Below are 57,050 nucleotides of genomic sequence, written 5' to 3'. Positions count from 1 at the left end.
AGGGAAAAGACGTGATCCAACACAAATCTCTTCAATTTCTTTTTCATTCTTTTTTCAAGTATTTTAATTCATATTAAATTATAACACACTTAAAACAAATTATGTAAAAATTATATTTATAAAAATTATATAAAATTAAAATAGAACTTTCAACGATTAAGTTAAAATTTTAAAGGTTACTATATTTTAAATTTAAATTCCAACACAATAATATTTTATAGATTTTATATAAAAATATAAAAACGACAATAATGTTGATATTAATATTTATTATTCTATAAAAATATAATAATTTTTTAATAATTTTTAACAAAATTAATGTTGAGCTAATTTGTGAAACTAACTATGTTAAAAGTTAAATAATAATAATTTAGCATACAATATTGATCGGTTCTCTTCTATATCTCAATGTATTTTTCTTCAAACTTTTAACAACCAATCATTAAAAGGGATGAGATCGGTTTGTTCAACTGAATTTTTTTAAAAAATTTTATAATAAATTTAATTTAATTTAATTTTTAATTTTTTTCGTAATAATTTTGGTTTGAAATTTTTGGACTTATTTCGTGAAAATAGAATTTTTTTTAGTTTGTTTTATAATTGACGCAGTGTCTTTCTCATCCATCACATGACTTTGTTTGCAACCAGACGTTTCAATATTTTATTAATCTGACAGTATCCATTTCCCTTCGGATCTCGTCCTTCCCATTATTAAACTTTGTTTTTGTAAGTAAACTTTTTTGGGCACAACCATGGAATTAGAACAGAGAAATTCAGATTGAGGTTGGGCTTTTCTGAAGCATGATTACCCTTCGGCTATAGCCCATCGGGCATATGACAGCTCATACACAAATTTACTTTCCTTTCATGATCCAGAAAAGCAAACCAATCGTTATTACCTCAACGTGCAGTAGAATTGGGGTTAAAAGTATAGTAGAGGTCCCTCTTACTATTTTCTTTTTTTTGTGAAGGAGGTTTTCTTTTTTTTTTTAGAAAGAGAGGTGAAACCAGGAAATCACTGCAGTAGCCCATACTCCTTGGTGTTTCATCAAAGACATATAACTTCAGATCCATACCATTTATTAGACTGGGCCAAATATTAGCCGTTGCATTAGCCACACCTCCCATCGTCGATTGATAATCTCCTTTGGTTCTACAGCCAAGTGCCACATTCGAAATCTGAATCAGTCTGTCATTGATAACACGCAGAGGCAGAGCCGCTATGCTATCACATTCGACCATAACCCGTCGTACATTTTCTTTCCAAAGTAGAGAGAGACCATCGTAAATGGCTCATAATTCCGCCGGAAGAACACCGCAACTACCAAAGCTCCTGCAATATCCAAACAACCAATTGCCCTGTTCGTCTCTAGCTAAACATCCTGCTGAAGCGTAACCACTCACACTCTTCCTTGCACCATCAATATTTTATTTGGTCCATCTAAATTCCAGTAATTGCCAAATGTTGATCCCTATGCCTCTGAACCGGATTCAACTTTTTTGTTGCTTCCTTGGCACTCTTATCCCAACACCAGCTTGATTTGGTGATCTAGCAAGAATTACCCCTACTAAAAACAACTTGGTTTATTTGATTCCAAACTCACCACAATAGGATACTAAAGACAGTGTCCCAGCCCACTTCCTTAGGTTCTATCTTCATCTCATTTTTAATGTTGTCAATAATCCATGTAGTTAAGGGTAAAGAGAAGAAGCAAGTTGCGCAACATGTGGGAATAATCTGTAACCAGACTTTTCGGGCTAGTGAGCAATCTCGTGGCACATGTATAAGGTGCTCATTATTTAAACCACAAAATTGGCACGATGCGTCCACGGTCAACCCATGCCTACATCTCTCGCTATTTGTCAACAATTGTCCTTTCAGAATAAGCCATAAAAATGTCGTATTCTCCATGGACTTTTATAATTCCAAGCCACCCGCCAAATAGCTTCTCTTTCATCCTATCTATACTTCATGAATCATGAGCAAAGAGTAGGCTCCCTTTACCGTGAAGACTCCATCATCAGACCAGCGCCAAACAATATTACCCAGACCAGCTTGTACAGAGGGTGGAGGAATACTTGCTAACTTCGGTATCATTGAGCCGATTTAAATCGGGACACTGCCATTCTCCCTCATCATCCACCATGGAGGATATGCGAACGTTAACATCTATACTCGCAGGATCAACACAATGCTGTTCCAATAGCCCCAGTAAGGCAGTAACCCATACATCTTTCCAAGATTTCACACTTTTAGCGTCCCCAATAGCCCATCCAATACTATCTCGAATGCACTGAGATCTCTCTAAATTAATATGACATTCATAAAAAAAAAAAGTTATACTTTTATCTCATAGCCCGCCACCAAAGAGATTCTTTATTGATCACAAAGTTAAACTCGAGCTTCACAGATTGAAGGATCAGCCGTGTGCCATTGCTTTTGGAGGAACAGAAAATGCAAGTCATCGCAACCCAGTGCCTTGAGTGGGCTCATATAAAAATTTCCCTCTTTAATTCCTCATCGGAGACTTCCACACCTAGGAACCTGAAATCGGGTTCAGTCAGACTTGGAAAAGCGGCCACGAAGGAAGAAAGGTCCTGGTGAAACTTCTTCAATCCAATACAACTGCTTGAGAAAAAGGACTGCAAAGATTAGCCTGGAATGCAAGGATTTAGTATTTACACTTTATGGCAGGAAAAAAAATAAGAGGCGATATGAACATTCATCAAGGCGGATTGATGATTTCTTTACTATGATTGCAAATACAATATGTGACACTTTTTGACATTGGCAGATAATGTAAAAGAGAAGATTACTATTGTATCAATTATGAGAATCAGATGTATTTGCGATGCATGGGAATTGGGATGTCGGCAACCACCAATGACTAGTTTAGTTTTATATATTGTAGCAAACACTTGCTTTTTTTTTTTTTAATAATAGAATCTTACTCTTGTTAGCTCTGCCATCAGAGGCTCAGAGGTCTGAGCTGGCTTAAGAATGAATGAATTAGGGACGTATCATAAAATTATATGGTGATTGGTGAGTAGTATTCAAATCTGATGTGGGAAAATTCCGCCCCAGATTTATGGGTGGTCTGTTAACATTATGATTAATGGTAGACAATTTTAATGGCAAACAATCCAAAGTGGTGCAAGTTTAGCACCCTAAAGTTGACTTTGAAAAAGTGGCATGGGATAATTTTTTTTTGGTCCTTGAGATAATGGGCTATTTATTGTTTGGTCCTTGAACCTCAACTATAAATAGGCCTTCTCATTTCTCATTTCAATTCATCCCAACCAATCTTTCTCTCTTAGTTTTCTCTCTTCTCCCATTTGAGAATTCTTAAGGAATTCTATTTGTTTGTAATATTTTGGAGATAGTAAAGTTATCATCTGGTGTTAGTGCCCGAGGACGTAGGTATAATTTACCGAACCTCGTTAAAACTCTTGTGTTCTTTCTTGTCCTATTTTTCTTTCAATATTTGAGGGTATAATAGTAGTATTTATTGTGCTATTAAATTACTATAAAAGGGATATTCTGACTAAGGAAAGACTTGGTATTTAAGAGATCCTTGTGATCCACCTCTCTTCCCTGGGAATTGAACTTTGTGTGATTTTTTAGTACAATAATTTACACGCTTCGACCCTATTGGAACAACAAGTGGTATCGAGCCAAGGTTAATCGTAGTATGCTCTGTGGTTGCGCTTTAAACCGATCTTCCACATCGAAAAGATTTCCTTAGGTATATTGAAAGATTATGGAGAAAACGGTTGGTGTAGGAGCTTCAACATCGTCCATGTGGACAAGACCGACAATTGCAAATGCAAGATTGGCCGTGGAGATCTTTGATGGCACGGGCCATTTTGGTATGTGGCAAAGTGAGGTTCTAGATGCCCTTTTTCAGCAGGTCTAGACATTGCCATTGATGAAGAGAAACCAGATGATGTACAGGAGAAAGATTGGAAGGCGATCAATCGGTTGGCATGTGGCACAATTCGATCATGCCTTTCTCGAGAGCGAGGCATGCTTTTTCAAAGGAGACTTCGCAAATAAGTTGTGGGTGGCACTTGAAGAAAAATTTTGAAGAAAAACAGTCAAAATAAGCTCCACTTGAAGAAAAGACTGCTTTGCTTCACTTACGTCCCAAGTACCACAATGAATGATCACATCACTAAATTTAATCGGTTAGTCACCGATTTCTTTGAATATGGATGAGACATTCAAAGATGAAGATTTGGCTTTGATGTTTGTTGGGGTCACTTCGAGGAGTTTGAGTTCCTAGAAACTACTCTACTTCATGGCAGAGTGATATATCTCGAGCGAAGTCTGCATGCGGCCTTATACAGCTTATGAACAGAGAAAGAAGGACAAACAGAAAAACTCAATCGAGATCTGAAGCTTTAGTAGTCCGAGGTCGTTCATACACTCGGAAGAAAACTCAAAAGGGAGATCAAAGTCAAAGTCCGGACTCGGAAAGATGAATGTGCCTTTTGTCATGAGAAAGGCCACTGGAAGAAAAATTGTCCAAAGTCAAGAATAAGGGAAAAGTGCAGTAGATGCTTGTGTTGCAAAGCATGATACCAAGGACTCAATTATCATCGGTTGCATCATCATCGTCGTTCCATTCAGATGAGTGGATATTGGATTCGGGTTGTACCTATCATCCCCTAACCGGGAGTGGTTCTCTGATTTAGTAGAACTAAATGGAGAAGTTGTTTATATGGGCAATGATAATGCCTGTAAAACTGTTGGGATAGGTTCAATCCAATTAAAGAATCAAGATGGATCAACCAGAGTTCTAACTAATGTTCGGTACGTGCCCAGTTTGAAGAAAAATCCCATCTCATTGGGAGCCTTGGAATCCAATGGTTCAGTTGTTACTATGAGAGATGGGGTTTTGAAAGTGACATCTGGCGCACTTGTGATATTGAAGGGCATCAGGAAAAATAACTTGTATTACTACCAAGGTAGTACAGTTATTGGAGCGATCAGCTGCTTAAGCAACAAAGAATTGGACTCAATGCAGTTGTGGCATATGAAGTTGGGACATGCCAGCGAAAAATCCTTGCAAATTCTGGCAAAGCAAGGATTGTTGAAAGGTGCAAAGGCTTGCAAATTAAAATTTTGCGAGCATTGTGTTCTGGGAAAGCAAAAGAGAGTGAAATTTGATCGCTATCCATAATACAAAAGGTATTTTGGAATATGTTCACTCAGATGTGTGGGGGCCTTCCAAAACACTTTCGTTGGGAGGAAAACACTACTTTGTTACTTTTGTTGATGACTTTTCCAGAAGAGTTTGGGTGTATACCATGAGAACTAAGGATGAAGTGCTTAGAGTTTTTCTTAAATGGAAAACTATGATCGAAAACCAGACTGGCAAGAAAATCAAGCGGCTTAGAACGGACAATGGAGGCGAATATAGAAGTGATCCGTTCTTCGATGTGTGCCAAGAGTATGGTATTGTTCGACACTTCACAGTTAGGGATACACCACAGCAGAATGGAGTGGCAGAGCGTATGAATTGAACACTGCTGGAGAAAGTTCGATGTATGTTGTCCAATGCTGGGTTGGGCAATCAATTTTGGGCTGAGGCTGTGACATACGCTGGCCATCTTGTTAATCGTTTGCCATCATCTGCATTAGAAAGAAAAACTCCTATGGAGGTATGGTCGGAAAACCGCACTGATTATGATTCCTTACATGTGTTTGGATCTCACGCATATTACCATGTGAAGGAGTCAAAGTTAGATCCGAGGGCAAAGAAAGCTCTCTTTATGGGAATCACTTCGGAGTGAAGGATTTCGTCTTTGGTGCTTAGACACAAAGAAAATGATCATGTAGCAGAGATGTTACCTTTGATGAATCGCCACATTGAAAAGGTAGCAGATAAAGATATTCAGACGAGCGATACTCCACAAGTGGAGTGTACTCCAAAAGCAGTGGAGTTTGAGCAGATAGGATTTTCCAGTTAATAAGTCTAATTCTCCACCACAATGGAGGAATTAGAGGTTGAAGAGGTTCTGACCCAAGAACCATTAAGTACACCAGAACCAGTTGCAGTTGCAAGGCCAAGGAGAGAAATTCGTAAACCTACTCGATTTACTGATATGGTGGCCTACGCCCTTCCCGTTGTTGATGATAATATTCCTATCACTTATCAAGAAGCAATGCAAAGCTTAGAAAGTGATAAATGGAAAAGCGCCATGGATGAAGAAATGTAATCTCTCCTGAAGAACAATACTTGGGAGTTGGCGCAATTACCGAAAGGTAAAAGGGCAATCGGATGCAAGTGGGTATTTGCAAAGAAAGATGGATCTCCTAGCAAGAAAGATGTTCGCTACAAGGCAAGGTTGGTAGCTAAAGGCTACGCTCAGAAGGAGGGAATTGACTACAATGATGTTTTTTCCCCTGTTGTGAAGCATTCCTCCATTAGAATTTTGTTGGCCTTGGTAGCACAGTTGAATTTGGAGCTAGCTCAACTTGATGTTAAGACGGCTTTCTTGCATGGTGAGTTAGAAGAAGAGATCTATATGACTCAGCCCGAAGGATACAAAGATGCTGGTGGTAGAAATTGGGTTTGTAAGCTGAACAAATCGCTATATGGATTGAAGCAATCCCGAGGCGATGGTACAAGCGATTTGATAGCTTTATGAAAAGGCGTATACACAAGAAGCAAATATGACAATTGTGTGTATTTGCAAAAGCTACATGACGGATCTTTCATTTATCTACTCTTGTATGTTGATGATATGTTAATTGCTTCGAAGAGCCAAAAAGAGATAGATAAGCTGAAGGCTCAGTTGAATCAAGAGTTCGAGATGAAAGATCTAGGTGAGGCCAAGAAGATTCTCGGCATGGAGATAAGTAGAGATAGACAGAGAGGCAAGCTTTGCTTGAATCAGAAGCAATATCTGAAAAAGGTATTACAATGTTTTGGTGTAAATGAAAACACAAAACATGTAAGTACCCCACTTGCTTCTCATTTGAAACTTAGTGCTCAATTATCTCTGAAAACTGAAGAAGAAAGAGAATATATGGCAAAAGTCCCATATGCAAATGCAGTTGGGAGTTTGATGTATGCGATGGTGTGTACGCGGCCTGACATTTCACAAGCTGTTGGAGTTGTGAGCAGGTATATGCATGATCCTGGAAAAGGACATTGGCAAGCTGTGAAATGGATTCTACGGTATCTTCGAAAAACCGTAGATGTTGGTTTAATTTTTGAACAGGATGAAGCACTTGGTCAGTTTGTAGTTGGATATGTGGTTCTCGATTTAGTAGAACTAAATGGAGAAGTTGTTTATATGGGCAATGATAATGCCCGTAAAAACTGTTGGGATAGGTTCAATCCAATTAAAGAATCAAGATGGATCAACCGAGTTCTAACTAATGTTGATGCGTGCCGGTTTGAAGAAAATCCCATCTCATTGGGAGCCTTGGAATCCAATGGTTCGCTTGTTACTATGAGAGATGGGGTTTTGAAAGTGACATCTGGCGCACTTGTGATATTGAAGGGCATCGGAAAAATAACTTGTATTACTACCAAGGTAGTACAGTTATTGGAGCGATCGCAGCTCCTTAAGCAACAAAGAATTGGACTCAATGCGGTTGTGGCATATGAAGTTGGGACATGCAAATGAAAATCCTTGCAAATTCGCAAAGCAAGGATTGTTGAAAGGTGCAAAGGCTTGCAAATTAAAATTTTGCGAGCATTGTGTTCGGGAAAGCAAAAGAGAGTGAAATTTAAGATCGCTATCCATAATACAAAAGGTATTTTGGAATATGTTCACTCGGATGTGTGAGGCCTTCCAAAACACTTTCGTTGGGAGGAAAACACTACTTTGTTACTTTTGTTGATGACTTTTCCAGAAGAGTTTGGGTGTATACCATGAGAACTAAGGATGAAGTGCTTAGAGTTTTCTTAAATGGAAAACTATGATCGAAAACCGATGGCAAGAAAATCAAGCGGCTTAGAACGGACAATGGAGGCGAATATAGAAGTGATCCGTTCTTGATGTGTGCCAAGAGTATGGTATTGTTCGACACTTCACGCTTAGGGATACACCACAAGCAGAATGGAGTGGCGAGCGTATGAATTGAACACTTCCGGAGAAAGTTCGATGTATGTTGTCCAATCTTTGGGTTGGGCAATCAATTTTGGTCGAGGTCGTGACATCTGCCGCCATCTTGTTAATCGCTTGCCATCATCTGCATTAGAAAGAAAAACTCCTATGGAGGTATGGTCTGAAAACCGCCATGATTATGATTCCTTACATGTGTTTGGATCTCCGCATATTACCATGTGAAGGAGTCAAAGTTAGATCCGAGGCAAAGAAAGCTCTCTTTATGGGAATCACTTACGGAGTGAAGGGATTTCGTCTTTGGTGCTTAGACACAAAGAAAATGATCATGTGCAGAGATGTTACCTTTGATGAATCGCCACATTGAAAAAGGTAGCGAGATAAAGATATTCAGACGAGCGATACTCCACAGCGGTGGAGTGTACTCCAAAACAGTGGAGTTTGAGCAGATAGGGATTTTCCATTAATAAGTCTAATTCTCCAGCCACAATGGAGGAATTAGAGGTTGAAGAGGTTCTGACCCAAGAACCATTAAGTACACTAGAACCAGTTGCAGTTGCAAGGCCAAGGAGAGAAATTTGTAAACCTACTCGATTTACTGATATGGTGGCCTACGCCCTTCCCGTTGTTGATGATAATATTCCTATCACTTATCAAGAAGCAATGCAAAGCTTAGAAAGTGATAAATGGAAAAGCGCCATGGATGAAGAAATGTAATCTCTCCTGAAGAACAATACTTGGGAGTTGGCGCAATTACCGAAAGGTAAAAGGGCAATCGGATGCAAGTGGGTATTTGCAAAGAAAGATGGATCTCCTAGCAAGAAAGATGTTCGCTACAAGGCAAGGTTGGTAGCTAAAGGCTACGCTCAGAAGGAGGGAATTGACTACAATGATGTTTTTTCCCCTGTTGTGAAGCATTCCTCCATTAGAATTTTGTTGGCCTTGGTAGCACAGTTGAATTTGGAGCTAGCTCAACTTGATGTTAAGACGGCTTTCTTGCATGGTGAGTTAGAAGAAGAGATCTATATGACTCAGCCCGAAGGATACAAAGATGCTGGTGGTAGAAATTGGGTTTGTAAGCTGAACAAATCGCTATATGGATTGAAGCAATCCCCGAGGCAGTGGTACAAGCGATTTGATAGCTTTATGAAAAGGCAGAAGTACACAAGAAGCAAATATGACAATTGTGTGTATTTGCAAAAGCTACATGACGGATCTTTCATTTATCTACTCTTGTATGTTGATGATATGTTAATTGCTTCGAAGAGCCAAAAAGAGATAGATAAGCTGAAGGCTCAGTTGAATCAAGAGTTCGAGATGAAAGATCTAGGTGAGGCCAAGAAGATTCTCGGCATGGAGATAAGTAGAGATAGACAGAGAGGCAAGCTTTGCTTGAATCAGAAGCAATATCTGAAAAAGGTATTACAATGTTTTGGTGTAAATGAAAACACAAAACATGTAAGTACCCACTTGCTTCTCATTTGAAACTTAGTGCTCAATTATCTCTGGCGAAGAAGAAAGAGAATATATGGCAAAAGTCCCATATGCAAATGCAGTTGGGAGTTTGATGTATGCGATGGTGTGTACGCGGCCTGACATTTCACAAGCTGTTGGAGTTGTGAGCAGGTATATGCATGATCTTGGAAAAGGACATTGGCAAGCTGTGAAATGGATTCTACGGTATCTTCGAAAAACCGTAGATGTTGGTTTAATTTTTGAACAGGATGAAGCACTTGGTCAGTTTGTAGTTGGATATGTTGATTCCGACTTTGCTGGTGATTTAGATAAACGTCGTTCAACTACGGGGTATCTGTTTACTCTTGCGAAAGCTCCAGGTGAGTTGAAGTCTACCTTCTGATCTCTGATGGGTGTGTCTACTACAGAGGCGAATATATGGCGATTCTGAAAGTCATTAAGGAGGCTATTTGGCTTAATGGATTGTTGAAAGACTTGGGAGTTGTTCAAAGTCACATTAGTCTATATTGTGACAGTCAGTGTAACGCCCCCACACCCGAGACCGTCGCCGGAGTCGAGTATGAGGTGTTACTAAGCTTAGTTTAACATTTTTAGAACTTTGAATTATTTGTTTCTACATTCACAGCTTTTAAGCTACTTGCGTCACAGTCACAATAAAAATCATATCTCGAGTTACAAAACTCAAAATTAAGATCCGTAAATTTTCCCTAAATCTAGACTCATAAAACTATCTACTAATTTTTTTCTAGAATTTTTAGTTGGGCCAATTAGTACAGTTTATTAGTTAAAGTTACCCCTGTTTCAAGACTCGACTGGTCTGACCTCTGTTTACTACGAACCACATTTCTCTCTGTAAAAAATTCATATGACTATGAGGTTTGTTTATACTAAAACTAGACTCAATAAGGATTCTGAGGATATAAAATACACCACCTAATTATATCTTTACAATTTATGGTGAATTTCTAAAGTAGGAACAGGGATTCAGAAACTGCTATAACTCTGTTTCACTAAAATTAAAATATCTTCTAACATATACTTCCTTTACTTGTTTCATTTGTTTCATGTGAAACTAGACATAATAAGCTTCAATTTGATATGTATTTCACCACCAAATTCAATTTCTATGATTTTAGTAAATTTTCAAACTCGCGTTAGTATTGCTGCGGTATTCTGTTTATGGTAAATTTCATCCTTTTATGAGTTTTATGCACTAAGTATCTTAATAGTTTTCCTTAACATCAAACATAATCTAAACTAACCATTTTCATAATTTATCATTATCAAGCATTTCCTTAACCATTTCACAACCATACCATAAGATCATTTACACAAAATGGGTATATTGCTATACATGCCATACTTAAATTTACAAGCCATTTACCAAAAATCTTACGGATAGTGTGGTGAGCCTTCGACCTATCCCGACTCTGGTGGCTTGTCCAAAACTACAATGAGTAAGAAGGAGGAGTAAGCATAAATGCTTAGTAAGTTCATATGCAAATAATAAGTAACATAACAAACAGTTATACCGGTCAATATTAGCATACATCACTAAAACACATATCACATTTTAATCATTCTTCATCATCTTATTACCTTATCGTGGTTGTATCAATACTCAACCCGAGGGTTAAATACATACCTGTCCAAAATATCCATTTCATATCACTTACCAATACGTCTCTTTACATCTCAAATTTTCCTCCATTTGAGTAGAACTTTACCCGTTGAACACATCGAATATAATTGGATACATGGATAACTTGCACATAAGTGCCACATATTCAATCAAGCAATCATGTAACCCGCCCATAAGCGAACTCGGACTCAACTCAACGAGCTCGGCGTTCGCATCCATAAGTGAACTCGGACTCAACTCAACGAGTTCGGATGCCTAGTTACATCTCACGAACTCGGACTCAACTCAACGAGTTCGGACATTCGCATCCATAAGTGAACTCGGACTCAACTCAACGAGTTCGGATGCTCAACCATCCTAGTGACATGTCACTTGTATCCTAATCTATTCCTAAGGTTCAAACGGGCTTTTCCTCGAACACTTATCCTTGCCGTCTTCCGTAGAATGCCGAAATCAATACTCGGTAACAATTATATTTAACAAGTAGTTCACATAATTTACATATTATTTGAAATTAACCACAAAGCATAAATTTCATAATAAAATTCAGCATAACACATAATTAATATCAATAACTTAAAAATAACAATTATGCTACATTATTTACACATGAACTTACCTTGGTACCAAAATACAAAGATTTTGCAATTTAGTCCACAATCTTTTCTTTTCCTCGATTGAGGTCGATTCCACGTCTTTCTTGATCTAAAATAACACATTTAGCTTATTTAATACTCACATTATCAAATTAATCCTTAACTCAAATTTTGGCAAAATTACAATTTTACCCCTAAACTTTTGCATATTTACATTTTTGCCCCTAGGCTCGGGATTAAACTTTATTCCTTATTCTTATGTTTTACAACATGCTGATCACTTTTCTCTTCTATGGCAACATCAAATTCTCACTCTAACATGTACTTGTGACTATTAGGTATTTTTACCGATTAAGCCCTTTTACTCGTTTTTGCTTAAAATCGAGTAGTACAAGTTGTCTAACATAATTTAAAACTTCATATTCTATCATAAAACATCAAAATACACAAATTTCACCTTTGGTATTTTTCCAAATATAAACCCTAGGTTAAATTATTGCTAACATAAGCTTTATCGAGTTACCGGATCTCAAAAACGTAAAATCATTAAAAGCGGGCTTGGAATCACTTACTATGGAGCTTGGAAGCTTGAAACAAACCCTAGCTATGGAGAACCCTTGAAATTTCGGCCTAATGAAGAAGATGGACAAAATTGGCTTTTAATTTTGTTTTTAATTCATTTTAATAACTAAATGACCAAAATACCCTTACTACTAAACTTTCCAAAAATTCCTTCCATGTCCTAATTTTGTCCATGAACTTAAAATTGGTAAAATTGCTATTTAAGACCTCCTCATTAATATTCCAAAACAATTTCATACTAAAAACTTCTAGAATGCAAGTTTTGCAACTTATTCGATTTAGTCCCTACTTTCAATTTAAGCACTTTAGGCATAGAATTTCATCACGAAATTTTCACCCAATCATGCAATCATATCATAAACATCAAAATCATTGTAAAATAATTATTTCTATCTCAGATTTGTGGTCACAAAATCACTATTCCGATTAAGCCCTAATTTAGGATATTACAGTCAGAGCGCTATTCATTTAGCGAAAAATCAAGTCTATCATTCAAGAACCAAGCATATCGACGTAAGATATCACTTTGTGCGGAAGTCTTTGAAAAGGAAAAATTCTACTTGAAGATTCCGACAGCAGATAATCCCGCAGATATGATGACCAAGTGGTAACAACAATCAAGTTTAATCATTGTTTGAACTTGATTAACATCCTGAGAATTTGAGCACCTTCAGTGTATGGCGCCGAGAGCGCATTTGGAGGCACTACAAAAGATAGCTTTATCGAATTTGGGGAGTTGAAGGAAGTGTGTGAAGATGTGATTATCATAATCAAATCTTCAAGGTGGAGATTGTTAACATTATGATTAATGGTAGACAATTTTAATGGCAAACAATCCAAAGTGGTGCAAGTTTAGCACCCTAAAGTTGACTTTGAAAAAGTGGCATGGGATAAATTTTTTTTGGTCCTTGAGATAATGGGCTATTTATTGTTTGGTCCTTGAACCTCAACTATAAATAGGCCTTCTCATTCTCATTTCAATTCATCCCAACCAATCTTTCTCTCTTAGTTTTCTCTCTTCTCCCATTTGAGAATTCTTAAGGAATTCTATTTGTTTGTAATATTTTAGAGATAGTAAAGTTATCATCTGGTGTTAGTGCCCGAGGACGTAGGTATAATTTACCGAACCTCGTTAAAACTCTTGTGTTCTTTCTTGTCCTATTTTTCTTTCAATATTTGAGGGTATAATAGTAGTATTTATTGTGCTATTAAATTACTATAAAAGGGATATTCTAACTAAGGAAAGACTTGGTATTTAAGAGATCCTTGTGATCCACCTCTCTTCCCTGGGAATTGAACTTTGTGTGATTTTTTAGTACAATAATTTACACGCTTCCGACCCTATTGGAACAACATGGTCGACTCGAATCGAATCCAAATACCTGCTCTTGATCCCACCCTAATCCGATGGAACAGAAAGGAGAAGCAATCCCAAAAATCATGAAACCCAGTTTTTCCTCTTTTGCATTTTCGTTTGTTTTTTCCTCGATTTCTTTTCCCTCTTGAGAGAAAAACTAGATATGCTAAAGAATTACAGTGGCATGGCCATTTTCGTAATGTTCTGTGATGAATCTAGAACTAGACACGAAAACGAGGCAAAGCTGGAAGCTGAAACTATAGAAGAAGGAAGTTGGCAGATGAACAAGCTGCGATGGTGAGCCACAATCAAGGAGAAACAGCTGAAATTGTGAATTAGCTAGGTGTTCAACTTTCTGTTCATACATTCTAGCTCACTTTGTAATGACAGGTAGCAATGCAATGTCTACATTTGCTTGTACTGGTTGTAGATTTTATCAATAAAAGTTTCAGCTTCTTCATAATTCTAATTTTATCTTTTCTATTTTTTTGACGCTCCCGTCATGTGACAAATTTCTCCGTCAAAGTTCAGGCACTTAAATGTATCGTTTTAACGTTGTTAAACAATTTGAGGACGCCTGCTATAACATTGGAATCGGTACAGCTCACAGTCACTTTCACACGTTCAAAGCTTAAAGGGTACCGTCGCAGAAGACGGATAAAAAAGCGAATTGGGGAAAAGCATTGCACCTCCGCAACTTCGAATGAAAGTGTCAGGGAGAAAGTTCAATGGTTGACGAGCACTAAACAAATTAGAACTTGTTCATCATCTGGTCACTAATTTCAAGTCCTTTTCTATGTGCAAGCAGAGCAAAAATCTAGATCCAAAATTAACAAGGTTTTCTGTTAACACAAAATGAAAGTTCTACATTAACATTACTCGTATTATATTCCAAGCCCTTATTATCAAAACTAATTACGTACAAGACCCACAGCCCCAAACCAACGAAAACCCACTTAGCCTCATCCGGACGCAACCAGTTAACTCAGTCAATTTGAACCTGAATCACATCATTCCTCTCCTCCTCCTTCATCTTTGGAACAACCACTTTGAGCACACCGTTTTTCATCTCAGCCTTAATCTGGTCAGTCTTGTAAACTTTTTCAGGCAAATGGATCCTGCTGGTGTACCTCCCGCCATTTTCCTCCTCTTTGGATTCTTTGGCCTCGCCTTTGATCACCAGAGTGTTCTGTTCCACAGACACTTTGACTTCCTCTTTTCCAAGCCCTGGCATATCAATCCTAAGGTTCAAGGAGTCATCCGTTTCCTTAGCGTCCCAGCTTCGGCGGAGACCACCTCCCATGCCACGGGAAGCGGAGAGAAATGGGCTCTCCATGAACTGATCCATCATGTTCAGGACTTGGCTCAGGCTCCTTGTTGGAGCAAAAGGATCGAACACATCTGCACATGAAAAAAGGCCGAAATCAGCATCAATTTTTGATACCCAGAAGGGAAAAAAAGGAGAAGAAGAAAGAACTCAAAATGGACCACGGAACGATGAGCAACTACCTGTCAAAAAACCGTCACCGCGGCGAGAAAGTGAACGCTGGCGTTCATCACTGAGGTCACGCTCGTCACCATCGTCGTCGAACTCACGCATGGCATTGGTGTTAAAGAGCCTGGAGGAGGATGGAGCAATGGCCATTGGGCGGACCACCCGCAAGGAGCTAGGGAGGATATTGCATGAGAGGAGCCTCTTGAGAGCTAGAGATGAAGCCATCACCGTTGATTGCTAAAAAATAAAATTTCTCAAACTTGCTTGTAGAGCACGAAGAAAGCTTACGAGCCAACACTGCTTTTGGAATTTCCGCCTGCTACAGATGGGTGAAATGGTGGGTTTTATATAACGAAAGGAGGAAGCTGCTAGAAGGATACTTGTCACATGTAGTGGCTGGAGATATGCTATTTTATTGGGCTTAGGCCTATTTGTCATTGAATTTTGCAATTTGCATTTCCTCTAGAAAAGTCGGGAACTCTCCTGGGTTTTAGGTGCAGACAGGGAAGGGAGGTATATATTTGCAACTTTTGTTGGTGATTTATTGGACACTTGATTTTAGGGAAAAAAAACTTAAAGATGTAAATCATGTTCATTTATGTGAAATAACGTAAATATGAAAAAAAAATTATCAGTAATCTAATAATTTAAAGGGTAAATTATTAAAATAGTCACTTTTATTTGCCTCATGTTTTATTTTAGTCATTTATATTTGAAATGTTATATTTTAGTAACGTACGTTATCGTTTTGTTACAAAATAGTCAATTTACTGTTAAGATTTATTACGTTCCAAACAACAGTCCAACATGCAAGTTGACATGTGTTTTAAATATTAACGGTGATATCAAGAAAAGTTAACTTTTTTTATGAAAATAGAATACAAAATTTTGCCCAGTTAATTTTTTTTGTTACCGTCAAAGAAGAGAATAGAAGAACAGAACGACAAAGAAGAAGAAGCCAACATTTCTAACTGCTTGCTATTTTTGTTGCCCAACTATATTGAGAATTTCATGATCGAATGAAAATTCAGGTAGAAAATTGTGTCTAAATTATGAGAATGGGAGAAGGCATTGCGTTTTTTCTACTGATTTGATCCACCTATCATATCTTATGCAAAGGTGGTTCTTGTTGGACTATTAAGGAAAGTGAGAAACTTGGAGAGGGAGAAGACAAAGGAGAGAATGATTTGGATTGTTGTAATAGTTGTGTTTCTTTTACTGCATTGGGTATCTAGGATTTAGAGGTTGGGTTAAGGGCATATATAGGGTATATATAGGGATAAACTGTTGCTTTAGAAATTATGGATGTATTTATTTTCGATTGTTGTGAGACTAAAAAGAAATGCAATTTAGATTTTTCTTGTTCTTTTCTGTGGTTATGCTCTTCTCTTTTTTATGGTAATAAAAAAAATTTAAACTAGGTAAAATATTGTATTTTATTTTCATAATTTTTTTTTCTCATCTCAACCGGATATTTATGTTGGCATTTAAAATAAATTTTAACTGCCACATTGAACTGCCGTTTGAAAGGTAACACAACTTAATGGTAGAGTGACTGCTTCGTAACAAAATGATAATGTAAGTGACTAAAACGTAACATTTTAAATATAAGTGACTAAAATATAACCTAAAATAAATAAAAATGACTATTTTAATAATTTACCCAAATTTAAAATATAGCTAACAGGGTCAAAGCAAAGGTGACGGAAAATTGCTAACACAGACCTTTGTCGAAACAAACAAAAGACATATCAGTGAATTTATTGATATTTATTTTTTTTATAATATATTTTGTTTTGTTGAAGCCTACATAAGAATAAGAGTGGTGTTATTGTTGAGAGACGAAGAGATATGGAGGTCGATCTTCGACTTTATCGTGGGGCTTGAAGCTTTCACGAGTCTGCTTGGGTAGACGAAAAGAATAGAAATAAAATACGGTAAAATTGAAAGAGGATATATACGTAGAATATTTTATTTTATTATTGGTGTATTTGATATAAAAGATGTAGAATTGGAAAATTTTATTTATTTTGATAGAGTTTTAAAAATAAAATAAAACATTTGTATAATTTTAATCTTTGATGTACTTCTCTCTCTATTTTTCACTTATAATCCTCTCAAATTAGAATCATTTGGTTCTATGCATTATAATAAAAAATGATAGCTTTTTTCTTTTTAATTTTTTATTAAATATTTTATCCAATGAATATTCGATACATTATTTTTTTAATTCACAAACAACTTTAAAAATTGACATGTCTCTCTTTTCTAAAATATTTATTTTTAATATTTTTTATATCTTTATACGACACTTGTCACCCTTAATCTTATTTGTGGAGTCTTAAAACTCTCGATAATGTATCAAATAATTTCTTTTTTTTTAAATTATCATTTGATATAAATGTTGTGGAGTCTTCTTTTTATTTTTTATTTCACAAATGAAATTAAGAATTTGTCATGTGTCTTATTTATTTAATTTTATTTTTAAATATCAATTAGAGACACATGACAAAATTTTTTGAAATGTAAATCTATTAATTCATTCAATTAATGGAACCATGCAATTTAGGAGAAAAAAATAACAAACACTCGTCATAAATGAGAGAGAACAAGCTACATCAGTAAAGGTTTTAGCCTCAACATCGATAGAACATTATAACACGTTGACAATTAGTTTTGTCGCAATTTAAGCACAACATATTTGAAGTGATTGCAAGCACTTAAGCACGATAAGGAAATCAGTCCCTGATGGTCCAAAGCAGCGAGCAAAAATTGACAAAAGAATTGAGCATTCACCAAAGCTACAAAGGACGATAATAAAACCATCCCTAAAATCACTTATAAAACTAAGATTATATGCATAAGCAAGATTAAAAACCATGCTACAAGAACAAATAAAAACTTCTAAAAATGAAGACTTATTAAACAATAGAAAAACAAATAAAAAAAACATATAAAACTTAAGACAACAAGGATCCACATCAACTTGTGAAATCATTTATTATTTTAAAATATTCTCAAAACAAAAATAGATTAAGAAGTTAATAAAGAGCCACCCATTTTCCAAGAAAAACTATTGGTGGCCGATAGAATTTTAGCGAGTTACAGGCACCGTCATTTATCCATCACAACTTGTGAAGACAATAAATATACCTACAAAATAGATCTGCAAACTAAAAAAGAAAAAAAGATATGTGGAGTGAATAAGAAGAAGATTTCTTAATCTCGTTTATGGAGTTAAAAAATTGGTAAAAATAACATTGAGGCCTTTGTATTAGATTCCAGATTACATTCTGCCCTTCTATTAAAAAAATTATTAAATTAGTCTCTGTACATTAGATCATAAGCAAACTGGTTATTTTTGTTAAAAATTTTATTCATTTCTACTGTTAAAATTGGAATGGCTAACAAAAATAATCAAACAGTGACATATGATATGTCACATGTACATTATGTTTTATAAGAATAAATTTTTAAAAGTAAAAATAAATGAAAATTTTAACAAAATAATCAATTTACTATTTGATCTGAGGACTAATTCACTCATTTTTTTTAATAAAAGAGATGAAAAAAAAAATTCCATTCGATTATACTTTTTAAAAAAAATTTATTTGATATTCTCTTCTATTAACCTTTCACTTTTCTACTATACTCTCACGTGGACATGGATATGTCTGTAGATTCCCAGAGAGACATGGGCTAAAGGCTTGAGTTTAGGTTTGGGTTTTGATCTGATTTGGATTGTTTTGGCCCAACGATCTTGGGTGAAAAACTTTGTTATTTTTTTTGTCAAATAAAAAGAAACTGATAATTTTGAAGAGAACCATCTAAACGTCACCGCAGAGGCCCAAAGGCAACTCCAACTCAACTCATCTCCCATACCGTCAGTCTGTCAGCACCAGCAAACCGCAACGAATACTCCCTCCGGAAAACAAAACGAACCGCCCTCTCTGTGCTAGATGACCCGTTAGCCTTTAGAAGTCGTAGAAAAGAAACGATGATGCTAGATCTAGGGCCATTTTCAGACGAAAAATTCGATCCGAAGAAATGGATAAACTCGGCGTGCAAGTCTCGGCACCCTCAAGACTCCCTTGACAAACACATGGTGGATCTCGAAATGAAGCTCCAAATGGTCTCCGAAGAGATCGCCGCTTCCCTCGAGGAGCAAAGTTCTGCTGCCCTCCTCCGTGTCCCTCGCGCCACCCGTGACGTTCTCCGTCTTCAGGATGATGCCGTTTCTCTTCGTAATTCTGTTGCCGGCATCCTCGACAAGCTCAAAAAGGTCTGCTCTTTTCCTTTCAGATCTTATATCATTTCAATGTTGCTCGAATATTTTTCGAGGTACTTGAAGTGTTCCTTGTACATCGGAGGTGAAAATCATAGTATTTGTTAGGTTTTGAGCTGATTTGAGATTTAATTCCTCTAAAATATACAGGTTTAAGCGAAAAGTTAATCTCAATTTTATATTTCGTCCTGTTCTAATGCCTTGGAATAGGATTTGATGTAGGTTTAATAATTAATTCATGGATCTGAAGATGAACTTAGTGCCTTTTATTTGCAGGCGGAGGGATCATCGGCTGAGTCTATAGCTGCTTTAGCTAAAGTTGACACTGTCAAGCAGCGAATGGAAGCTGCATATGAAACGCTGCAGGTGACAATCATTGATTATTTCATCCCGACTTTTCGCATATTGGACATTGAAGTTCATGTTAGTATCATTGATTATTGCATATGAAACACTGCAGCTAAGTATTTGTTTGGTTTTATCTGCAAAAACAGGATGCTGCCGGATTAACACAACTGAGTGCAACAGTGGAGGATGTGTTTGCCTCTGGGGATCTTCCACGGGCTGCAGAAACCTTGGCTAACATGAGGCATTGCTTATCTGCTGTCGGGGAGGTAACTGTATTTTTACCACTTTTCTATGATGTTATCTGATTTTCCATCCATTAAGTTTTATCTTTATGATTTAATTTTTTTCCCTTAAATTTGCTCTTAGGTGGCTGAGTTTGCAAATATCAGGAAGCAACTTGAGGTCTTAGAGGACAGGTTAGACACAATGGTCCAGCCTCGTCTCACGGATGCATTATCCAATCGCAAGGTTAGTATGTTCTGTACATGATATGCGTTGCTTTCTTTTACTTGCAATTCTATCATCCTTTTTTTTAACTAATAGACTCCTCTATACATTTATAATTGTTACACTATGCAGGTTGATGTTGCTCAAGATTTGCGAGGAATACTTATCCGAATTGGGAGATTCAAGTCTCTGGAGCTGCACTATACCAAAGTTCACCTCAAGCCCATAAAGCAACTGTGGGATGATTTTGACTCTGAGAAGAGAGTTAGTAAGCTTGCTAATGAAAAGAGTGAAGTTGAAAGGTTATCAAATAATAATGAACAGTCGAGTTCTCTGGCTGTATCTTTCTCAAGCTGGTTGCCAACTTTCTACGATGAGTTGCTACTCTACCTTGAACAAGAATGGAAGTGGTATTTATTATTGACATTTCAGTGCTCCACATTTTAATTCTCAATGATGTTTTCACATGCTTTCTTATTTTATTTTCTGGGAAATCTGAATTGCTTTAGAAATTTGCTGCAAAAGGCGTTCATTGCTTTGGAGTTTATTGTCCTCGCATTTTCTACATATATCTAATCAGATTGTGTTTTTATTTTTGAAGTTGCTTGTTCTACATTCATTAATGGAAGAAGGGTTTATGAAAGAGCCAAACATCAACTAAATTTGTCTTTCTTAATTGGAAATCGGCAAATATTACTGGATGTTAATGGAAAACTTTATTCTCTTCCAAAGAATAAAATGTTATGGATATGACCATTTACTGAACTCTTCTTCCAGGTGTATGTTTGCTTTTCCTGAGGATTATAAAACTCTTGTCCCAAAGCTTCTCATGGAGACTATGGCAGCTGTGGGTTCCAGTTTTGTCTCCCGCATCAACCTTGCTACTGGAGAGGTTGTTCCTGAAACAAAAGCATTTGCTAAGGGTAATAGTTAACTTTCATGATATTCCTTGAGTTATTACTGCATTGTTTGACCGATGTATCTGATTTCAGCTGAAGGAGAACTGATTATTTTTTCTTTCACACTCCTTGTTAATGGCATCAGGTATATTAGATATTTTATCTGGAGATATGCAAAAGGGTAGTAAGATTCAGACTAAGCATCTAGAAGCCCTGATTGATTTACATAATATGTCAGTAATCTTTGCAAGAAATATCCAGCACTTATTTTCAGAATCTGATACGGGAGTTTTAATGGACACGCTCAAGGCAGTGTACTATCCATATGAATCATTTAAACAGAGGTAAGCCATTACAAAGATAATAAAATGAAATGCCTCTTTTTTTTTGCCCTATTTTAACATCTAGAGGCACAAAGTCTACGGATTTTTCTGGTCCTTGGTAAACCTGTCACTGTCAAAGACTTGAGTTACATTTGGGTTTAGACTTTTTTCCCCTTCTAAGCGGAGGAAGATGTGGGAACCTTTTTCTTATGTCTGTTAGTTCTGATTAATGCGATTTTCTCTCTTTCCTATTACAGAGCATATTTTGGTGCTCTCTGGTTTTTTTAACGAGTAACTTGGATGTGCTATAGGTATGGACACATGGAACGTGCTATCCTCTCCTCTGAGATCGCTGGGGTGGATCTCAGGGGAGCTGTCACACGTGGTGTGGGAGCCCAGGGTATTGAACTTAGTGAGACTGTTCGAAGGATGGAAGAATCTATTCCTCAAGTTATCGTACTTCTTGAATCAGCTGTAGAGAGGTGCATCAACTTTACTGGTGGTTCAGAGGCAGATGAGTTGATTCTTGCACTTGATGACACAATGTTACAGTACATTTCTACCCTCCAAGACACCCTCAAATCACTTAGAGCTGTCTGTGGAGTGGACAACAAGGACATTGGCTTGGACAGGAAGGAAGGGGCTCAAAATTCAAGAAAAACTGATTTGATCTCTAATGAAGAGGAGTGGTCAATTGTTCAAGGAGCCTTGCAGATACTCACAGTGGCAGACTGTCTAACAAGCAGGTCTTCGGTCTTCGAAGCATCCTTGAGAGCTACTCTGGCTAGATTGAGCACAACTTTGTCACTTTCAGTATTTGGTTCAAGTTTGGATAATAACCAGCTACATGTTGCAAATGACGATGGAAATGGGGAGCCACCATTGGGTGGAAGAGCTGCCTTAGATGTCGCAGCTGTGCGGCTTGTTGATGTTCCTGAGAAGGCCCGGAAACTGTTTAACCTTTTAGATCAGGTATTTAAAAATAAAATCTACGCTTCCTTACGAAAGCAAGATGCAAGCCTCTTTTGTATAAATTACGAATGTCTAATCATTTCATGTGTTTTTTCTGGTGCTAGTCATCCATATGACACTGCATGCTTAATTGCTGAACGATGAGAATAATAAGTTGTTCATGGTGCAGTCTAAAGATCCCCGATTCCATGCACTTCCTCTTGCATCCCAAAGGGTAGCTGCATTTGCTGAAGCAGTGAATGAACTAGTGTATGACGTCCTCATATCCAAAGTACGACAACGTCTCAGCGAGGTATCTCGTATGCCAATCTGGTCTGCAGCCGAGGAACAAAGTGCTTTTCGTCTACCAACCTTCAGTGCATACCCTCAACCCTACGTGACAAGTGTTGGCGAATATCTTCTTACTTTGCCTCAACAATTGGAGCCACTTGCTGAGGGTATTTCTAATAGTGACGCCAACAATGATGAAGCACAGTTCTTTGCAACAGAATGGATGTTCAAGGTAGCATTCAATTCCCTTTTAACTATAAACAGCTAAAGATGGAAGGATATTTAATGTCTTCTTTTAGAATGATCATTTTGTTTTCTACCGTGCAAGAAACATTTATTATACATTGGTCTTGTGTTTGGAAGGTTGCTGAAGGCGCCACCGCCTTATACATGGAGCAGCTACGTGGAATCCAGTATATAACAGATGGTGGAGCACAGCAGCTGTCGGTTGATATCGAGTACTTGAGTAATGTGCTTTCTGCTCTTTCAATGCCAATTCCTCCGGTCCTGGCAACCTTTCAAACCTGTCTTGGGACTCCTAGAGATCAGTTAAAAGACCTGTTGAAGTCCGATAATGGGAACCAACTTGATCTTCCTACTGCTAACCTTGTGTGCAAAATTCGACGTCTGAATTTGGATTAGTAAATTTTACTCACAATTTTGTAATTTCAAAACAAACTCCGCAAACGAATCTTATAAGCCGCTATTGCCTAAATTCCTTTTTTTTTTTTTGAAATTTTCATCAATGAGAAAAGTGTATACCCGTTTCCTGATTTGAACAAATGTGCCATGGAAGGAACTGTTATAATTGAATATAATTTTTTGCTACATTTAACAGTTCTTGCTTAAATGCGCAGCGAAATAGCTAGATTTGAGTCATCATCTATCACCTTCATCCAGTTAAATGCCCTCGAAATTTACTTCCAAAATCATTTGGTCATAGCAACGTTGAGATCATTTCGTGTAGTCCAAATCATTTGGTCATAGCAACGTTGAGATCATCTCGGGATGTCTACTTGAGCCCGTAAAATTTATACTTGGATAAAGACTGATTTCGGACGCAGCAAAATTCTCTTGTTTTTCAGTTTTTAAATGATAAATGAAGCAATGCTATATGGCTTGTTCATGGACCAACTCATTAATTTTATTCCAACTTCCAAAATCAGAATTCAAGCTACAAAGAACAATGTTATGGAAACACATAGTAAATTCGTAATCATACAAACCCATCAGAAAGAACAAATGCAACCAACAATCCAATAGCTGAGCCTAGCCATTTACAGGACTAAAGGAAACAGTACTCTTTACATAAATCTATTGCAAGGGTTTTAAAAAACATAAGAAACGCGTCAAAGGTTACTTCTAGGTTCAAACCATCCCAGATTTTCCCTGTACTATTCCACAACAGCAAGCCGTTTCAAACAAATAATTGATACAAAAGCATCCACAAAGGCAATAACAGAGTAAGGAAGACAACTAAAGCATTGTGGTGCTGTAACCGAAATTTAATCTGTTACCTCAAATTTGGAAGATCATCATCTTTCTCAGCAGCTTGACTATAGATATAAGCATATGAAGGAAGAGGGGATAAAGAAGAGACTCAAAACAAAGCCCACGGATGCATGTTATAAATTTAGTCCAAACAAGATAAAAAGGAGTTAACAATAATATTGTTATACCTACCTCAACCCTTTTCCTCTCTAGTAATTTTGATGAAAGGGAGTTGGTATAGTCCCAACAAAGCTGTGAGTTACCAAGAAAAAAGTTTCATCCATGATGACAAAATTTAGCACTACTCCAAAAGCACACGTTTATAAACTAGAAATAAAATAAGAGGTCTACCTCATTGGCTTTCAAAGCCAAAACATCTATTGTACAGAATGGCACTAATATCGGCGAACAGGACTTCTCGAGGACCTCCTGTGACTATGTCTACCAGGTGAACGGGACCTGCTGCGATTATGGTGCCTATCCCTGCCTCCATCTCTACCATTCTTGTACCTCCATTCTCTCTCTCCATCCCTACTACCTCTCCCGCTCCACTCTCGAGACCTTTCACGATCCAAATCACGATCCTGGTATCTGTCAGAATCCTTGTCTCGATCGCAATATTTGTCTCTATCCCCTGAATCACTTCTGCTCCTCCTACTCTGATATTCCTTCTTCTGCTTTCTCCGTTCTTCAGCTTCTTTTTCTCTAGCTAATTTTTCCTCTTCCCTTGCTTTCTCCTTTGCTTCCTGAAAGTTCATTCAGACTTTTCACTCACAGCAAAAGGTTAAACAAACTGAGGCCCACAAATCATTCTACACAGAAACATTTACCTTGAACTCAGAGATGAAATCCCGAACCATTCCATAACCAATATGTTGCTTTCCTGTAACATGGGACTGAGTTCTCTCAGCAGCATCATTAGCAACTAGAAAAGATCCACAAACCTCACACAGAGCCATTTTTTTCTCCTGCGCAAGCATCAATACTTTATCATTCTGAGGTTGCTGAGTCAACACTGTCTTCTCAGCATTAAGTGCCTCCACCTAAACAAATATCACAGGTCAAGCTTCAAAACGTGAACTGTCTATCATGATAAATTTATAAATCAGGTGCAAAATGAATAAAATAATCATATTAAAGAGGCAGTCAAACAGAAACATAATTTGTCTGTCTAGGATGTGGCAACATTTACTGAACAATATCTCACGACTTTTGGATCAATTACTAAAAGCGAATGGAAAACCTTAACAACACCTTTCTCATAAGTGCCTCAGCTTCATCCACCTTTCCAGCTTCGCCAAGACTCTCCACTTGCTCCAGCAGATTTTTTATTTTTTCCTCCAAGACAGATAACTGTTCAGACTTCTCTGCAGATAGTGGAGCAGGTGGTGCTGGCTCCACCTCTTGAGCAAGGCGTTCTCGTCCTCGCCTAACTCTTCTGTCAAGGTCCATCACCTGGGGGTGTAGGCATGTTATGAAATATATAAAAATTACAACTGTTGTCGCAAGAAATCAAGAGGGCTGTTAAGTTAAAAAGATAGAACAATGGAACCCACCAATTTCTCACAGAACTTAGCCAGTTCAGCTTCAAATTTGGGCACATAAGCATCGTGTCTGGAGGACTTCTCAAAACTAAAGTCACAAATTTCAAAAACCAACTTAAAATACAAATACCACAAGAAAAATGCATGTTGATCAGGAAAGGCAAAACTGGTCCAGACAACTCAACCTCCAAAGTCAGGCAGCAAAACAGCTAATAGACAAGCTATTTTTGTAAACAAAGCAAGGGCCAGAATGCAATTTATAGGGAAAATATCAAGCAGCAATTTAGCAGATGGGACAAACAAATGGCCAGCCACACCAGATACTAAAGTAGCACCAATAATATAACTTAAACTATGGTGCTCTTTAGATCACAAATTTTCCCCGTGCTTCTTATATACAAGGAAAGTTAGCTATAAGTGTGAGGCAGGTGTTACTAGTTTTAAAAACTGTACTGCATCCAAAATATACATATTGAAAATGAATTAAAATAATTTTTTCTCAGCTGATATTACTATATATTACATGGGGATTTCATGTTCCCCCGCAGATTAACCCCTATGGGAACATCAAAACCTTATGGTCGCTTTAATTAATGAATTTGTGTTAAATTGGACTTCATTCTTGCAACAATACCATCTCATCATTTGACATATCAGATGAGGTAAGGACAAGTGATCTCAGAAGGCAAAGTATACCCAAAAAATGTTTCAAAAAGGATGATGATCTGAGACGGGTCAAAAGGGAAAAGATCAGACCAAGTTACACTTCTGTGTGCATCACTCACCCATTTACATGATCCAGGAATGATACCATTAATAAAACCAACAGAGAAGTAATGTTAAAAAATCCAGAAAGTCACTAGGATCCAAAAACATATAAAAGTAGACGAGCAATTTTATTGCAAGTAATCAAGCCCCTATTACTTGGTAAAAAAAATGCCCCGATTATCTCTGATGATGCTGATCATGATGGCAATAACTTGAACTGAGGATACTAGGAGGAGGAAAATCTAATAGCAAGGTTTTGAGGGCTAAACATCAATGACATGGAACAATAATTAGCAGGGGGTCAAGAGCTACACATTGATGGCATGGAACAAGTCAATTACCTTCATATCAATTTACGCAATTAGAATTTTCATGACTAATACCACACCAAATTACATAGAATATATATTTTTTCCCCATTTCCCCTAGTAAAATAAATTGAGGTCCTAAAGCATTTCTTTGTAAGAAGGTTTAGGAAGGATCTGACATAAAACATCCTATGTTTTTTTTTTTTCTTTTTTTGCCAATAACATCTTATGTTGAAGAGAGTTCAATTATCTCTCCGTACCCCTTGCAAAAATCTGATCAAAATGTTTAGATCAGTTACCTCAAAAAGAAAAACCAGCAACACCTTAGCATACCGCGAGTAATGCATATTTAAGTTCCATCCTACATGGACATATGAAGCAGCTAACTTAATGAGGCAAATACAAGATCAATAATATTCTGGGAAAAGTTTATTAGAACTTTACTATTAACCACTCAGGCTATGCAGGGTTAAAAAGCCCAACAGACTAAGCACAGGCATTTAAACAGCTATTTGCGATGCATTTGTACAAAAAGAAAATCTCACAGCATAGATATCTAAAAAAAAGAATGCTTATTGAATCCCACCTTTCTTTCAATTTTGGATCATGAACTCTAGGGCATTGTCCTGATGCACCAAAACAGAACACCACAAAACATTAAACAGTCATTAAACTTTCACATTCTCTAAACGCAGCTCCTTAGTTACTACTAAGGCATGACGCAGCTAAAGAAATTTAAGATTTATAACCAAAAAACTTAGCCACCTCAGCAACTATGAGATATAGAATAATCAAATTTAGTAAAAAATTCTCTTATTATGTAATCAATTTTCCCAAACCTAACATGTACATATAGTCATATTCTCATGAAAGAAAGAGCAAGTGAAAAATTAAAATTGAAAACGCACCGAGATCACTCCGAGTGTTGACGAAGAGGTCGTGAGGACAAAAGCGAACCATATAAAATGCACAAACCTCTTTGTCATCCCATCGAAGTTCCCTGTATCCCTTTTTCTCTTCCTCCGTTAAATTACGAGCTATAAAATTTCAACAAGAAAAAATCGTTAGAAAAAAGTCCAAAAAAATAATCTCGTATTAAACACAAGAAATTAGACAAATATCAACCAAACAAATATGATATTTCCAAATACCCGTTCCCATGAGTTCATCAAGCAGAGCTCGTTGTGCATCCATGACTTGGAATCGAAATTGTGAGAAAAGGTTAAAGAATTTGAGGATGTTCTCGTAAATAGAATCCTTTTCCTTTTAAAGCAAATGGAAAGGAAAGAGATTTAGGGTTTTGCACAGGGAGAGGCGCAGTAGAATCTTATTAATTTTGTTTTATTTTAAAGCTAACTGTGAACCCTGGCTTGAACAAGTGTTACACAGCTTTGAGCAAACGACCGTGAAAAATCTTTACCAAAGTTTTATTTAGATTCAATTTTCTACTATGGGTAAATTTTGTATTTTTAACTTTTATACTATTTCTTTTTAATTTTAAAATTAGCATTTACATCATGGTTAAATTCATTAAATTTAATTTTATATAAGTAGAATGCTTATATTTTATATTTATTTATTTTTTAATATCTTTATATTTTTTAAAATTTAAAATTTTAATGTTAACTTTAGCAGTTAAATACATTAATTAAAATAAAATGAGGATAATATGTAAATAATAAGTAGATATAATGTTACACATGTGATAATATATTTGGCATAATTTTTTTAAAATAATAAAATTTAACTAATATTTTTTATTAGAGTCGAAATTTTAAATTTTAGAAAAATACATAAATAAAAATCACCAAATTTGAACCCAGAATTTCCAAAGTTGTAATTTACATTATAAGGTAACACTAATTAAATTTATTAAGAACAAAATCAGTTTGAAAACTCAAAACCGTCGACCTTGATTACCTTGGTTGAATAAATTGAAAACTAGCTAAATCTATTTGTTTTGTGAGCTCACTTTGTTACAATTGTTTAACTGCAAAGTAAATGATTATATTGTTTTATTTCAGTAGTTACAATCTGAACTATAAAAAAAAAAAATCCACGTTCCTTTTACTTTACCTAAATTAAAATTTTAATCTAAACAAAACAAAAATTGCTCAGATATTATTTTAGCTAAGAATGAATAAAACCAGCAATGGCACCGAAGATGAAATATAGAGTCCCTCTATCCTTGTGGCTAGTGGAGAACAGCCATAGGACCGGATTTGTCATAAAATTGAGATTATTTCCTTTCCTTCCTTATCAGAGAGGGGGGATTGATTCTGTGAAAGATAGGATCAGTAAATGGAAATTCACTGAGATTTAATCTTTGTGAGATCTTCAATAGTGGTATCGAGGGTGTCTTTAGAGTGTACCTCTCTAAAATTTTGATTTAAAATTATCTTAATTTATCAACCAACGAAGAATTACTAAAACATTTGACCTTTTACACATTACAATACAAAGAATTAATCAATCAAATAATAAATAAGAAATGGGTTAATTTAAAAATAAATAAATTGCTTGTCGTTAAATATTATTATCGTCAGACTTAAACTTAACTAAAATAACAAAATAAGAGTTCTGCCCCCTTTTTCCCTGAGTTAAGGTTAAGTAAAGGAAGACAAGGGAATGGGTTTGATTCGGCAATTTTTCTCCTATTCATGTATGATAGATACGCAAGTTCTCCTTCCTATTTCGTAAGATAATTAGTAGATCTAATCATGAGTTGGGTCATTAATTCAAATCTGAAAACTTGTTCGAAAAGTGAGAGGATGTTAGCAAAATATAAGCTCGAAAAATAAGTTTGGACAAAAAAAAAAAAAGACTCCTTTAGAAAAAAAAAAAAAGAGCCGAGTTTCAAGCAAGACATTTTGGCTTGCCCGGGCCAAATTTGACAAAAAATGTTTTTGTTGTTGTTTGCTGTTGTTAATTGCTGATAATTTTTTTTTGTTTTATTAGTGTTATAGGGTTTAAAGTTTACAGTTTAGTGTATTTGATATATTATATTTTTTAAAATTTTTTTTATATAAAAAATAATCTAAAAAAATTAATACGAGTGGACCAAATTGAACTCAAATTAGTATTTTCTTATCTGAATTAAGTTTAGACAAAAATTTAGACTCATTTTTTGAATTTAAACTTAAAAAACAGTCCTAATATTTTGTACCGGCCCCGTCATGATTAGCTCTATAATGGAGGGCCTTAGTTCGCGGAAAAGAAAAACCTTAAAAACTGCTAGTGGAGTGGGGTGGCACTGGCAGCATTTTGCTGATTTTATTTATGGTACTGCCAGATTTCTAGCCCAATGTTACTACCTCATAAACATCAAATTATAAATAACAAGCTCTAGAAGTAGTGAGATATCATCTATTTACGTGTGTTTGATGTTGTATTCTCCAACTTGAAGGAGAGGTTACCGTGATGTATCTTTTTATGCATTTTTGGTGAGTATTGTATTAGGTGGGTGAGAGCTCAACTTCATGGATTGAAATCTCTTGCAAGATGAATGTGATTTAAAGGAGATTCAAATTTACGTTCTACTTAAAAGACTTCATCAACTCACCCAATCTCAAATCCCAATATTTCATCTTTTGCTTACCTAGAATTCATTTGTTGAACAGAGTGAATTATGGGAATCCACTTTGGTAATAGTATTATAAATATTAGGTGAAATTTTGCTATTAGTCCCTATACTTTGTGAAAGTTATGTTTTTATTTCTTTTACTTTAATTTGTACTTTTTCAAAAATTAAAACTTTAATCATTACCAAACCATAAGCCACACGCCAAATATATTATCATATATATAATTTCATGTCAATTTATTATTTTTACATATTACTTACTAAAATTCTATTAATAGATTGATAACTATCATTTACGTTAGTAATTGAATTTGACCAAACATATTTAACTATCACTGTACAAATCAAAAATAAAATTTTAAAATTCAAAAAGTATTAGATTAAAATTGATCAAGTAAAAAAAGTACATGACTAGAATTGATCAAATTAAAATACAGGGACTAAATCTATAAATTTAGCAAAAGTATAGGCACTAATAACAGAATTTAACCTAATATTACCACCCATTCCCCTCTCCCTTCAATATCATCATCATCATCCTTCGAGTTTAGTGTGTTACATCTTCCCACGCTAACTAAAACCCCTCCATCCCACTGTGAAAGTGTAAAACCTCAACGAGACAAAACGGTCGCTGATGGCGCTCAAAACCCCTTCCACATTTCTCTCTCCTCTCTTTCTTCCGAAGCACTACACTCTCTCTATCTTCAACCCCGTATCCCTCAATATTTACAGAAAACCCACTCCCCTTTCCTGCAAATCCACTCACTCCCACTCCCCATCTCAGTTGCCACTCTCCGATACGAAATTGCTTTCTTCCGAACCCGAAGGAACTGGTGCAGCTTCTCCGACCCGGGGAGACCGGTTTCTCGAAAGGCAACAGGCTGACGAGGCTGCCAAGCTTCTTATAAAGGAGATAAAGAAGACTAAGAAGAAGACGAAGAAGGTTTTGAAGGTTAATACGGCAACCGCCTGTTGTTATGGTTGCGGAGCTCCATTGCAGACTTCGGAGGTGGATGCTCCGGGTTTTGTGGATATGGACACCTATGAATTGGTATTGAACTTCAACTTTGACATTTTAAAAATTAGTTTTTTTTTTTCTGGATTGGTCGAATGCACTTGGTTTTAGTGTAAATGCCCGTTACATTTTAATATGATATTTTTCTATTAGCAAAATTGTAAAGGTAGTTGTTCGGAAATTGATTAAATTCCCCCCTCCTCCCCCCTCCCTTTTTTTTTTTGCTTGAATAAGTTAAAGTTTCTGGTCAAATTGGGTAGCTGATTTAGTACTGTTTTATGACTGCAGAAGAAGAAGCACCACCAGCTAAGAACGATTCTTTGTGGGAGATGTAGGCTTTTATCTCATGGGCATATGATCACTGCTGTTGGTGGGAATGGAGGTTATTCTGGGGGGAAGCAGTTTGTTTCAGCTGATGAGCTTCGGGAAAAGCTCTCTCACTTGCGATATGAGAAGGCTTTGATTGTTAAATTGGTGAGTTTATATAGTTTTAAATTCCAGACCAAATTAATGGAATCTTTCGAGAACTTTTTTCATTTACTTGTGAATTTTGGTGATATGATAATTGCATGGAACTTACCATTTTATTGTTAGTTAAAAACCGAGATCCACCCATTTTTTTGTAATCAAAGAGTAGCTGAATAAAATGCTTATGATAATAATGAATGCCAAGTAAATAAACTTATTATTATAGGCTATCTTCTAGTAAGTGACTGAATATTTTCCATTTGCTCCAATGATGACTTCTCTTCACAAGGATTTAACTATGTTTCAAACTTTATTATAAATTCAATGTTACACAAAATGATCAGGATGTTTTCCTGACTCCTTTTGACCAATTACTTTTAGGTTGATATTGTGGACTTCAATGGCAGCTTTTTATCTCGTGTGCGTGATCTTGCTGGTGCAAATCCTATAATACTAGTTGTGACTAAGGTAGTAATCTGCACTTTTGGGCTATTATCCAATCAATAATTTTATGACATATGCTTTGCAACAATGCTGACTATAAGGTGTTTGCTTTTCTCTCAGGTTGATCTTCTTCCAAAAGGGACTGATTTTAATTGTGTGGGTGATTGGGTTGTGGAGGCCATTACAAAGAAGAAGCTTAAGTAAGAAGTGGTTTCACTGGAAATTATTCAAAGAATTGATGTTGGATCTATCTCATTTAACTTTTTATGAATATTTAGCTCCTTTCAATATTTGTTTCTTATAGTTTCACTTCAAAGCTTAGCATGTTTTTGATTCAATGTGTCCTGCTTTGCAGTGTCTTGAGTGTGCATCTTACTAGCTCAAAGTCTTTAGTAGGGATTGCTGGAGTTGCATCAGAAATCCAAAAGGAGAAGAAGGTTTGTATTGGTCCTTATATATATTTTCATCAATAAGATTTGAGATATGTTGTGCTTCATATTAAATGCTTGTGAAACATGTTCAAATTGGTATCTCCTGAACCGAAAATGAAATAAATGTCACCTTATACCTGTGATGAAGTCCAGAACATTTCTAATCTACATTTGGTTTATGAAGTGGTTACCACTGCACTAAGCCCTGAAGTTTTCTTCTATGCAATTAATGTTCCATTTTATGTAACTTGTTACTATAGAAATGACTTTAACCCTTTATGATCTGGTTTCCTTCATATTCCTTTGCTTAACTTCTTTACCTTGACTCTTCTGATGCAGGGACGGGATGTGTACATTCTGGTTAGTAAGTCTTGAAGTGGAAGCTTATTGTAGATTTACAGAGTGGAGTTGCAATTACTTTTTTTTCCTGCTAAAGTTACCTTTTTGAAATCCTTTTTTCCTTTACATCATCTCTTCCAACCTTTTATTCTCATTGCTAGTTTCTTTATTGCATGATCATAATTGCAAAATGGGTTCCTAACTGCATTTGGCTGTCATACGTGTACTCTGCTACTCGTATGTCCAGGGGTAACATGAATAAATATCTTTGTTTTGCTTTCCACATTTCATGTGTCTGGCCGAAGGTACTTTATCTGTTTTAATCACAGTGTTGAACAGCTTTGATTTGGTATAAATTTAAATTGTATTCATATAAGTTGTTTTATATTTTCATTTGATCATTCTTACAGGGATCAGCAAATGTGGGAAAATCTGCATTCATAAGTGCCTTACTAAGTAAGTTCATTTAATTTTATCCCGGGTTGTCTATATGAATTCATCTCCCACTTTTGCTCATTCTTCTGTGATAATTTAAATGCTTTATCTAATTTCATACAATAATGGAGTACTGAACATCTTACAATCTGGCCCATGAAACATCAGAAATGATGGCACAAAGGGATCCAGCAGCTGCAGCGGCACAAAAGTACAAACCAATACAATCAGCTGTTCCCGGAACTACTTTAGGACCAATCCAGATTGATCCTTTCCTTGGAGGAGGGGTATGCATTATCAGTTCATTGCCTGAACTTCATCCTAGCCCCTGGCACCATGTTTTCATTTTTTTCAAGGATCTTTTGGGGCTTTTAGTTAGTCTCCTGATTAGTTCTAAACCAGATAAAATTAGTTTTAGCAGTCCTTGTCTATTAAGTTTTATAATATTGACCAATCATTCATGTTATTGTCTTCTTGCAGAAATTATATGATACACCAGGGGTTCATCTTCACCATAGGCAAGCTGCAGTAGTCCACTCAGAAGATTTACCTATCCTTGCTCCTCAAAGTCGGCTCAGAGGTCAATCATTCCCTGTACGTTTTGTTTGAAAGATCCGTGACACCCTGTTAAATTCTTTATATTCTTTCTTCTTACGATGTTCCCCAAGGGTTGCCAGGTCTCCTCCAAAAATGGGATGGTAGGGAAATTCAATTCCGATGGCTTAAATGGGTTCTCAATATTTTGGGGTGGCCTTGTCAGAATTGATGTCTTGAAGGTCCTAATAATTTTGTTTCATGTATAGTCAGTTATGAGACCGGTTGTCATTGATGTGCAGTGTCTACTGAATCTGTTACATTCTTGATGCTTTTAGGTTCTCCCAGAGACATGTTTGACATTTTATGGGCCAAAGAAGTTACCCATTCATGCTGTACCTACTCATGAAGCAGATGAATTTTACAAGGTAATCAAGACTACGTGACAATTATGAGTTCTGCTTACTGCTTTCCCATGATATACTTCCACTTAGACTAAATCTGCTACAATTACGCAATATGTAGTTAGCAGTAATCAATATATACATACACATTTTCTGAGATAACCGTATTAAGTATCTTGAACACTAATTCAAGTTGCTAACTCTCTCGTAGGCTATGGAGTGAATATGGCCATCTTAAATTTGAATGACTAAGCTTCTGAGACATCTAGCTAATAAAATTTCTTCTCAACAACTTATTATGAGGCACCTGTTATTGTTATTAGTAGATAATTGACCTAATTGCTGCAGAAAGAACTTGGAGTTTTGTTGACACCACCAACTGGAAAAGATCGAGCAGGTGAATGGAGAGGACTGGAGACAGTGCAGCAATTGCAAATAAACTTTGAGGATGCTGAAAGGTGCAATTTGAGTTTATATTTCATGGTTATATTGCTTCAGAATCCTTGTTTTGGTTAACTTGTACCGAATAAAACCTATTCCTGTTTGTATAATTAGTTACTTGCTTAATTTGAAATATGTCAAAATTTGTTGCTTGGACAGACCTGCTAGTGATGTGGCTATTTCAGGACTGGGGTGGATCACCATTGAACCGAGACGCGAGTCACTTGGAATATCTGAAAGTAATTTTTCAGAAACAACCAAACAATTGGATATTGTGGTCCATGTACCCAAGCCAGTTGAGATTTTCGTTCGGCCTTCAATACCCGTCGGTAAAGCTGGAGCAGAATGGTACCAATATCGTGAGTTAACAGAAAAGGAAGAAGAAATAAGACCAAAGTGGTACTTTTGAGGGCTTTTTGTTTATATGTTTATTTGTTTTCTTGATTTTCTATGTATGCGCCACTAATTTAATTGGCATGTTATTGTTCGTTAAGTTTAGAAATGTTTATGCCATTGCTGTATGCTCATAGTGAAACTGAGGATACAGAGAGGAGTTTGCTTGTTCCACAAATTTTGTTTGTAAAAGTTAGAACAACTTGTAATACCATACAGTGTAGAAAGAAAAAAGTGAACATTTATTTTCTCATCGGATCGGGAATCCCAAATCTTTTAACTATATCAAAGTACTAAGGTATAGAGGTCTAACCCTTCAAAAAAAAAAAAAATCGTAAACTTAGTTTAGAATTATAAATTTGTTAATATTTTTGTTTAAATTTACATTCATTAATATTAATTCAATTCGTTTTATTTTATTTTTTAATCAATCAAGTGTATTTATGTCAGTAAATGTTATATAATTTTATGCACAATTTTATTCGTGGGTTTTGACCGTGAGTGTAATTATTAAAATAGTAATTACTAATTTATTAGATATATAACACTTTTAAAGATTTATAATATAATCATGACTTTATAAAATATAGGTATTTATCTTTAGGTCATATATTTATGAGTCTTGATACTCATTAGTAGAGTCGGCCAAGCATATATATTTTAGGGTCAGAATCGGCCAACATATTAAGGCACTAAAATTTCTTGTAACATAAACTTTTATGATTTTTGAACAAAAGAATAAATTAAAATAAAGTATCATCTAAAATTTTAATATAAATTTTTGTTATAATTTTATAAAATGCATGTAGTTATAATCTAAATTTTATAATTTATATAATATAACTTCTAACAAGCAGTTTTTATTTTTGTAACTTGTTTATGCATGTTTATATTCATACGCGTCTAAATTTCTAATATAAATTTTATAACTTGTATAAAAATAATTGGATTTGGGTGTGAAAATTATATGAGTGGGAGTGTAATTACATAGGTAATTACTTTAATTCTCAACACTCAATTTAGTGAGACTCACTCGTTAAGATGGTTACTCAAACATGTCATACTTATATAATTATAAATAATTACACTCAAATTTAATTACCAAATGACTTTTCAAAAGTAGCCTTAATTAGATTATAATCTATCAATGCATTACTTTTTATCAATTTTTTTTTTTACTTAGGTAACAAAATATTTCTCTATCTGGCTAAGCTCAAATTGAGTTACTGCTTAATCTTAATAATAAAATTGTTTAGACTTAATCGAAGATAATGTTAAATCAGTTTTGGGGGGAATTTTGAAAAAAAGAAAGAAAAAAAGAATAGCAGTAATGATTTGTAGAGCCCTTTAATTTGAGCTCCTCATTTATGATTGTTAATGTCTGGTTTATTGTAATAGAATGAATTGTAATGGAATAGAATGAGTATAACAATAATTTGATTGGGTGGAATGAAATGAGTGTTGTAGTAGTATTACTATGTTTGATTTAAAAGAATAGATACTATAATAGTAAAAGAAAAAAAAACACAAATGACTTATATACCTTTTAATAATTATTTGTAAAATATAAAAATATCCAAAATGTTAAAAAGAATGAAATCATCAGTATACTCTTTAATAATTTTCTAAAAGAATAAAAATATCTTAAAATGTTAAAATACTTGAATGATTAATATGCCCTTTACTAACTTTTTTTTTATAAAATATAAAATATTCAAAATAATAAAATATTGAAATAATCAATATTTCCCTAATAAATTTTTTTTTGGTAAAACCCCAAAATGCAACAACAATGAAAATCCCTTTAATATATTAATTTATTTATTTTATCAAACTTAATGATTTCACATTGGATTCATCAGAATGATATGAAATTTAAGTTAAAATTTTGCCTGTAATATGAATTTTGGTACAAAAATAGCAAAAGAAAAATGTGATATTTACTTTGTCATAATGGAAATCCAATTAATTTGACGTTCTTTTTTTTATTGTATAAATCTTCACTACCATGGTCAAATTGATAAAGTTTAACAATGACGATGGTGCATAAAAATGAATGAAACATCACAATAAAATGCAGAGGGGAAACGAATTAACATTATGAGAACATATTAATACAGATTAAATTTCTAAATTGTTAGATATATATAGGAACAAGTAGTTAATTCACATAACACTAAAATCCACGTAATAACACATATAACATAGTAAAATAAAGACTTGAAATAGGATACAAGAAAATACAATTTTTGGATACAAAAAGTGAGATAATTATAAGTAGCCCTTGCAAATATAAAAAGTTATAATTGAATATGACATGCTTCTATTCCGTAATCAATGGTTTATAATTATCACATAAAAAGTGACAACACTAAATGATAAACTTCCATCTCATTTTCTCATTCTACAATTATATATACAAAAAGTTATATTTATCTACCACCATTCAGGGGCGTGATTAGGGAGGGCTAGGGCCCCTGACTCCCCTAAAATGAAAAAATTTCCATTTAAGCCTTTTAAATTAGTAAAGATAAAATTACACTTTACCCCTTAAAATTGATAAAAATTTGATTTAATCCTTTAAAAACCATAAATATATAAGCTATTAAAATAGTGAAATTGTATTTTATTATCGTAAAATTACAATTTAATTTCGGCCCCTAAAAAAAATTGGTTTTGCCCCTACCACCATTGTAATCTTTGATTTATAATTTACACATCCAAAAATTGACTTACTGCAAAAAATATGCAAAAAAATATATTAATCCACCACCACAAGCATAATCTTTAATGGATAAAAATAAATCTTCTCACTCATGTTAATAGCATAGGAGGTGGTAGAGTCAAGAACAATGAACATTTGCATTGAATGATCAAGAATTTACTTATTCATTCTCTATTAAACATCCTATTTCACCTAAAGCTGCATATAATATTTGGATCTTTTATTGTATGAACATTTTAGAGCTAATGCTCCTACTTAATTCAAGGTTAACTTGTCTAATATTATCCTTAGCAACATGACAATATCAATAAGTGAATTAGAAGAAATTGATTCACTTACCCCAAAACTCTTTCTTTTCTTCTTTGAAAATGTAGAATCAACTATGTTTGGATTAGACGGTTGTAACTATGTAGCCGAGACATTCATCTCATCTAGGGAAAGATCTACTTCACATTGATTGCCATTGCTTCTTTCTCCACGAATCCTTTCATTAACAATATCCTGAGCTTGTAATTCTTTAGCTATATTAACACCAATTTGAACATCTTTCCTTGTGGCTCGATCTTTTGCATCTATGACAGTAAGTTTTTCATGATAAGTGAAATATTGGGTTTTGAATTGCTCGACTGTAACAGCCCATTTTTCAGTGAAATCAGAACAGTGGTTTCGGGACCACAAATCCTACCCAAAAGTAAAATTTATTTTTATTTTATTATGTGGTTTGTATTATGATAGACATGTCGTGTGAAAATTTTGATATGAAAATTTTATCGATTAAGTGTTTAATTACGAGAGGGACTAAATCGCATAAAATGCGAAAGTTGAATTCTAGTGGCTATAAGCATTAAATAGCTATGGAATTCAAAAATAGAGGTCCTTATATGGTAATTAAACCATTAAAGAAAAGTATTTAGATTTTTGGTGACTCATCCATGGAAAAATTAGAAAGAGTAAGGACTAAATTGGAAATGAAATAATTAATTAATTAAAAGATGATAAAAAGAAAATATCATCTTATTTTGTCATCTTCAACCCCAAAATTTTATGGAAACCCTAGAGAGAGAGAAGAAACTTTCAAGGCTTAATTGGGTAAGTTTCTTTGTCCCATTTTTAGTAATTTTGATATTTTTGAAACCGGGATAGTCTAATCTATCTATTTGGGGGATTAATTTGAAAAGTTATCAAGGTATGAAATTTGGGTCATGGATGAATATGCTGAAGATTAAAAATTTATGGTAGAAAATGAAAGGTTGCTGATAGATAAACAACTTTTACAAAGTGATTTTTGATGAAAACATGATTTAGGGACTAAAATGTAAAGTTGTGAAATTTGATGAAAAATTATGAAATTTTATCAATACATGTGCTGTAAAATTTGTAATGGGATTTTGGTTAGGCTTGGAATAAGGAGTAAATTACACAAGTTTCATTTTCTAAGCCTAGGGATGAAATTGGAATTTAAAGAAAAGTTAGGGGCAAAATGATAATTTTTCCTAGGACGTAAATTGAGTCCAAATAAATATGAAATGAGATTAGTATATGATTAAATTCATTTATATAGATCCAGATAACACAAATTCGAGGTTAGATCGAGGAATAGAAAAGGTTTCGAATTAGTAGATTATTTATGCGAACAAGTGTCAAGGTAAGTTTGTGTAACCTAATTGAGCATGTAAATATGTTTAATTAAATGTTGTGATTGTATGAAATGTTATTATCATTTGATATGAATTATTTGATTACTATAAAGAAAAATTGAATACATGCTTGAAATGATAAAAAAGGGTTAAGTCCCGATTGAGTATTGAATTCCAATGAATATATGCGCTTTCCCAAAATGATTAAGGTCCTGCATTTGTTACGGACGGGATTTAGCTTAGACAAGTAATCCTATTGACCTTGTTATAGAAAGGATTTAGCCCAGACGTGTAATCCTGATATAATACCTCTCGAGTATACGTTACGATCAAGGTTTAGCCTGGACTGATAATCCTGTTATACGATATATGGCTTGAGAGCGTGTTCCTTGGTTAAGTGCCCTAAGGGGTACCCTCAAATAAGAATTGACGAATTATTGAATTGTACACTCGAGTGTATATCCTGAGTATTCGTCGGAATTTCAATGATTCAATGGACATATAACTATTGACTTGACATGAGAATTTTGAGATGAAATGATAATGTCTTGAAAGAGTATTGCATGGTGAGCTCATCTATCCTTACTTGATGTATATGTAAATTTTGTGACTAACATGTTTAATTGGATGCATGTGTTTAGATAATTTTTCCAAATGGATGGAAATCTTGTAATTGTATGCTTAGATTTAATAAACGGGATTGGTAAATTTAGTTTCCATTATACAAACTTACTAAGCATGTAATACTTACTCTGTTTTATTTTTCCCCTATTTTATAGTGCTCAGAAGCTCGCGAAGGTTGAAGATCACTAGAGCATCGTCACACTATCAACTAGCTTATTTTGGGTATACTTAGTAAAATTATTTTGGTATAATGGCATTTATAGGACAACTTGACCAATAGTGGCTTGAAAATGATGTTTTGTAACCTATCCATTGGAATAGCTAGTAATGGCTTATTTTGGTATGATTAAGTAGGCTATTATGATATATTCATATGTGATATGTTAAGTATATGTGATCAAATGATGTTAATACCTAAGTTAATCCAAGGTAAGTTTATAAACACATATGCATGTAATGGTATGCCATGATGAATGATGGAATTGTCTAATTTGAATGCTTGAAATGGTTGGTATTGGATGTGTATTTCAAGTGCAGCTCTTGGGTGAAATTTTGGGTGAGAAATGAAGTTAGAAATGGCTTTATTTTATCCACACGGGTGTGTGTCTAGACCATGTGTGACACACGGCCGAGTACATGGGCGTGTAGTTAGGCCGCGTGTCCCCTGCACCTTAATTTTGAGAAACAGAATGCTCAGAATTGAGCACACGGGCAGAGACATGGGTGTGTGTCTTAGCCATGTGTGCTACACGACCTAGAACATGAGTGTGTGTCTTGGCAGTGTGAAACCTGCACCTAATTTTGAAATAAATTAATTGACCACACGGCCTAACACACGGGCGTGTGGCACGGCCGTGTGCACAAGTCAGAGAGTTACTTGGGGTCGAACACGGCCTGCAGCACGGGCGTGTCCTAGGGTCACATGGGTGTGTGAGCCCTGCATCTTGAAAATTTTTTGTAATTTTGTGAAAAATTCTTAGAGCTCCCGATTAAGTCCTGACTCAATTCTAATGCTCGTATTGGGCCTCGAGGGTCCAATTAAGGGACGTTTTAAATGATCTCGATTAAAGAATAATAATTTACATAAATTAATTGTAAAATATTCTGAAAGTTCTAGTAATGCTCCGAAACCATGTTCCGACGACGAATACGGGTTAGGGGTGTTACATTGACTTCTTTATGACTCTATTAAAATAAAGATTTCGTTAACAATATATACTAGAAAGATATAAGTAAGTCAAAACATAGAAAGAAATATTAAATAAATCTTACACCTATATATGAATCTCACATTGCATCTTTGGCAACAACCTTCTGTCAGTGCTCACCCCAACCAAAACTACTATTGTCTTTTCCTCTTTGCAAATCATAAACGATTGCCTATTTTTTTTCAATGCCCTAATCATTTATTCAAGATTAGTTTTAGCCTTTAACTTTGCAAGAGGTAAAAGTTTTTCCATTATTCTTTCTAATTCACCCAAGTAAGTAACCTTGAATCTCATATTTGCATTAAAACTCCTAACATTATGCAAGTCTACCATACATGAAATTAATGCAACATTTTCTTTTGGAACCTATTTCCTTTTGTTTTTTTTTAGAATTTTGAAAAGAAATTGTTATCAATTGTGAAAAACTTGACATGCTTTTAAATAAAATTGTGAATATCATTTAATAGAAAACCCTATTCATAACTATTTGATAAAGCAATACGATTTTATATTGAAAATACTATTCATAATTACTACAACTACAATCAATATTGTTTAATATAATACACAAGTCTAATACAATGCAAAACTAACATAATAGCAACATAACACCAAGATCATAAACCATGAAAATAACATCAAAGACAAGTACAATAACATAAATTTGTACAAATAAAACTTTAAGTCCAATTAATTTCTAGATGTTGTCCATTTATTGAACATTTGATTTGTTAATTCCATCCTCCAGTTTTTCCATGCGTTTGGATTAATTATGTGTAATCTGAATAGAGAAAAAGCGAGTATGAGAATCTAAACTTACGACGAAGTGCTAGATTGAAACGAAAAACACCATTACAACTTTACTTTTTGAGAAAGAGATTTCTTGGTTCATTGAAATTGAATGAGGTGGGTGGGTTATGGATTAGTTATGTGAGGAAAACATGAATAAATAAGGGCATTGAGGGAATAATTTTTTATTCCTTATTACATCGAATAACAATTCAAATAGGGGGTTAACGAATTGTATTCCCCGCTCGACTGTAGTAATGAATTAAATAGTCTTGTCTCATGTAATACCTCGAAAATTTTTACAGTAAGATATTATCCTTAATATAGTAAAATAAGGAAATAAAGTGACAAAAAGTGAAATTTTGAGTTATGTCAACATTGGAGAGTATATTATGATATATTAATTCAAGAAAGGACTAAACTGTAAAAGTTAGAAAAGTTTTATTGCATAAGAGTAAATACTCAAAATTTGAGGAGTTAAAGTGTAAATATGAAAATTTTGAAGGACTAATAGTGTAAATATTTTAAGGGTTAATGATCTAGAAACTAAGGAAAAAGGATGAATTAGGACCAAATTGAATAGGTGAAGAATTATGATGGACTAAATTGCAATTTTTCCAAATTTAAATGATGACTCAAGGATGGAATTTTAAAAGATCATGAAGGGAAAAATGGTCAATTAGAAGGAGAGAGAAATCTAAAAGGTAATGATGATGTTGAAGATATTTTAGATTAAATAAATAAATAAATATTAGTTTATTAATATTTTAATTTGATTTTTAAATGATATTTTTTATTATTTTATTATTATTTTATTTAGTATATATAAGGAAGGAAGGATGAAGAGCCATCATCTTTTTCCCCATGCACCCAACGTATGAAGAGAAAAGAAAGAAAGAAACTTTTTTCTTTACAATTTGGTCCTTTCACCAAAAATACACCATTTTCACTTAGAAATCAAAAGAATTTCCATAGCCATCAAGAAAGAAAGATGACAAGGAGACTATGGGGAGCTATAATATCAAATTAGATTCAAGAAATAGAAGCTGGAGGAGAGAGAAAATCAAGTTAGAGATTGAAATCAATAGAACAAGGTAAGAATATCAAGATTTCAATATATTTTTAAGTGTAATATTATTGAAAAAGCAAGGAAATGATGTGAATGTAGAAGTTTTCTTATATAAATTTTTATGTTCTTGATATGTTAGTGAAGGAAAATAAGAGAAAGTGATGAAAAATATTGTAGAGAAAGGAAATAAGGGTGTTATAAACTTGGTAATCAACATTTTGTACTAAAACAGTTTTGTACAGCAGCAATAGTTTAAATTTGAAAATCACCAAAAATTGTGGAAATTGAATTAAAGGGTGAATAAAATATTAAATTAAATTTTATTGAGTATTGTTTTTCATAGATGAAACGGTGTAAGCAATGGAATCGTAAATTATGAGATATAATAAATTTAGTGAGACAAGGTCAGAATGATTTTGGGTTCCCCTGTTCTGACTTTGGAAAAATCATTAAAAATTTTGTAAAAATAATTAGGGGCTTAAATTTATATTTAAAATTCTTAATGAGTCTATTTTCAAGATAAACAAACGGGAACATCATCCGAATCCCGTACTAAGAGATAATTAATTTTTAGTAAAGAAAGGTTGAAGCTGTCAAACAGCAGGACATGAATAAATTTGAAGATTTTACTATACTTATTGGCTAAATTATAAATTCTTTAATTTTTATGGTAGAAATATATTTGAGTCTAGTTTATAAAACAATAAGCAGATCTTGATTTAGAATTCTGTAGCTCAAGATATAAATAATTTAGTGACAATGACTCAAGTGGACAACTTGATAGGAGTATATAAGCATATAGTGGAATTATGTATATATCAAGGATGTGGAATGGAGAGGAGGAGGATGAAAATATATGTAAATATTCAGCTAACATGGGTTTACATTAAAAATGGCTACTTTGCATGTTGTAGGCTCAGGGATTAGATTGAATAAAAGTAAAACTTTAGGGGCAATTTTGTAAAAATGTCAAAAATTACCAAATTGCATAAAATGAATTTTTTTATTATTTAAATTAATAAGTTGAATGAAATTATCAATTTAGATAAATATCGGGTGGAAAATAGGGAAAAATAGAAAATTTCTAAAATGCCCCTGAATTTTGGTATTTCTGTAATTTAACCAAGTAAGTTCATATGGTTGAACTTTCATGATTATTTGCTAAATTAGGAATGATATAATGTATTATTTCATATGTTTTCTATTGAATTATGAATATTGTTAAATTATGGAAATCGGATCAAAAGTTCAAATTGAGCAGAACGCTGAATTGGGTATGACCATTCAGTGATCAGTGATGTTGACGGATAAGACCATGGCTGGGCCATAGCAATATATGTGTAAGACCATAGCTAGGCTATGGCATCATGATGATAAGACCATATCTGGGATATGACACCACGAGTGTAAGACCATGGCTGGGCCATTGCAATGCATGTGTAAGACCATAGTTGGACTATGACATCATACCAGAAATGAGTAAGACCATAGCTGAAAGACGCTATGGCATCACGATTGAGACTAACAAGACCATAACTGAAAGACGCTATGGCATCGCGATTCAAATGTGTAAGACATGGTTGAAAGATACCATGATAACATGACAGGAAACGAATAAGACCGTGGTTGAAAGATACCATGGCAACATGATAGGAAATGAATAAGACCATGGTTAAAAGATACCATGGCAACATGACAGGAAGTGAATAAGACCTTGGTTGAAAGATACCATGGCAACATGACAGAAAATGAGTGAGACCATAATTGAAAAACACTATAGCATCATCTCAAAGATAAATAAGACCGTGGATGGGAGACGCTATGACATCTGTTGAACAATTGATATTCAAGTAATATGTATCAGATGATGAATGGTTATATGAATTGGTTGTACAAAATGGTTGTGTGAAATATTTACAAGAATTGGTCATATGGAAATATATGTACAAAATAGTTACATGAAATAATTATGAAGATAGATAAACGAAATAAGTATAGGTACATGGAATATAATTTATGTTAAGTTTGATATGAACTATTACCGAATAAATATACATAAAATATATGGAAATGATGGTGCATGAAATATAGATATAATGAAATGAACAATATATACTTATGAAGAAACGGTAAGTACTTAATTGAAAATTTTGTTAAATGATATGTAAATCCTAGTAATGCCCGAAACCTTATTTCGGCGATAGATACGAGTTAGGGGTGTTACATCTCATATTATTATTTTTTGTTTATATAAAAAAGAATCAGATGTAATTATTTATATAAAAGAAATCAAACATGTATAACTCATGTAATGCATAACCAATTACACCCAACCAAACACCACATAATTGTTTATATAAAAGAGATAAAAAAATGTATAGTTTTTTAAAGATGTTTTATTTTAAGGGTAAACATAACAAAATTAAATGGATATAAAAGTAACATTGTGAATGGAATGTTACATTATCTAAAAATAAAATGGTATTATGATTAATCCCTAAATTACCCGTTAATAATATTATATTAGTATGGTCAATCAATGCTTCACGTTGGATTATTTATTTATATCAAATTATAAAGTAAAATTTTGATAATTAAAATACACTCTAAGTAAGATTTTTAGAATCGAATCAGTGGTCGAATTGGTTAGTCCACTGATTTGTGTGATACAATTGAATAAATTATTAAAAAAGAAATAAATGTTTAAAAAATAAAAACAATTTCAATCGATTATTTTTGCTTGATTCAACCAGTTCATATTGGTGTGCGGATCAATGATTTGATGCCTCTCTTTGGACCGATATCCTAACTAATTCAAACAACCATGACTCTTAGTCTCTACACATCGTACATTTGAAATATAGTCCTATTATAATTTCAAGAATTTATCATTCTACTTTTTAGATTTATAAATCTACTTTCAAATTATATATAACCCTATAACATTTAAATGGAAAAGTTAACGATATTAATTATTTGGATTAGTTAATTACATCATAAAAATGTTAAACTAATTAATAACATTATAAAAATATAAAGAACAAACTATGTTAGAAATTAAAGTATAATGATTAAATCTCAAATTTAAGCATATTAGGACCAAAATGGAAACTAACCACTTTTGTATGTTAAAAATTAAAGTATAAGAATTCAATATCGAATTTAAGCATATTAGAAGAGAACCAAAACTAAAAGTTAACCATTTTTATAAAATGTAAAAAAATAAAAACATAATGAGTGTGTGTCATGTGTCAATATGAAGATCTTTTGGACCTTATTTTAATAAATAGGTAAAGATTATCGATTTAAGATATCCCTATTGACCCATATTACATATGTAAGGTGAAATTTTCACGCTAATTTTTTATTCCGTCATCCATTATTGGTGTTTAGCCGATGGTCCAAAATCTGTGAGAAATAAAAAAGATGATTCAAGTACACTATACAAGTTCTTTAGTAGATTTAAGATGACAATGTTCTGAACCCGGCTAGCTCAGTTTTGAGTTTTGTTAATCCTCAAAAGAAAAAAGAAAACATAAAGCATAAGTGCGATAAAGGCTTTGATAGAACAAGAGATCGAGAATTTGGTTTGCCTGCAATGAATTTGTTGTGGGGTCGACAATGTTTTCCATCACTCCATTTCCAGGAAATTTCAGTCCCAAGTATTTGCAATAATTTGGCCTTAGCATAACTTTTAACAATGGAGCTGAAAATGTTAAGCAGTTTGCTTAATCCATGGAGTTGCTTTCAGGATCCATAATATTTCATTCCTTCATCCCAGCTCTGGAAACATCATTAACAAAAGGGAAAAACCGAAAGCAAGCTTCAGCTTATGATCATATAATAAAACTACTCAACAAGGATACATCATTCATATTTGCGTACAGACCATGACAAAATTAATATGAATGCACGCGCTTGCTTGCTTGCACAAACACATAAAACACTGCTTCCAACTACAAAAACATCAATGACACAATAAAGTACCAATGGTTCAGTAATGTGTTTGAGTGCAACTTGGAAAATCATCAATGTTTTCCAGGTTCAAGAAGCTGCTAGATGGCAAATCAATTCTGGCTTTTACTATTAGTTGGATAATAATAATTTATAAATTATAATATATATAAAATCACGAGTTTGAAAATTTTTTGAACAAAAATACATTTTATTTTCTATCATATTACAAATTTGATATTTAAAAATAATTATAATATTTCATTTTAAAAATTAATTAAAAAGTAGATGTAAAATAAAATTTGTAATAATTATATATTTAAAAATAAAATAATATTTTGTACAGTGATAGTAGAGTTTTAGACTCTCCAAGCGAGTTAGGAAGTTGACAAGTGTTCTATAGTAACATATTAAAAAAGACATAAGACAGTTTTTTAAACTATTAAGTAAAATAAAAAATTTATTGTTAGTATACTAAATACTAACCTTAAAAATAATTATAATTTGATTTATAATTATTACTCAAGTTTTACTTCAATTATAATTATTATAATCATTTAAAAAATATTATTATAATTATGTTAACTAAAATTTTAAGGTAAGAAAGTTTTTCAATTACAATCATTTAAAAAAATATTTTTTACTTGATATATTTTCTTCTACATATTAATTATATATTTTATAATCAATTTATTAATAATTAAGAAAATAAAATAAAAATGAAAGTTGAAGAGTTTGTTTTACAATATTTTTTTTTATTGTTTGTACAAATGCTTCAATAATAGGAATTTTTATCAGTATTGTTTTTGGATTATTAAAATAATTAATATATTTTAATAACGCTTATTAGTTATTATTTTTAATAATGATTACATACAAAAGTAAAAATTATATGGTATGTTGAAAATAATACAAATATTTTAATTATGTTTTAATATTATTTAAAAATCATTTCATCTACAAAATATCAATATTTTAATATGATATTTAAAAATTTCTTTAATTATCTTTGATTTGTTAAATAAGTTAATATATTTTAATTATATTTAACAATTCAAACAACTAATTAAAAATTAATTACAATAATTAAAAATATATTATTTGAAAACTTATTAAAATTAAATACAAAAATCACATTCCATTAAAAACTAGTAATAATAATACCTGAAGAATATATCCATGTAGCCAATCTAATGTCTGTGAAAATGTAGTCGCAGATAAATTAACAACTGTTAAACCCTGTTCCAAAGGACAAAGATGTATGAATAGAAAAAACAGAAAGTTCAAACAACCTGGACCCAAGAAAATTAGAGAGCTGAGTCAAACTACACCTCTGAAATTAAAACAAGTAGGGTGTAGAAAATCTATGTTGGTTTGCTTCCTCTAACAAGGCGACTCATTACTCCACACTAAATACCTTACAAAAAAATTTAAATACCTAAAATGGTGGGGCAACCCAAGAAATTTGAAGAATAAGCATACAACCAGATGGTACTAACAACAGTAAATACCCCATAGTTGTAACCCTTTCCAACCAAAGCTGGTTTTATTATCAAATCTAAGATACCTCCATATGACATTGTATTGCACTAGACTTGCTACATATTAAGTTTTGATAGAAAAAAAATAAATAATTGAAGACACAAGACAATAGGAATAAACATTTCATCCTAACAACCAATAAAAGAAATGAAATGGCATACCTGTGACTTGAAAGAGCAAAGATAGTTTTGAATAGTCTTCAAGTTCGTTATTAAGTTATCCGTATCCTGAAAAGGATAAAATAACATATGAAATTGAAACAGAAAAGTCAATCAACTAAGTAGTTGATCAAAGGAATAAACAATGACAAACATCACCGCAGAAGAAAAGGAACTGAGGGTGAGCAAAAGAAAATTCAAGATATCAGCACACCCACTTTTGACCACAAAGATTGAAGCAAAAGTTCTGCAGACATGGACATGGTTGGAAGGCATCATCTCATGCCTTAGACTGCCTCGTTAGACAGTCCCACTTGACAAAGGTATCAAAAAACCTATGTCATACAATTGTGACGAAAATGGATATGTTAAATACTTTTTTAAGGTTTTCCATGTCCTTGGAGAGTCAAATACTTGAGATGTCACAATATTCTAGGCAAGCTAAAAGTAAAGCTTTAACAAATCTACTCGACGATTATACTATTAACGGAAAATTCAAGCATATGGGCCGAATATATGTTAGTAACCATTTTGGTTATTTAATTAAGGCTTAGGTTGCAATTTTATTTCTTTCCTTAGGTTTTGTTATGCTTTTGTTTCAATTGATTTATTTCATTTTCTAGAATAGGCTTACTATTTTTGTAATGAGACTGGTCCTTACTTAAAGGGACATGGAATAATAAAATCAAGCAGAATTTCAACCAAAAACCCAAAAGAGATCTGACTCTCTCTCTAATGAGTCTTGAGGTTTTAGTCTCCTTTTAATGAGCTGAAAGGTTTCAGTCTCCCTTTGATGAGCTGAACTATCAATCACAATGATTTGTAGCAAAAGCACATGAATTTGAATGTTATCAACAAAATTTCCGAGATCCATTTTCCACACACCAATGAAGTCAATGGTTACTCTATGTTCATAGAATCAAGCTGTACAACCCAGTACTTAACAGTAGTCCTTGGTTACAGAACAACTATTAACATTCAAGATTGAGAAAGAACACTTCAAATCAACCAAACTATTTAAATATTCTTAGTGATAAAATGCAGTGCCCCGACTGAGCCTTTTGTCAAATGATATTACCTTGCTGCCAAGACATAGCTAAATCTAATTGACCTTAAAAGAAGCAATGCAGTTTGTGATGGAACAAGGAAAAAAATTGTCATTAATACCTGAACTAGACATTTACCAGCTAATGCCTGAGTAGTGATCCTCTCCTCTAGTAATGCCTGCATATAGACATTGGTCTTAGAAAATTATACAAGATAGAGAAAAGAGATATTATGAGGGAGCAGGCGAAATATAGTCCCAGTTAAAGAAAGCCACCTTCATACTATCAGGAATAACTCTACACTAACCTGATTACATCTTTTTGAAAACAAAAGATGTGGCAGTATCTTAGGTTTGTCTAATGGCCTAATATAACAGAAGCACGCCCATCTGTTTATAAATTCACATTTAGAATAGCCTATCCACCAAATGAAAATTCTTATTGATCTCCAAAGTTCACTAAATAAACCATCTTCACTCTTGAGAATTCAAAATACTTAACAAAGACTTTCCTCTCTTTAATAATAAAGTTTCTAACAGTACAGTCTCTATCAGAAAAGAAAGATTAGAAAGGAAAGCAGAACCATCACCAACATTGGATCTTTGCTAAATGTGAATATGAATAGGTGTCTCCTCCATTTTCTCAAATTTTAGCAATTTGAGACAGCTTTATTTACTAAAACAAATTTAACTCACCTACAAGCTTCATGTGCTTTACTAGTTAAAGCTGGATGCATAAAAGTAGAATGAGAAAGCACCCATACCTTGTGATCAAATTCAGACATCTTCAGAACTATGGGTATTATTATTGGTTTAGGGCCAGATTTTTCTTTTCTAGCAGTACTTCCATTTACTTCTGGTACCTTAACAGTTTCACCTGCATGCACATAAACACTGTTAATAAATAAACTGTCCTATTGCACCTTCACATAGCCTCTAAAACCGACACATACACTATGCTTAAAATGGAGTGAGATGCTATACCAAATAAAAAGCATTTAGAGCAGAAATCCACCTTTATTGTCAGAAGCAGTTTCTAGAGACATGGACTTTACAGATTCCGACACTTTGTTCACATTGTCAGCTGACATGCCTTCAGATAAACGCACAGGATGGTTTTTACCATTTTCTGTGTTACTTTGAGATGTAGTAATTAAATTATTTTCCTTTTGAACTGAAGAATTATCATCCAATGCCATGGACTGCTGGGATGGTCCATCTACAGAGGTTGGAGCTTTAAGCTCGTCATTCATTAAATAGATGCTTGGGTCCAGATGTATTCCCTGTAATTGTCATCAGAAACAAGGAACCCACTAACTCAAAGTGACACACATTAAACTGCACAAGAACATAATGCTTCCCGATCTCATGCAATGACCAGAAGGGGGGGGGAGGGGAATCATATAATGCTTAAGCAGATTATATCCTTCCTCAAGATTTGCAGTTAAAAAATGAACAGATATAAAGGCAGTCTGCATATTCCAGAAATAACAGCAATCTTAAGGGTACAACATGGCGCCAGATCCGACCTCAAACTTCATCCCCATGAACATATCAAGTGTGTGACATGCATGTGTGTTCAAAGACATACAGCCATACTCCACTAGAAACCCATTGTGGCTGATCATCTTATTTTAACTGTTACATCCATCAATCCGCGGACAACAATAATCCCAAAAGTAAGCAGACATATAAAGGTTGAAGCTCAGATTTGATACAGAATAGCTGAAAATACAACAGAAGCAACAATATGTTCATGAGTAAAATATACTCATTCATGGAAAAGAAGCCCGTAATTTGCTTTTCATGGAAATTCACGTCCACACCTTTCTTGACCAATGCTTCAAAAACAGACAACACCACAAAATCTACTTCCAACATAGAACCACAATATGTTAATAAATAAAGGGAAAGAGAGAAATAATATAAACCGCAAACACTCAAAAAAATTCACCATATAGGCATGCACATATCACAATGTTAATCCTTGTGCCCATAAAAGCGGATGGTATCAACATTTACCGCAAAGATAAAATATAGTGTCAAGCCATACCTCGATTATTACTGGCTTTCCATCTTTCATTGCCTTTTTTAGATCCCCGTTCAACCCTAACCAAACAAAACAATACAACACCAAAGATGAACATACCTTAGAATATAATAACAAATCCAGAAATAAAGAATTTATTTTATGTATATCTAGGCAAGATCCTGGTTTTGCATTGCATTAATAAAGCAAGGAAAAAACTTCTCATAATAGTAAAATGGAAATTTTAGAAACTACCTTTGCGAACTATCCTGCATTCACGACAAAATTCAGTAATTAACTCCTCAGAGGAGCTAAAATCCCGCGCCCATACAGGAGTAGATGCTAACGGTGCACTGCAACAAGTAAGAGAAGCAAGCATTAATATGACATACAGTACACACAAATATATTAAACACCAGTCGATCTGTTAAAAGTAAGACAATCTGCTTCCTAGTAGACATGGTTAGTGTAGTAGGAGAGAATGTTCTACCAAATACAATTGGGTAGATGTCCTTCCAAAATTTTCTTCTAATTTTATTTTGACCAATTAAATTTTGTTACAAGTTTCTAAATAAATTTATTGAAGATTTATCACGTCATTTGGAAATCAAGATAAAACATGTAAAGTGGCCAGTCAAACTTCAAAGATTCATAGTTCGACCAATCAAAATTCATCTGAGTCATTCAATTTATCTCTAAATTAGATTAAAATGATTTCAAGACAAATCTAAACTAGATCAATAGAATTTTAAAGAATATGAGCCATAATCTTTTATCTCTAGTTAAATTAAACTAATTTAGAGGTAAAATTAAAGGTAGCTCTTCAAAGCCATTTCACATACAGTATGGGGAAAGAAAACTGAAGACTGGGGAAAGAGATTCAAGAAGACAATTCAGAAGAAAAAAAGAATCAAAGTCTCCAGTCTTCAGAGCTCTCAAGTCAAAGCGGTTATGGACATTGTTATTTGACTCCAAATTTTAAATCCAATACAGTATTCAATTAAAAGTTTTCTTCTACATTTATCCAGAGTACCAAGTGTTTAGGGAGATAAATCTTGAAACTAATAAATAGCTAAGGTGACACTTTTCTATCTGGAAAACCATAATGCCCCATTTTTTAGCCAAAGCTCAATACCTACTATCATGCATAAAGCAATCCAACTGATAACATATGAGTTATGACTAGAGCAACCAATTACTGGTTGAAACCAGAAAATGCCTTACTGACGGCCATCAGCCATCATTTTATTTAGTCTGAAGGACTGATTCGGTATGATAAAAAATATCTACTGTGAAATAATCTGCTGTAAATTATAAGAAGAAATAGATTTTAGACATACTCGGTTGCTGTGCGTAGCAATTCATAAACCATATCTGTCTGCATCAGAAACAGAGTCAATGAAAGAAAATATGATAAAAGAAAACCTCAAAACTTTCAGAAGAAAATATAAACAGAATGCTAAACCTGTAAGACATTTGGCAAGTTTAGCCTCTGTGCAAGTTGTGTAGCTATAGTAGACTTCCCAACACAAGCAGTTCCACAAACAAGAATTACCAAAGGAACTCTCTGATGGTGAAATCTGAAAGTCAGAAACAAGAAACAGCAATTAATAGTGAAGTGTTGAGACACTCAGAAGTTCTTAATAAGTTTTTCCCTCCAAGTCAATAGCAAGTTCTGAATCAATGAAAATATTGCATGCATAATCAAAATTGAAGCTATTCCAATATTAATTGCGTCTTTATGATCATTATATTGGGGTGAAGGCATACATTGAACCCAGACCTAAAACCAGTAAATTCCCTAGCATAATAAAATTAAGATATTTACTCACAAAGGAGAAAAATCTGTTACACGAAACAAGCAACCACAATTATCTCACTTGGAAGAGGGGAATTAGCTTGGATGACGCTATACATGTCATAAAGAAGTTCAAGATAAAAAATTGATTCCAGAATCATCACCATAAAATTGTTTAACATCATATTGAAAACTTGAAAAGCTAACTGACCTGGTCATCATCTTGTACCGGCTTATGTACTCCTGTCCATAACCTCGCCACTCCATCAGCTGCGCAAAGTATTTCTTCTTTTGATTAGAAAGTTCCAAAAAAGTACATTCAATCTCCTAAAAGTCTGAATACCCTCTAAGTTTCATCCATATGAAAAATTCACAAATTTATGAAGAATACCTTAAAAAGATTAGCCTCTAAATCGGACTGCGAGCTGCAGAAGAATTCAATTAAGGGAACATGAATAAAAAAGTTCACTAGATATTAATCATGAAACTAAAACCAAAATACAAATAGATGGGAATCATACATATCCAAAAGGCTGTTGTCTATAAGCAGCTTCTTGAGCTCAAGAGAGATTTTAACTGCAACATGATTCGGAATCTGAATAAAAGAAGGAAGATAATATCATTAACAATTAAAAAATAAAGAGAAAAATCTAAGCAATTCAAGTTAGCATATCCTAAGAAAAATCTTAAATTTATATGTACATTATAAAAGGAAAACAAAAAATGGCATAGATACCTTCGTGACGGTTAACATTCTGCTAAGCAAAAACCTGGATAAAACATAATAATGATCGGCATTATCACCCAACCAGACCTTCACCTACAACGCCAATAAACGAAAAAACATATTAAAATTGTTATTTTTTAATAAAAAAAATGATTTTTTTAAACGGATTTTCGAGAAGAGAGGCGAAAGAGAACCTTGACGAAGTCATATTTGGATGAAGCGTTGCGAGGACTGAATTTGGCGGTGGCGATAGATCTCGTAATCCTGTCATCGCCTTTACCTGTGTCGCTTTGATTGTTGTCAACTCTTATTTTCACTGCAATTCCCTTCCCCTTATTGTTGTTGTTCATCTTCTCATGCTCTCCCATTTTTGTTTTTTTCTTTTCCTTTTGGATTTCAAAGGTTCCAAGCTTCGAACGTCCTTCCCTTGCGTTAAAATTCTGCTACTGTCTACCTCACGGGAATCCACCGCGTCTTTGTCATCTCAACAATCAGCATCTCTGATTCTCTCTGGTGCTTCGCTTCGTTTTTTCTTTATTATTTTCTGTTTGAATTAAAATAAAAAGCTGTCCAAAACTCCAAAAAAACCGTTAATTAACAAAAATCAACTACTTTATGGTACCAATAATTATATTTATCACAAATAATAAGTGCTAGCAGCACATTTATTCCTCTATCACCAATATTGTTACTATAATTAAATTCTTTTAAAAAAACCAATACCAACAATTAACGCTTATGTTATTATATTACAGGATATGAGAGGACACCTATTCTTGCTGTAATCTATATCTTATATAAAATCAACTCTTTTAGAGTAAATTTAGATATTAAAAATTAGAAGAAGGTAATTTAAGTATTAAAAGTTAAGAACAAGTTGGTTTTTTTTTTTTAACAAAAGCTAATTATTATATTTTAATTATTTGTGCTTTTGATCGTTTTTCTTTTCTTTTTAATTTAGGTACTATTTATTTGTTTAAAGTCTTTAAAAATTAAAGAATATAATTTCGACAAAAGAATTTAAATTTGTATCAAATTAAAACTATGATATTTATATTGATTTTTGTGAATATTATAAAGTATTATGCTAGTTAAACTATTTTGTTATGACTTTTTTTTTAAGAAAATGATATTTCTTAAACCTATTAGTTTTTTAATATCCATTTTTAATTTTCTATTGCTTTATCTCCATTTAACTTTTTTCTATCAATTACTTTTTTTTAAGACTTGTGGAATCTTTTTTAGAGCATCTTCCTTCGCGATTCAACAAGCGTTATGCATGTAAATAATAATTTAGTAATAGTATTGTTGTCAGTACAGGAGAACGTAGGTTCGTAAACATTGAAGCGCATTATCCTTCTATTTAAGGGGTTGAGGAGAGACTATAAATAGTTTTAGATATTATGTCAAAAGAACAAATATAATAAAACCTATAATAAAATTAATGTTCAATAAATAAATAATAATCCTTACTTTTTTTAATATAAAAACATTACTTATCTTATTTTATTTTACTTTCTATTACAAATTATTATGATAAACTTCGGTTACAATCTTTTAATTGAAAATTTTACATTATATTTCTCTTATTTTATATTTTAAAATAGAAAAGAAAATCTTTACATTCTATTAGTCTTTTAGATTATTAATAATTGCCTTTCAATTAGTGAGTGATACATATGTTACAATCTCTTGCTTTTTTATTCAAAATTAGCAATAAAATAATTAAGCAGGGACCATTACAAAATTAATTTGTATATAAATAAGTTTTGTTGATCAACTTTCTTCACATATTTTAAAAAATAGTCCTGCTCCTAGGTTTGCTAATTTATATCTGCATAGGTGCTTCCTCTCTTTCTATGTGATGCAATGTCTCACTCTAGAATACTTTTGCAGCAATCAATTTGTAAGGAGCTTTACCTGCATCTTTAATCTTATTCACATCATTTTTGCAGTCAAATTCAATTCATAGAATGTGGTTTTGACTTCCAATAAATTGCAGCAGCTTCTCTAATTGCCATGAGCTCCACCGCACATGGATCTGTCATCATCAACTATCTTTGTTTTTACATTTGTGTTCTTTCCTTCTTCACCTTTCAGAGCTAGAGTTTCGTAATATAAAAACTAATTAGATTGTTTTTGTTTTAAAGGTGAAACCAATTGGAGTATTTATTTATTATAGGAAAAATAAACAGTAGTAAAATAAATCGTGCCTGGATAACCTGATCACTTCTTAATTGAAAGTAAACCTAAAGTAATAATTAAGTTAAATTGGAACATAAATATCTCAATATTCAAAGTTGAAGCGAGAATAAATATTAAGCGGAAATGTTTTTTTTAGTCTCTCCACTTTAGAAATAAGATTTAGGG

General features: G+C 33.7%; 5 protein-coding genes across 10 annotated transcripts; 2 read left to right on the top strand and 3 right to left on the bottom strand.

The window, feature by feature from the left end:
- Positions 1 to 14,576: 14,576 nt before the first annotated feature.
- LOC108478224 (23.6 kDa heat shock protein, mitochondrial) lies at positions 14,577 to 15,580 on the bottom strand. 2 transcript variants are annotated; one of them, XM_017780656.2, is made up of 2 exons: positions 15,245 to 15,580; positions 14,577 to 15,139 (listed from the first exon to the last, which is right to left on the bottom strand). In XM_017780656.2, the coding sequence occupies exons 1-2, from the start codon at positions 15,456 to 15,458 to the stop codon at positions 14,724 to 14,726; spliced, it is 630 nt and encodes a 209-aa protein (XP_017636145.1). In that variant the 5' UTR covers positions 15,459 to 15,580; the 3' UTR covers positions 14,577 to 14,723. The 2 variants fall into 2 exon arrangements, with proteins under 2 accessions (XP_017636145.1, XP_017636146.1); XM_017780657.2 differs by having other exon boundaries at positions 15,248 to 15,580.
- Positions 15,581 to 19,022: 3,442 nt separating this feature from the next.
- Positions 19,023 to 23,560, top strand: LOC108479215 (conserved oligomeric Golgi complex subunit 7). Its single transcript, XM_017781678.2, has 10 exons — positions 19,023 to 19,515; positions 19,795 to 19,884; positions 20,013 to 20,132; positions 20,233 to 20,334; positions 20,446 to 20,723; positions 21,091 to 21,236; positions 21,358 to 21,556; positions 21,847 to 22,507; positions 22,677 to 23,009; positions 23,141 to 23,560. Exons 1-10 carry the CDS (start codon positions 19,231 to 19,233, stop codon positions 23,417 to 23,419), a joined length of 2,493 nt encoding a protein of 830 aa, XP_017637167.1. The 5' UTR covers positions 19,023 to 19,230; the 3' UTR covers positions 23,420 to 23,560.
- A 336-nt stretch (positions 23,561 to 23,896) lies between these two features.
- On the bottom strand, positions 23,897 to 28,289 carry LOC108479217 (uncharacterized). Of its 3 annotated transcripts, XM_017781679.2 has the most exons (8): positions 28,040 to 28,289; positions 27,797 to 27,925; positions 27,475 to 27,514; positions 25,825 to 25,900; positions 25,523 to 25,723; positions 25,099 to 25,311; positions 24,620 to 25,014; positions 23,897 to 24,520 (listed from the first exon to the last, which is right to left on the bottom strand). In XM_017781679.2, exons 1-7 carry the CDS (start codon positions 28,080 to 28,082, stop codon positions 24,664 to 24,666), a joined length of 1,053 nt encoding a protein of 350 aa, XP_017637168.1. In that variant the 5' UTR covers positions 28,083 to 28,289; the 3' UTR covers positions 23,897 to 24,520; positions 24,620 to 24,663. The 3 variants fall into 3 exon arrangements, with proteins under 3 accessions (XP_017637168.1, XP_017637169.1, XP_052878590.1); XM_017781680.2 differs by having other exon boundaries at positions 23,897 to 25,014; XM_053022630.1 differs by lacking the exon at positions 28,040 to 28,289 and adding an exon at positions 27,188 to 27,249 and having other exon boundaries at positions 23,897 to 25,014; positions 27,797 to 27,889.
- Positions 28,290 to 30,978: 2,689 nt separating this feature from the next.
- LOC108476635 (NO-associated protein 1, chloroplastic/mitochondrial) lies at positions 30,979 to 35,553 on the top strand. 2 transcript variants are annotated; one of them, XM_017778907.2, is made up of 13 exons: positions 30,979 to 31,522; positions 31,775 to 31,960; positions 32,336 to 32,422; positions 32,519 to 32,598; positions 32,754 to 32,835; positions 33,169 to 33,189; positions 33,579 to 33,624; positions 33,772 to 33,890; positions 34,084 to 34,197; positions 34,281 to 34,379; positions 34,476 to 34,565; positions 34,890 to 34,999; positions 35,142 to 35,553. In XM_017778907.2, exons 1-13 carry the CDS (start codon positions 31,106 to 31,108, stop codon positions 35,389 to 35,391), a joined length of 1,701 nt encoding a protein of 566 aa, XP_017634396.1. In that variant the 5' UTR covers positions 30,979 to 31,105; the 3' UTR covers positions 35,392 to 35,553. The 2 variants fall into 2 exon arrangements, with proteins under 2 accessions (XP_017634396.1, XP_052878465.1); XM_053022505.1 differs by having other exon boundaries at positions 35,168 to 35,330.
- Positions 35,554 to 46,765: 11,212 nt separating this feature from the next.
- Positions 46,766 to 55,477, bottom strand: LOC108476724 (uncharacterized). 2 transcript variants are annotated; one of them, XM_017779011.2, is made up of 16 exons: positions 54,875 to 55,477; positions 54,690 to 54,773; positions 54,475 to 54,548; positions 54,345 to 54,378; positions 54,165 to 54,223; positions 53,621 to 53,735; positions 53,496 to 53,533; positions 52,411 to 52,508; positions 52,180 to 52,235; positions 51,142 to 51,409; positions 50,891 to 51,003; positions 50,249 to 50,305; positions 49,085 to 49,150; positions 48,546 to 48,620; positions 47,317 to 47,383; positions 47,094 to 47,210 (listed from the first exon to the last, which is right to left on the bottom strand). In XM_017779011.2, exons 1-15 carry the CDS (start codon positions 55,046 to 55,048, stop codon positions 47,327 to 47,329), a joined length of 1,368 nt encoding a protein of 455 aa, XP_017634500.2. In that variant the 5' UTR covers positions 55,049 to 55,477; the 3' UTR covers positions 47,094 to 47,210; positions 47,317 to 47,326. The 2 variants fall into 2 exon arrangements, with proteins under 2 accessions (XP_017634501.2, XP_017634500.2); XM_017779012.2 differs by lacking the exon at positions 47,317 to 47,383 and having other exon boundaries at positions 46,766 to 47,210.
- Between the last annotated feature and the right edge of the window lie 1,573 nt (positions 55,478 to 57,050).

The sequence above is a fragment of the Gossypium arboreum genome, chromosome 12 (assembly GCF_025698485.1).
Source record: "Gossypium arboreum isolate Shixiya-1 chromosome 12, ASM2569848v2, whole genome shotgun sequence".
In the NCBI taxonomy this organism is placed as follows: domain Eukaryota; kingdom Viridiplantae; phylum Streptophyta; class Magnoliopsida; order Malvales; family Malvaceae; genus Gossypium; species Gossypium arboreum.
Note: the sequence above shows the minus strand (reverse complement) of the source record. Positions and strands in the feature narration are given on the sequence as shown.

Bases quoted from the DNA above. Each gene is read 5' to 3' on its own strand.
- LOC108479215 (XM_017781678.2), top strand. From the start codon at position 19,231: ATGATGCTAGATCTAGGGCCATTTTCAGACGAAAAATTCGATCCGAAG. The intron at 19,885-20,012 runs GTGACAATCATT...CTGCAAAAACAG, and splicing joins CTGCATATGAAACGCTGCAG to GATGCTGCCGGATTAACACA. The intron at 21,557-21,846 runs GTAAGCCATTAC...GATGTGCTATAG, and splicing joins TATGAATCATTTAAACAGAG to GTATGGACACATGGAACGTG.
- LOC108478224 (XM_017780656.2), bottom strand. From the start codon at position 15,458: ATGGCTTCATCTCTAGCTCTCAAGAGGCTCCTCTCATGCAATATCCTC. The intron at 15,140-15,244 runs GTTGCTCATCGT...TTTCATGTGCAG, and splicing joins TGACGGTTTTTTGACAGGTA to ATGTGTTCGATCCTTTTGCT.
- LOC108476635 (XM_017778907.2), top strand. From the start codon at position 31,106: ATGGCGCTCAAAACCCCTTCCACATTTCTCTCTCCTCTCTTTCTTCCG. The intron at 33,190-33,578 runs GTTAGTAAGTCT...TCATTCTTACAG, and splicing joins GACGGGATGTGTACATTCTG to GGATCAGCAAATGTGGGAAA. The intron at 34,198-34,280 runs GTACGTTTTGTT...AAGGGTTGCCAG, and splicing joins TCAGAGGTCAATCATTCCCT to GTCTCCTCCAAAAATGGGAT.
- LOC108479217 (XM_017781680.2), bottom strand. From the start codon at position 28,082: ATGGATGCACAACGAGCTCTGCTTGATGAACTCATGGGAACGG. The intron at 27,515-27,796 runs GTGCGTTTTCAA...TTGGTGCATCAG, and splicing joins CAACACTCGGAGTGATCTCG to GACAATGCCCTAGAGTTCAT. The intron at 25,901-27,474 runs GTGGGATTCAAT...TTGTGACTTTAG, and splicing joins GATCCAAAATTGAAAGAAAG to TTTTGAGAAGTCCTCCAGAC.
- LOC108476724 (XM_017779011.2), bottom strand. From the start codon at position 55,048: ATGGGAGAGCATGAGAAGATGAACAACAACAATAAGGGGAAGGGAATT. The intron at 53,534-53,620 runs GTTTAGCATTCT...TTTCTGATGCAG, and splicing joins ACTTGCCAAATGTCTTACAG to ACAGATATGGTTTATGAATT. The intron at 47,384-48,545 runs GTATTATTATTA...ATGTTTTTGTAG, and splicing joins TACATGGATATATTCTTCAG to TTGGAAGCAGTGTTTTATGT.